General features: G+C 40.2%; 3 protein-coding genes across 4 annotated transcripts; 1 reads left to right on the top strand and 2 right to left on the bottom strand.

Moving 5' to 3' along the window:
* Nucleotides 1–14,405: 14,405 nt before the first annotated feature.
* Nucleotides 14,406–23,242, top strand: LOC145434630 (uncharacterized). Its single transcript, XM_080311973.1, has 5 exons — nt 14,406–14,651; nt 15,688–16,246; nt 16,980–17,156; nt 17,800–17,922; nt 21,636–23,242. The coding sequence occupies exons 1-5, from the start codon at nt 14,564–14,566 to the stop codon at nt 21,988–21,990; spliced, it is 1,302 nt and encodes a 433-aa protein (XP_080168099.1). The 5' UTR covers nt 14,406–14,563; the 3' UTR covers nt 21,991–23,242.
* A 2,246-nt stretch (nt 23,243–25,488) lies between these two features.
* On the bottom strand, nt 25,489–42,493 carry LOC145434632 (annexin A13-like). Of its 2 annotated transcripts, XM_080311974.1 has the most exons (7): nt 42,146–42,479; nt 39,002–39,096; nt 37,618–37,752; nt 31,176–31,325; nt 29,540–29,710; nt 27,206–27,394; nt 25,489–25,815 (listed from the first exon to the last, which is right to left on the bottom strand). In XM_080311974.1, exons 1-7 carry the CDS (start codon nt 42,249–42,251, stop codon nt 25,606–25,608), a joined length of 1,056 nt encoding a protein of 351 aa, XP_080168100.1. In that variant the 5' UTR covers nt 42,252–42,479; the 3' UTR covers nt 25,489–25,605. The 2 variants fall into 2 exon arrangements, with proteins under 2 accessions (XP_080168100.1, XP_080168101.1); XM_080311975.1 differs by lacking the exon at nt 37,618–37,752 and having other exon boundaries at nt 42,146–42,493.
* Nucleotides 42,494–62,661: 20,168 nt separating this feature from the next.
* On the bottom strand, nt 62,662–70,185 carry LOC145434629 (annexin A6-like). Its single transcript, XM_080311972.1, has 7 exons — nt 69,566–70,185; nt 68,558–68,652; nt 67,461–67,598; nt 67,176–67,328; nt 64,321–64,461; nt 63,602–63,790; nt 62,662–63,001 (listed from the first exon to the last, which is right to left on the bottom strand). Exons 1-7 carry the CDS (start codon nt 69,669–69,671, stop codon nt 62,879–62,881), a joined length of 945 nt encoding a protein of 314 aa, XP_080168098.1. The 5' UTR covers nt 69,672–70,185; the 3' UTR covers nt 62,662–62,878.
* Nucleotides 70,186–72,089: the final 1,904 nt, after the last annotated feature.

Below are 72,089 nucleotides of genomic sequence, written 5' to 3'. Positions count from 1 at the left end.
CCCCCTATATTTAACCGCAATTTTGTGTCCGTCTATCCATATATAGCTGTTGACTGGATTTCTTTCGATGTATTTTCGCTGTATGAGCAGGCTTCGTACTCCATTGTTTATTCCCAGCGCGTTCCTTTGTTGGTGGATGTTTTGTATTGGTCCGTGATGTTCGATGAAGTACTCCCTTATTCTCTCATCGGTCACTCGAGGGTGAACCCAGCTGAGGTATATGGCAATATTTTCCGACACATAAAGCCAGTGGGCTGGGAGGCTTTCCCCGTCTTTCTTCATCTGTGTGATCCTCCTTTCTATATTGACAGCCATCTTTCTTTCTCTGAATATCAAATCCGTTTGTCCATTGGGATATTGCAGCATCCCCTCCAATTCCTCCTTGTTTATTCCAATTTTGTCAAAAAGTTCCAACAATATATCCGTGCTGGTCATTCCTCTCAGCTTTAGTCCCAAATCGCATGATCTGTCTATCAGTTGCCTCCCTCCAGTTACATTCGCATACGTGTTTTGGGCAGGGCCCCTGTCTTCCTGATTCATTTTATCTTCCCTATCCCACGTCAAAATTTAACATGCTTCGATGTTCCTATTATTGTTGAAGCGGTGGTTCTGCAACGATTCTACTTGAAAAATTTCGAACACCAAGGCGAATAAATTTATTCATATATGTGACTGGTGATAATAGTATTTACGGTGAGCAGGGATATGGGTTGGGACCATGAAATTTTTATGTAATGCATATTTCACGGTGGAATAACTGGGAAATTTAAAATCAAGCTTTTTATCAACCATACTCCTTAAAAGCACATTTCACAATAATTTTTTTTTGTGTAGGCCGTATCCTACAGACATTTTCAAGCCCGTCCCCCCCATTTTTTTTTTCATCCGTAACTTTTTTTTCATTGAGTTTAGGGCGAAACAGTTGGTTTTATTGAATTCCTTGGCCCCAGAATTGGTTAATTGGACATTTTGATTGGTTCTCTACCATCATTTGAGCGAAAAATATCGATTTCAAAGATTTTTGAAAGTAGCGCCACCTAGTGACGAGAGGATTTTAAATCGCAATATCTTTTGAACTGCTGAACATTTTTCAATTTTTTTTTTTTAATAAACTTGGAATTCAAAAAAGAACAACATATGTAAATATTGGACAATTCTGAGAGTATGCATTACAAATCTCAAAAAATTTGCTAAATTATAATGGAATTAGTCAGCTCTTAGTTTTCGTTTGATTACATTTCATTGTCTGTCTTGTAGCCTAGTCGGTGTTAGTCGCTCAAACTTTTGGTTGGTAACAGTCGCTTTAAATTTTTTTCTGTGTTCGTAGTTTTCAGTACTCAGGATTAGGAATAGTTCGAATACGTCCGAGCTTTTTTTTTTTATAAATTATAGGTTATTCTAGGTATCATGAATGAAACATGAATAGCTTGAGATTGTTGTTATTACATCGCTACGATTGTCAAAGAGCACCTATCTACCGAATCAATTGCATGTTTAACAGTAATTGTAATTGTAATTAATTACATGTTTAACAGTAATTGTAATTGTAATTTGATATTTTTAGCATTGAGTGATTGTAATTGTAATGTTATTGAAGCATCCAAAAGAGTAATTGTAATTGTAATTGAACCGAATTATTGTCATTGATCGAACTCTGGTGTGTATGTGGGACCAAAGACATGCTAAAACGCACTAGGTGATGAGGAACTGGCGAACTCATCTGCAACATATGCATGCATCAAAATACGAAGCATTTCGGCAAAGCCATCTCGCTAATTTTCCGGGAAACATCATCGTAGTCAGCGATGAGTAAACACAAAGTTTCCCCCAATATATGAAGGTGATGGGGGAAAGTTACCAGAGTAGATTGGAGCTTGCATATGATAGCTGACTACTGCCCGAGTATCAAGCGAGACAACACACTATATGAATTAAGAGCTAATAGCATAAATCTGCACCCTAAAACTCGCACTTTATTTGTTCTTCAGAAGCAATGTCAGTTTGAATCAATCAAAGATAGCAGTATAGATGTTTATTTGAAGACTATTGAGTTACTTTCGTTTGCTGGTGGTTCTTGAAACATTTTATGCAACAACCACAAAATATCAAAAGCGGCCCTTTTTTGTGGATTATGAGACGATGTGGTGGATGCCTAACCCAAAAAGTGGACGTGATAAAGTAAAAACGGAGTCCTTTTTTAATTCAGCGCTCAAAAGTGGGTCAAAAACAACTGTCAGATCGAAGTCAACAAAATTGTGTTGACCAGTGATATATTTCATGTTTAGATGATATCGCTATTAATTTGCGCAATCGTAGATGGGGTGTTGTCGGTGCTAGCCGGGATTCTAGAAATTCTAATATTTATATCTACAAACAATCTTTCCAGCGAGATGCTATTGGAGAGTTTAGAGCAGGGGTCTCAAAAACGTGTCCCGCGGGGCACATGCGGCCCATGAGAAAATTTTGTGCTGCCTGCGGTGACATTTTGAATTTTCAAGTATTCGTATGTTTTATACTCAACCCCAGTCCACTGTAAGACTACTTTAAAAATCTGACATCTCATCAAGCTTCACTATCAACTCACTTTCAGAACCTACTATGTCGTGGAAGCTCAGCTATTATGTCACATTTCTAGATAATGATGATTGAACATGACCCATTGATGTTTCGTGACTGGAAATTGTGATTTGGACTTTGGTGCGACTGTTCGTAAAATGACTCAAACTTGGACTAACTGGGTTGTAATATAAAAAATGACGCGAATTGAGTCTGATGAAACGTTAAATCTGAGAAGGATTTGTGACTCGTAAGGCCGTGACTTGGTACGACCACGGACACAACAAACTGTGATGGGGAATAATAATATTTCAAAAGGTCGTAGCTTGCGTTGCGTAGCGTATACAGCAATCTTATCAGGTCAGTAGGGAAACCATTGACATTCTGTTGCCTCCATGATGCATAGTTAGTCACATCGAGGGTGATCTTTGGTCTATTTATCCATGTTAGTATTGCCCGTTACGAGTTAAATAGTGGTGCGCCCCACACCTGCAACACCTGTAGATTATTCGTCGATTGGACACTTCTATGATAAGGGTTCTAAACCAGAATCCGTCGACCGTTTCCGGGTACAAAGCACCACATCAGGGGATACAAGATGTGTTGTGGAATTAGGCCTATATGCTATCTAGAGGTTGAAATTATTTTGCAATCCACCGAAAATTGTAATCGTTTTTGGGCCAATTTATTCAACTGAAATATATTCTTCGCGTTACGCTCGATTTTATGTGAATAGCATCTTTGATTTTATTATAGGTTCCATCAGAAATTGTGTTGAAGATGGATAGGGGGTATCGAAGTCAAATCTAACGCTGATTAAATTTGACTTGGGCAATGACATGAACAATGGTCTACTTATCAGGACTATACCAGAAACCCGGATTAAGCTACAATTATACACTAAATCAGTGCTCTTCAACCTTTTTCGTCGTGGTACACCCTTTTAAGGTTTACTTGAAACTGGTACACCCCTGACCGGATCACTCATTGATTCCGTATAGTAAGCCTAGACCGGGGGTGTTCAACCTCTTTGTTATTCACGACCGTGCTTCGATTCCTTACATAGCATACTACCGCATTCCGGCGTAGAGTCGTAATGGCCCATCTAGACATCATATAATCAGGAATCTAACTGCCGCACCCCAAACCCATCGATTGGGGGAAGGGGGGCGAGCTCGAAGGAGTCCCAAAATTATTTCTTGAATAAACATAAATTATCGAGTATGTTATTTAAAAAAATTTCAACTTCATTCAATTTTTTTCGCCCTACGCTCGATTTAGTGTCAAATTCCCTGATTATTGGGTAGCCTTCCCCAAGAAAAAATATGCAAGATTAATAGCAATGTGCATTTCGCTGTCGGCCATTACCGCGCCACGACGCTCCAAGACATATGAAGTTTCAGGCCATGTAACAAAATGCGATCCTAGAAGTGTGCCAGAATGATCGGCAGCGAGAAAACATTGGTCAAAAAGGACCGCCCTTATGCTGACTGAAAACCATGAGGGGACCAAGGGGCCCGCCTGAGTTATTTTTATTTGCGGCCCTACATTTTCCTAAACATTTCATTTTGATTGTAAATCTTAAAGTAAATCTGATTACCTGGGCAGAGAGAGAGAATAAAAAAAAATATAACAATATGTATGCAATTTCTGATGTTATTGACGGATTCAATCACGAGTTATAGAAAATTTCACACCACGCGCGATCTTACGCTATAAACTAGCCCACTAACGTGTATAACAAATTTCGCTGACTAAGTAGCGGTTAAAACGTAGACCGCGATGAGGGGTCTACTGTTTGGTTCATGACGCTATGGGGGCCCAAGACCAATGTTTTTTTAGGGGGGCTGACGAAGTGCTGTTTCGGCCCTGCATATACTCATGTTAAATTGACTACTGGCAACTTCACGCCGCGAAGAGCGCTTGTAGTTTCTTGCACCATGACTGATTGCTTGAGGTATTACTTGCGTATAGAACTTTTTAATTCTAACAGTAGTCGCGCGGACGCTAAAAACTTTTACATGTGGAAAATTTATTTCGTCTATAATATGGGTAGTTTCATCTATTACTGTCAATTATTTGTCCATTCTTGGCACACGTGAATTATTAAGCGATGGAGCTGATGGAGGGGGTGTAGGCATACACGCATGCGAATCCGTCTTGGTATTTCTTTCTGGTATTTCTTTACGGTTTGCATTTGTTCGGTGGGACTCAGATTACACTATATATAAAATACGTAAAATCCTGGTCCCCTGAATCGCGCAAGCGTGAATAAAGTTTTAAAGTTTAAAATCTCTCAAAGATTTGAGAACCTATTCGTTAATTCAAATTTCATATTAACGGACGCAAAAACACGCTCTAATTTAATTAATATGTTTTGCATAAATATTGTTTAACGGCTGCATGCGACCGTATGTCTGCAGGTGCTGGTCTGTTGAAATAAGGATGAACAATGCTGCAACGTATTTGAAATGCTAAATACTAATCAGGGCTCCAGGATCCGGACCACCCGCTAGCACAGTGGTTCTCAAACTAGACCCCCTCAAGGGTCTCAAGACACCCTGGCTACGCCCCTGTAATGATGTACACTGCGCTATTTATAAGGTGCTCACAGAAAGTACAAATTCAATATTTCTGAACCGTCGCAGTGGTTTCCTCAAGCATTATTACAGACTGATATTGCAAGCGGAACACATGTCATCGCCATCCTTTTCTACTCCAAAAGGAATCAAAAAGTCCATACCAACATTTAAGTGATGTGCACAAACATATGCTTATGACACACCAAAAGGAATATAGCTTACAAGCTCGTTCAGCTGATATGAACATATTTTACGATAATGCAAGCCCGGTCAACATAACGATGTTCTGAAGCATACAATTGCCGGTTTGTTGTGATAGCTATATAGTCATCGGTCTATTTTAATTCGGATCTGGTACACCCCTGTACACCCCATGTGAGTGGTACACCCTTTTAAAATTATGGCACACCCTAGGGTGTACGAAAACCCCGGTTGAAGAGCACTGCACTAAATACCCCTAATATTGATGCTGATATCGAAAACTAGGAACTTGGCCCGCGAGAACATTTGCATTTGAGACCCCTTAGACCAGTGGTCGGGAACCTATGGCTCGCGAGCCATATGGCTCTTTTGGGTATAAGATATGGCTCTTTGCCAAATATTTATTTTTGTGCTGAATTGATCAATATTGCAGCGACTTGTTGGTAAATTTCCCTCACGGCCAGAATAATTATTCTCGTGGCAATATAAACATGTCTTTGAGAGGTAAAGACAATGCCGTCTTCGGGTTTAGGGGCTCGAGCCCCTCTTTTCAAAATTATCAAATTTGAGTTACTGTCACGCCGGCGGCCAATATCACTCGCGATTTCTATGTACCCGACTCGAAATCTTGCATTGTGCGATACGTTGATTAACCAAAGAGCATAGCAGGCATGGTGACGCCCATTTCAAACCGCAGTTTCCAAATACACATTGTCTTCCTGATCTACAGCGTGAAATGAGCTGTTGTGCATGTGACATTCATCATTACAAACTCAAATTATAAACAACGCCATGGCTATCCACGTTCTTGATTGGTAAGTATAGCTCTGTGTGGTACCGACGTAAAATGTATGCCTGTAGTGCGACGTTATGCTACCGCCGAATACTTCGAGAATTAAGAAGTCGATAAGTATTTAGATTATTCGAATCAGTGTGACAGTCACATTCGATTAATATCAGTTATAACAAATTCTAAGCTACTTACCATGAATTGCGTTGTCAATGGTGAGGCTTGCATGTCATGTCTGTGCCTTACCTCTCGTTTCGACCTTTATATCCGAACAATAAATACCAGTCTTTACTTAGAAAATATGGTGCACACGAGCAATCCCATGTAGTGAGTTCGAATAAGTGCTCCCATGACGTCACGAATTTCAATTGAGACGTAACAGTTGATTGGCATATATGGCTCTTCGGGAGTTGAGATGGAAAAAACAGGGCCAATATGGCTCTTCGGACAAGAAAGGTTCCCGACCACTGCCTTAGACTGACTTGAAGGAATAAAAATTTATTTCTTGGAGTACATCACAATCGTAGCGACGTAGCACACTGGCCATAACAATGACCCTTGGGTGGTTGCGATTGTTCAGGTAAAGGCCGTTTTTCAGACTTTGAGGTGTATTTCGAGGGGGTTCCCTTGCTCTGATCAGATTTTGATGTATATTTCAGAATCAGCGCGACCGTAGCTTTCAAATAAGATCAACTTTACTCAATTTGAACGCTCGGGTCGTCAGCTAGTGGATTAGCAATTATGTTGCTTCCAGATTGCTGAGCCGTATTTAACTCTGAGCAAGCAAGCGTGTCGACGGGTGTTGCGTATCTATCCGTCGGTTACAGAGATTAGCAGGATTAGGGTTAGGATTGGATTAGGATTTCAAATTTTTATTTCAATGGATTAGGATTGGATTTACCGATGTTCGGGGAGATTGATCTCATGTGGCGAATGTCGACGAAGTTTTTCGTCCTACCAAAGTTACATCATGTACTTTGACACTCATTATGCGTTTTGTTTCTTTTTACACAATTAAAAGCATAAGATGTAGGCTTTCTGAGAGGAATTCTAGGTTCATATCGGATTAGGATTAGGATTGGAATATACAAAATTGCTTTATTGGGACTAGGATTAGGATTTGAAGTTTCGTATTTGGATTGGATTAGGACATAGAAATTTCAAATCCGATCATCTCTTGTAGGTTAGTTATCTATAGTTTAAGCGTACATCAATATATAAATATAAATTTCTCTCTGAAGTCAACTTTTGGTTATGACGTAACTAGGCTCATTGAATGGTAACAATGACGTAAATTGAATTTTATACTATTGTAAGGAATTGCGACACAATGTTTACGTTACAGCGGCCAATAGAACGCATACAGCCAGAAAATGCCGCAAGTGGAATACCTTACACCGTGATTTTCTTCCATATTTGGTTCTATTCTTTTCACTAACAAACTCATTTGGATGTTTTACTTCGTGGTAAGTTGATATAACGCTATGTGCGTCATTCCCATACCGCAAATCAAATAAACCCACTGGTGAGCTGATGCCTTGCGCTGGTACGGGTACATGTCCACACGCTCTCGTCATATGCCACTGTTGCAGAGAGTAAACAAAAATATATTTGCTTGGTAAATTTTGATCGGAAATTATTCAATCATTACCATATAAACGTTTAATATGCAATTCAGCCGATCCTCGTGCCGCAACCACCAGAATAAACCTATAAAATGATCTGCCAAAATCTAAAGCGGGGGTTCTTAACCACTTTTTTTGCGCGGACACCTAAAACATTTTGGGATAGCCTGGCAGACGCTCAAAAATTTTGAAAGCTGATAACGAAAAAGAGGTCATCACGGCCTGATTTTATTAAGTATTGTTTGTTGTAGTGTACAGCACTGAACATAACACAAAATAACTACAAAAGATGAATATATGGAAGTAGGCTATATAGTGATAGTGTATTGTTGTAGATTAAGCATTATCCTTTATGGGCCCTTTCAAACTAGTCCGTGGACCTCACGAGTGTCCATGGATCCATGGTTAAGATCTCAAATAAACCACTTTAACCACTTTGCAGATCATGCAAGGTCGTCTCTTGCTGCTCGACATACAAACATTGTTGGCGATACACAAGATGTTGTGTATTTTGGATTTCTTCGAAACAATTCTCTGCGCCGCTGCTCTCTATGTTTGTTACCATGATAACAGCAGAAACGCATGTTACCCGGCTTGAAAGAGTTGCTTGTCAAGTATATCTAGAAGTAGATATCTCTTCGATTGAACGTGATAAGATCCATTGGTATTGAATCATTCAGTTTAAATATACTAATGTATCAATGGCATCGTATCGAAATAAATACTTTGTCACCAAGTAATTTACTATGGCCCGTTCCCTAACTTTTGATGCTGCAGATTAATGTGACATATATTGAAATGACTTCACTTCCGACTCTTTACAGTGTTGACCAGCCAGTCTGGACTCAGCCATTATGATTTGTCGATATGTGTTGGTATTGTTTTGAGGAAAATGTGAAGAAGACGTTTACTTTTGTAGCATGGAGTTGAATTTTGTCGTTATGCCACTGTTGAATCCGTGCAATATTTCATCAGTATTCGTAGTGGTTAAATTGATGTTATTAAAATTGTTGTCGGGGCACGAAACACCCACAATTGCACAAATTAGCTCTTTTTCCTAATGCTACAAGTTTAGGGGGATCATGTAAGGAAAGGATTACGCACCCCGCCTTCATTTACTTTGTAATCGTGGTATTGTCATAATAAGGATGTGTAAAAGGCATCGTTATCGGCCTAACACAACAAGTCTGGATAATATATGGTTACCATATTTTTGTGACATAAATTCCGGACGCTCATTAGCGTCCACTAGTGGATTTTAAAATGAGCTATGACCACATTGTCGATCTATATGACGTCACGCCAGCAATGCTTTGTCTATCGACTAGAGGTGGTCACGATCCAGTCCACGAGTATGTGGTTGTGTGTTGTAAGTTGTAACGAGGGCCGAAGTCCCATTTTGCAGTCCATCCCGTACAAATGAACACTAATTTCGGGCCTACCGCAGGCTAATCGATGCAACTTCTGGGGGCTTACTATATGCATGTGGTCAATAAATGATTTGCATTAATTATGTCAATATTACTGGTTCTTCCACATATTACTATATAATTTTGATCCTCCCTCCGCCCACATGATCAGAGTTAGCGGTGTGGAGGATGATGAATTCGAAAATGCAAGGAGGGTAATTGTAAATCGTTAAGTCATGTTCGTGTCACACCGACAATATTATTTATCAGCCTAATGCCGGTGCGCACTGCAACACGGAGTTATATAAACACTGCAGATCTTGTAGCTTCCAACCTTTTATGGGCATTTCCAATTTACCAAGACCCATGCAGCTCCAAATTTGATAAGCTGATTACCAATTGAAGGTCGGCAAATTTGCCCGGACTTACCCACAGCCGATTCCGGAAGCTGATTACGTTCAACATCTTCGCGAACCCAAGTAAAAAGGCAAACAACCCCCAGGTTTAGAACCACTATTTTTGAACAATGCATCAAAACGGCCTAAATCGTCACTATGAATATACCGTTCTGATGAAATTGCGATTATAATTAAAATTATTTCTGTAAATAAATGCTATTTTTATTTATTTTTGATCGCAGTTTTTGTGAGGGTAGTAGTCCCCATATTAAAACCAATATATCTAATGCTAAATCGCGCGCAGCGTGAAGAAAAATTAAACGTAGCATAAATCCGGCTAAAAAATGTAGTTTATGTTGATTTACGAGAAAATTATGATTTTACTTCAAGCCTTCAAAATTCCGGACATTTAGGCGTATTTTAGAAATTCCTCCCGGACGCAGTTTTAACAGTGAAATTCCGGACATGTCCGGAAAATTCGGGACGTATGGCAACCCTAGGATAATATCACTCGGTCCTGATAATGGATCATTTAAATAGCACAGGGAGGGACAGCTTTCCTTCAGGTTGTCATCGATTGAATATTATTTCAAGAAGTTATTGATTCGGTAAACTTGACATTGAATCCTTACCCGACACATTTACTGCTGATTATTTATAATTCCACAATACATAAAGCTCACGTGCAGCAATTCAAATAGAAGTTAATTTCCCAATTACGAATCATTCATTTACTCAGTATATCGCTTAGGTAATCAGTTTAATTGGTATGATATATATTATTATCATTTTCTACACTGAAAAAAAAATTTACCTCGATTTACCGCGAAATGTCTGGAAGCAGGGTGGCCAGCCACTTGGCAGTAATATAACATTACCGTCACACAATGTAAATTTAACTTACACCCGTCCGGTAATCTAACTTTACATGCCAGACTGTAATGTTACAGTCACCTCTGGTATATTCAATCTACATTCTCTCCTGTACATTTACGAGCGAGAATGTAATTTTACCGCCTACCTAGTACCTACAACCCTACATGCTGTCCTTTGTAAATCAGATTACATGCCGGCTTCTAAATTCACGTAGATCCATACCTATCCCAAAGCAACGCGATGCCAAAATACCGCAAAAGTTTCTTCACGCTCTAAAAATGACATTGGGACAACTGTATATTCATTCATGATTCACGATGAAAAAGTATTGCTGCTGGAGGTATAATTCTTGTTTAGGAGGCATGCAAATATAGCACGAGTGGTCCCAAGAAATTGTGAATTAATTCCAACGCCGGCGGATAAACTTCCAATTGTTTCTTTTTCTCGTCTTCACTCCTTCTGTGTGACTAGTACAGTGGTTCTCAACCTTTTTTGACACGCGCCCCCCTTGGAGATGGTCAAAAAATTCGCGCCCCCCCCTGACCCCCTTGCATTTATCGTCATGTCAAAAAGAGCACATCATCTAATGCAGAGGTGGGCAACGTTTTTGATAATCATGGCCTCATTTCGATTGCTTATGTAGCGTAAGGCCGCATTCCAGGGCATAGCCGCAATGAACGATCTGGACGCAAAATACCTATGGTAAACTGTCCATATCCATTCCCGGTGAACTCTGGACATCTACTTTTCACAATGGCCTATTGTACGCACCGAAATCGCGAGTGGCAATGTTATGAATAGTTGCCGGTAGGTGCATATTGTCGCGCGGAGCGCGAAAATTTTTCAGGGCCGCGAACGAATTGTTATTTCTTGCCAGTTCCCATTCCGGCTCAGATTAAGAAGGGCGCTACTGCATTAAAATCGAAAAATGAAGTCTTGTTGAATTGCGCAGAGGGCGAAGAAAATTTCAAGATTAATTAAAATCTCTCGGAAATGCGGGAGTGAATTCGTAATTGCAATTTGCATGTCTACGGCCGCCAACACATACTAATTGAAATAGGCGTCGACGGCCGCTCCAATTCCCTTCTACGGCCGCAGGCTGCCCACCCCTGATCTAATGGTATACACAAGGTCTGTCTTACGCCAATTTTGAATCTGCATTCCAGTTGTTGAGTCTTTTACATTGCTGACAAATTTCTCCAAACTTGTTTGAAAATAACAAAAAAACATTGAACAAGACATCCAATAATTAATTTCATGGTAGGTCACCCCGAGACTAATCCTGATGCTGGTAGTGAGTACAGAGAGCAAGGCGTCGTTCAGTCCTGCCAGGCTAAATTTGATCAGTTTTGGAAATTAATTAAATTGTATTGATTTAGGGTAGCCTAATTGAGGGCGAAACCGGGCAACCTATGTTGCATCTAAGTCTGTCTTAGGCAGTGCAGTTCGGAAGCTACTAACAAGAGCTGCCCGGCGCGACAAGCTTTAGGCTACTGTCAAAGCTATGAAGCAATAAAGGACTTACACGTGGGAATTGCTCTCTATATCTCCAAAGAATTTCAAAAACTTGCTCAAATGAAGTTGAAATCAGACTATACTCCGTTGAGCGCGGTTGCTAGAGTTTGTATTTTGCAAACTTTCTTGAATATGGAATAAATTTCATCTTCATTAATCGTCTTCTCATAATGGATGTGAAACACATGTTCAGACACGTACAATTTATACTGACTTTGTCAATTTCTCGCGCCCCCCCTATACTGACTTCGTCAATTTTTCGCGCCCCCCCTGAGAGCCTCCCGCGCCCCCCAAGGGGGGCGCGCCCCCCAGGTTGAGAACCCCTGGACTAGTATCTTGCAGTTCCACTAAAAATAATTCATGCGTAAGTCGCCAAGTTGCCAACCAAAGACTAAGACAAATAGGCTAACAAAAATATAACAAGTTTTGAAGTACCGGTACTGGTACATTGAGAGATGACGACTCCTCATTTGACATGATATAGCAGAGATTCATGACTTAAATGATCAATGTACTGAAAGAAAAGGTGCCTCATTTGATGCGGCATGTCAGCCAAACATATCGAGCAGTGGATGAAAACATATCTAAGCTATGACCCGATAAATGTCAATAACAAGCTAACAGTTTCAACTACTCCGCGGCAGAGCATGTGGTGTCGCAGGCCATTATACAAGTCGACTAATATCCCAAAGTAGAACTGAGAATGGGGCGACTGAAATATTTAAATGATGAAACCAAAGTCATCCGGGTGGTGTGCACAGTCGTAGATATTCACGGTAACTAATACTATACAGTAGGCTACTGTACCTTTTACGATGCGCATCCCATTCATCAGTCCTGGGAATCTTCAACGAAAGTCTCTACTTTCTTCAATCACAAGTCAGAAGCTTAGCACCGTCAGCCTTTGCATGCCCAAAGCTCAATATTAATGACCGACCAGTCGGCTACTCGGCTCGAGACGCAGACGACTTTGAAATAAGTGATATTCATCCGCTGACACATGCCACCAATAATATTTACTGTCCACGTTATAATGTTCAATCCAGGTTGGTTTTTCATACGGAAACATCTATCAACACCTATAGTCCCATTCTTTTGCATCTAATTTCGTATATATTAATATTTATTGCTCCACGTGTGGTTCCCTACTTACTTACCTAACCGGACGCAATTTGTGATGTCACAGTTGATTGTTGGTTGTTTACTACGAATTTCAGAAAAGCCCGCAACGCGCAACCTAAGGTAACCTATTATAGGTCGCCGTGTCCGCCATTAAGAAATGGTCAACTGAGCCTGCTGTGCTGATATTTCTAGTTTCAGGAATAAGATTATACATCCTAAACTGATTTTTGTAACTCATTAGCCCTATCTGTTACAACAAATCTAACCGCCGAGACCGACCGTGTAGCCATAGCCTTATAATATAATGTCTATGGTGTAACTACATTGTCAGAAGCTTCTTGCACCCAACTATGCAGTATACCGAAATTGGTACTAGGGTCAACCAGTTCCGTGTGACCTAATCCTGTCTCGCGAACGAGGTTGAATCAGGTCAAATCGCAACGAGAATGATATCACAGTGACATGCACTTCCACGTATCCACTGGTTGCAGGGGCTTGGAAGCTAATCAATTTTGCCAATAGCTTGGTAAAATGCCGTAGCGAGTAACTGTCAGTAACCTTGCGAAGAAATTCTGGTAACTTGACTTAGCAGCTAAATTAATGTAATATTACAGATCAAAATGTTAAATGACAAGCTACACGCTGCTATTGGCTGCGACCGGTAATTCGTTGTAAAATTTACAGAAATTTCTTTGTAAATCTACCAGATTTTTTTGTGTGTAATACTCAGTAAATTTTCAGTCTAAAATACCGAAGTCTACAAAGTCTCCAGATTTAGCCCAATAGACTAGATCAGTTGATCTCAACCGGGAGTCCACGGACCACTAGGAGCCCGTATATGTTGCAATTATACCCAACGGTGTCTTCGGAAGCATTACTTGTTATTATTATGCATTCGTTCCCACCTATCATTTTGAGAACGCATTCTCGGCACTTGTTCATATCAAATCGACCGCACGGATTTCAAGACAAGACCGTATATCACAAGAAATGCAGCTACAGGAGTCGCTTCTATATAATTAAAGATTTCTCAATTTCTATATAAATTGTATATTATGTTATTTTCAAGAAAAGTCATTTTTTGCCGCTTATCAATAAAAGGACTTAGAAGGAGGCCGCGGAGGTCCGTGACCTTTCAAATGGGGTCCGCGAAGACAAAAAGGTTGAGAACCACTGGACTGGTTCGAACAAAGGCCAGCCACCGTGAGGCCGGATTTAGATTATCTGCTGACGTAATTGACATTTCATTGTCACTTATTGAAGGTCGACACGTATAGTCTATGTATCCACGATTGCCTTCGGCGGTTTCATTGCGCGTTCATCGTAGAAATTGTAGATGCCGCTCACAAACTACACCATTCTTCGTCGTACCTATTAATTACGAAGGTAGACATAAGCTATTTACAGGACTGCTAGCGTTGGGTTGGCCAAGCGTTAGAAAATGCAATGAGACCAAGCCACGAGTTAGTAAAGAGACAATCACGCCGCTATGATCAGTCAATTCGCAAAGCTATCAAGGATAACGACGTTGATGTTTTTGTGGTGTTCTGCAAATTACGCATTGCTGCATCTATATGGTGAATATCTCCATTGATAATTATCCGTGTATGTTTGTAAAAGGGTTACTGTATTACATAAATTATTACCCGCTGTATATAAATAAAAGTGGAGTGGATGACATGCGTATTGCTTTTACTGCGATGAATTCGTTCCTTTCACGGTAGATATACACAAAAAACATGCTTGTTGTATGTACGCCGGGGTTGTCAAACTCAACTTTCGTGCCCTGCTGGATTCAAACCTTCATGTCGCTCGCGGACCGCACCAGTCAAATGATTTCACCGTGTTAGCTCGATATCCTTGGACGTGTATTTCACTTCAATACTTTCAATATAGTACAGATCATAGGGGTTTATTCTAGCAACACCGTTAGTCGCAAACAACGATACTGGCAAATCCGGTTGAATTCAGTTATTAACAATCAAAACAGTGGCTCTAACGGCGATATAAGTAGGCATACCTCAGTCATCTCTCTGTTTTATTCGTAGCCGTTAGCCTTGCGTTTTACGCGTGCGTTGTGACGAATAGGCCACAAGAGATATTAACCGTAAACGCGGACTTCGGGATTTGGTTCATTTGGCTATCATGAAATCGTGATAGCTCTTGAGACTGGGAACTTCTGAGTCAGAAGGGACACAACACTGCGATCACGGATATTTGAAGTACATTTTTGTGTAACTATTAGTATATTTTTCATGTGACATGAATATAATAGTTATGTGCTCGCGTTTTCGCTTCTGTGAGTAACGACTTCTCGGTAATTTTTAGCATGAAACTCGAAATCCAGTGTTGGAATTGGATGCTAATATCGCCGATTTTGTTCCTATATAATGACGTAGAGATAAACTCTAATACCACTGTCGGGTGGTTTAAATGTGGCCTATCCATGATTAACATTTGATGTCTTGCGGGGTTGTTTGATCGAAGTAATAGCCTACCTACTATAAAAATGTCAACATTTGTAAGAAATGTGCTGGATAATAAAAGCATTTTTCAATGAAATTTCGGTGATAAGCAGCATGTATATCAACTCAGACGTGACATATATTTTAGGCCTCTGTCGCAATACTACTAACGGTCCGCAAGAAAACAAAAACTCAAGAGAACAAACATTTGTCGGCTATTCACAACCGCTGATGGAAATTAGGAGGAACTTACGTGCGCTGCAACATTTACTGAAATCGCCGCAAATCAGAAAATCCAGCCGGATCTTCGTAGGATGCAGAGAGACTGGTCTGTGTTCTGGCAGGTCGCGAATACAGACTCTCCATGGTGTGCATATGCAGCAGGAGAGCGGCGAATGTACGCTTTCAAATATTTCAGGCAACGCACGTATTCCTGTTGAAGTCAAGTTATTCAAAGTCAATGTCTCGCGTGATTCGAATTCCGCCAATAACACGCTTGGAAATAACCATTTCGGGCTGACCATTTTACGCAAGCGTCTGCAGGAAATTCTGTATCTTGTAAGAATGTGGGATTGGCACGGTGTGCCGCGACTTCATGGCCTCTGCGTGACAGTGCCGTTTGAAGTTGGAGATTACGAGAATCAAGACGACGTGGAAGATTATGTGACACAAAGGAAATCAAAGACGAATAGTAGCATAACATTGTGGTAAGTTTTATCGACATACGAGAGGTGATCAAAGTAGTCAGCCTTGGTGTTGAGATACAGAAGTATTAGTAACGACGTACACGTATAATCAATTACAAGTAGGAATAGCAATTTCAAGTACGAGTCAAAATTACTTAATGTGAAAGTAGAACACCAAGTTTTCAAAAAGTAGATTCTGCCTAGGGGTCGCATACTTTTATAGGTTAAACTAGAACATGAACAGTTTCGAAATTGTATCATGTATCTTCGCGACTGATGCAAAATGACTAATGTCCGACTTGGGACTTATATTCAATTATCATTATACATTTAACAAGGTTCTCACACAATTTTCTTCATACAGCGGATGTAAACTAAGCTACATTCTCTATGCAAAAATCCAAAGGGATGAAGTATTTTTGCCGAAGCCCTGTTCAATCAGATCAGGGAGAAATCTTAATACATATCCACGTTGTGTTACGATTGTTGATATACGATGTTCTTTTGAATTCTCTACCAGTTGCTGATGATTACCCCTGGCGAGTGTCAGCCGAAAATATTCGGGCTCATTTCAATATGAATTTACTATTCAATTGCAAATCCGCTTGTGTAAGTAATGGTAAAACCTTTCTCAATACTCCAAATAAGTAGAACTAATTCATGACTGACAACACTGCTTACTGCCCACAGTGATATAGTATATAATGTGCGTTATCGAACCAGTGAGATGAACAATATGTCGTTATAAATGCAGGTATGCAACCTCTAAATGCAAAAAACAACTACCACTCTGCACCGACGCCACTTCGCAGGACTGCAGAAGGCTGAAAACTGTTACGACACATCTGCGAAGCATATCAAGCCGCTCAGAGGCGGCCCTTTCTGTGATGACCAACGTAGCGAACGTATTCGATCAATTCTCCAGGAATAGGTGAGCTTTCTGAAAACTTTGATATTAGTAAACGTTGAAACTTCACAGTGGGCTATACGACGGCACAGACATATTGCCATGGTTATCATAAGTGTAGCCACGATGATACTGCATTTTAAGTAAGCCTCTTACCGTTCGCCGCCCAGAAATTCTGTATTAGTACCTTGCCGATAATATGCATCCTTTTAATTCGGGTGAGTCAGAATTGCGTCTGAATGATTTCCTTCTGAAATCTGCACAGACGTTAGAATTATACGACATGAATTTCCGGCAGACGATGCTATGGAATCTAAATTGTATCAACAACAGCATTCCGATTTTTTCAACAGTATGTCAACCATAGACAACGGGTTTCTTGTTTCAGAATAATGTCCAAAATATTTTGCGAAACAATTACTGAATCTGTTTGTTACCCGCTACTCCCTGTAAGACACAATTCGACTGAAAAAAAAAAACTGTTTTAGAATGTAATTTCACGTATCATATCCCTTCCAACTCCCATATCATATCCTGTTTCCGCAGCGTCATAAAGACTTTTACTCAGGTTTGTTGTCTTAGTTGCAAACTGACCATTGATATTTTGCCATCCCTGGTGTAATATGAGGCTTCAATAAGACGTTTATGATATTTTATTCCACCAAAGCGTGGTCCTTCAAAACTTTGATCCAACCAAAATCTTCATTTGCTCAAACCTGGACATCTTTATATCGGATCTAAGCGATTTGGCGTTCGTAACATACGATAAAGGCGGACACTCATCCGGAAGGTAAGTAACTGACATTTGTTAATCCCGCTAGAAAAGATTCGGAGTGAAAAAATTCCAAGATTGCGGAGCTATGCAACAATCATTCCTTGGTATAATGATGTCGATCAACGGTGCTATGTCCAAATATAAAAGTAGCCTCGTCCAAGCGCTTATAACTGACCTACCGTGTTATTGTTCTGTAGGAAAGCAGGAACCATTTCCTTTTCCCAGGTTTATTATGATAGGGTTCCCATATGTCCTCTTTTTATGGTATTTGTCCTCTTTGTTGAAGATTTCGGTTAAATGCATGTAAAAATTGGACAGCGGTATAGGAAGTCAGTAATCACGAAACGCTTCGGCAGGTCTTTCGGAGGTTGAGCCAGAAAAACCACCCTTTTTTAGTCAACCAGTGGGTAATTCAGGAGTTGAGTCGGAAAGATGACCTTATTTTTATGTTCTTTAATTTTAGTCAACCAACTACAAACTCGGAATAAATTTACTAATATTTTTAAATTTGACTCTGGTATCGTAGGTCTCTAAATTTTTAAAAAGAGTCCTCCATTCAGATTTAAAAAATACGGTTACCCTGATTACTAGCATCTGTACGTATAGGGGAGATGTGGTACCGATGGATCACTGGGACCGAAAATACTTGAAAAATTCTCCACGATAATTCCATGATTACACTCCGTGATTTTGTCTACAGGTACATGCTGACAGAATCTTTCCTCACGTGCAAATAAATTCGACCTGGATGAGTTATGGGGTCTGTGACGAATGATTTACGTTTTAGGGGGTGTAAAGTAAATTTGGATCGACATTTGCATTTTTCTATATCACCGTTCAGACTAACAAACCCGCCATAATTTTTGATGTGAGGTATAGGACTTGTATCAGGGTATATAAGGGCACATATTTTTTGAATCAATACCATCCTCGAGTGGACTATTTTCAAGTCAATTACAATATTTATGGGGTGGGGGACCTATCGTACCATAGCCAAATCAAGCAAAATATATGGACCAACTAATCACTTAACAACAGAAACTCGCCTACATATATATAGGCTGTAAATCATAGTTACCTGCGGTGTTTTATCGCTATTACGAGGTATTTGAAAGTCAAATATCGATTTGCGGATAATATGTATGTGGCATTAATTTTGTAAATTTAGACGTAAATCAAAACATGATTTTATGCCAACATTTGAGTTGATATAATGTATTTTATTCTTGAAGGTCGCGACGAAACATTCTTCATTGGCTTGCTGTAGCTTAGCTTATAGTACACAACAAAACAAGTTAACAAATTTGAGTTTTTGAGCGTATGTCTCATAGGTCCCAGGGTCGTGTGCCTTTGAACCCACCGGGTGGGGACCGATGACACGTTCGAGCAACAAATTTTAAACGTTTATAAATATTTTTTGAAAAGGCGGATATTCATGTAAATGTCCGCGATAGGTAGAGCTTGTATCGAAGCGTTAGGCCAGCAAAAGATATGCTATTCTCGGCTGAAGATTTAAGGGCCAGAGATCATTTTGTAATTTTTGATCCGTCGGTACCACATCTCCCCTACGTCAAATGCAGTGGTACCGAACGTGAACGATATCGCCTCCCAGTCGGCGATTTGGCGGTCTAGCGGGACGGGAATAGCGATGGGGCGATAGGGGCAGCCAATGGACGAAGGGGCGATAGGGGGCGAAAATAGCGAAGGGGGCAGTGGCCCATCAGAACGGCTATATTGGAGTCAAGCCAGAGAAATGACCTTTTTTTAGTCAACTCACGAAAAGTTAGCTGTAAAAGTGTAAAATCGAATTGGTTCTCAACCTGGGGGCGCGGGGGGCTCTCAGCGGGGCGCGAGAAATTGACAAAGCCTGTTTGAGCTCTGACTAAACATGTCTTTCACAACCATTCTGAGAAGACGATTGTTGAAGATGAAACTAATTTCGTATTCAAGAAAGCTCGCCAAATTCAAACTCCAGCAATCGCGCTCAATGGAGGATAGGCTGACTGCAACTTCATATGACCTAATTTCTGATATTCTTTGAAGATTTAGAGCAATTCCCACGTGTAAGTCATTCATTAATTCGTAGCTGTGGCAGTAGCCTGACGCGCGGTGCGCTTGGTAGCTGTTAATAATACCTGGCGAACTGCACTGCCTAAGACAGACTTAGAAGCAATATTGGTTGCCCGGTTTCACTCTCAATAAGGTTACCCTAAATCAACACAATTTAATTCAATTCCAAAACTGATCAAATTTAGCATGACAGTACAGAACGACGTCGTGCTCTCTGTGGTCATTACCAGCATTAGGATTATAGTATCAGTGCAACCTACCGTGAAATAAATTGATGTCCTGTTCAATGTCTTTGTGCTATTTTCAAACAAGTTTGGGGAAATTTGTCAGAAATGTTGAAGACTGAACAACTGGAATGAGATTTAAACTTTGCGTAAGACATACCATATGTATACTATTAGATCAGGGATGGCCAACCTGCGGCCGTAGAAGGCAATTTGTGCGGCCATCGACACCTAATTCAATTAGTATGTGTTGGCGGCCGTCGACATGCAAATGAAAATTACGAATTCACTCCCAAATTTTTTAAGAGATTTTAATGAAACTTGAAATTTTCTTCGCGTTCCGCGCAATTCAACATAACTTCATTTTTCGATTTTAATATAGTAGCACCCTTCTCAATCTAAGCCAGAATCGGCATTTTGTGCTCCTCGCGAAAGAAATTTGTTGATGGTACATTTGGGCGATTTAAATATTATTCCACTATTTCTGCTACCGATAACAGCATGCAACAAAGTTACTTATAACAATTGGCCCACCCAAAGATGAATTATCATTTATAACTTGCCCTAAATTTTCGAAAGCACTTCCTCCCTGAACCCTACCGGTGAATCTGATGACATGGGCGGAGAAATGTAAATATTTTATAGTAATATGGGATACTGCTACTATTAATTACGGAATTTATCCGTGAATCTGAAAAATGCGACAATATGCAGTCCCAGCAACTATTCTTAACATGGCCACCCGCGATTTCGGTGCGTACAATAGGCAGTTGTGAAAAGTGTTATAGTCCGGAGTTCACCGGGAATGGATATATGGACATATTAACATAGGTATTTTGCGTCCAGTTGTTTCATTAAGGCTATGCCCTTGAATGCTGCCTCAGGCTACATAAGTAATCGAAATGCGGTCGTAATTAGCAGAAAGGTTGCCTATCTCTGTATTAGATGGTGTGCTCTTTTTTACATGACGATAAGTGTAGGGGGGTCAGGGGCGCAATTTCTTTGACAGTCGCCGAGCGGGGTGCATGTCTTAAAAGGTTAAGAACCGCTGGAGTAGAGTCTACCCCACATACCGCAAGAATTTGAATTTAATAAAATACTAATACTGCAGTAAGCTATATCCTGATCTGGTGCTTACCTTCTTTGTTTTTCTCATAGATTTGGTATTAATATTATTCTTAAATTTGCGCAATGGCTATCCGTTTTCACATAAGGAGGTATGGTGATAGGTATATTAACCTTGGCTTCATATATCTATAGATAAACGAGTATATGCAATCCACAATGTGTTTTACAATAGTGCCGATTACCAGTTCCGGTTAAAATTGTTATTTAATTGAAATATCGTTTCCTAATTTCTTCGTAACGTTTAGAAATAGGCTTATACTGAACTTTGAATGTCTTCAAAGAATGAAGTCTTTACTAATGTCTCAGATTATTATCCGGAACGTTCTGTAAGTACTCCCGCGACTGCCCCGGCATGTCATGGTCCAAGAAAGACTGGCAGTACCAATACATGGATCGCTGTTCCGAACCACCTGGGCTATGCGGAAAAGACAACCTCTGCCGGGGTATTGATTCCAGCACATACGCGTGCGTGCTAGCACCTTGGCTGTTCAGCAGACTGCGCAGCGTCGTTACCGCGTTCTGGCCGAGAGATCAAGAAATAACGGAGATTATCCGATGCCCTGTCAAATACTACCCAGAGGATAGATGCGATTGGTCGTACCTCAGAGCAAAGCTGACTCGATTACGGGACTTCGCTGCCAAGGAGCTGGTGGGAACTTGACTTCTGAGGATACGCGTCAGACAAAAAAAGTAAATGCCCAAGAAATACGCCTCTCTGACTGTTGGCAACGAAGTCGGACCAAAATCTTCGACAGCATGACAAAGTTCAGTATCGAGGTCTCCCCATGTGGAAGTCCGCTGTAACCAGGGCTTTGAGGCCTGAGTCAGGACACAGAGTTACTGTACCGTGCATTTTGAAAAGAAATGGAACTGGATTAAGCTGGAGCTACGTGGAATTCAAATGAAGCATCAAGAACTGGGACCAGTTGTTTGAAAAATAAGCCATGCAGAATTCATACAATTTAACAGCAAGCCCTCACAGAATGAAAAATCTTTGCCTCTCTGGACCAAGCTTTTTCAACTAACAGCGATGATGGAGATTTGGCAGGAAATCAGTCACATGTTTATAGCTGTAACCGATCGTACTGACCCTTTAGATCAGGGGCGTCAAACTCAACTCATGTCGCGGGCCTGATTCAAATGTTCACATCGTTCGCGGGCCGTACAAGCTAAATTATTTCAAAGTGTTACCGGACAATCCATGACCTTGTGTTTCACTTGAATGCTCGATCATCAAGGCCTGGTTCTATTCTAGTAACACCTTTATTCGCGTACAATGTAATTGGCAAAAATACGATGATTGGCCGGTGGAAGACAGTTACGTACCGTTTTAAAACAGTGGCTCTTACGACGATGCAAGCTGGCATATTTCTATATTGCCTTTCTCTCTGTCGCAATCTGGCGCTAGCCCTGCTGGGTTTTGAGTAATACAAGTGATGTAACTGTAAACGCTGACGTTTGAATTTGGTTCATCCGTAGTAAATCGCGATTCCGGTTTCTGTGGAGGCCAAAACTGATACAGCAGACAACAGATATTTCAACTATATTTTTGTGATTGTCTTATAATCCATAAAACCGGCTATAACTGTTAAGCAGTTGGGGTTTTCGCTTATGTGGTGAACTACTTTTTGGTCTATTTTTCAGAAGCCTGTGAACTTAGTGTGTACATTTTGCCGCTCCGAAATTGGGTGTTAATTTTGACGACTTGGTTCCTAATGGGGATTGGCGACAAGACTGAAACCATAACACCGCTGTCTGAAGGTTATAATGTGGCATATGAACAATGAACATATGCTTGACATAAGTGGTCTTGCAGGATAATTTATTGGAAGTATTTCTTGCTAAAACATTTGTTATAATTTTGTTTTCAAAATGATACCAATAAAGATATGGATACGTGGGCAACTCTATAACCTGAAATTTGTTCGTGAAACTATGCGAAAATAGGCCAATGTCTCTACTCTGTGCTACACTACTACTGTGTACCAGTAGTTCTCAACCGGTGTGTCGGTTGAGCTATTCTGTGGTGTTCCGGATATGAGGTAAAAGGGATGCCGTGGTCATAAAAAATAATTAGAGACAACCAAATTCTGAGTAGCATTTGTGAAGCTGGTGTGACAACGAGACCACGATATTAGGTGATGACTAACGAAATATTGGTGACATAATGTGGTATGACGTAATGTGATGACTTTTCTTCGTTTTTTTTCATCAGCTTTCCAGATCTTGCACTTCGGGTACTGGATGTGCTGCATTACTGCGAAATATTTTTCCCTTTCAAAGGGTATGCTGCCACGAGGTCAAAAAAGTTGAGACCGACTGGCCATGGTGCTTCAACTGCGTTGGTCCATTTACACCAGGCTGAAATTATTTATTACACTGGGCAATAATTTTGAATGAAAAATTTGTTGACTTTAATTTTGCACTTGATTTAGGCTAATTTTGGTATGCTGATTGCTGATACCAAAAATGCCGCTGGTTTTCTTTTATCACGTGTTTGCTCCACGACACATGCCCAAAATATGCAAATTTCTACGAACTTGGCAATAATAATTTTTCATGCCATAGAGATACCCACACCTTTATCATATAATAAGTTATATAGCCAAGGGGCCAATTGAATTCTTAACAATAAAGATACTGCTATATCGATGTAGGCCGATGCCTCCACCCAGTTTGGTTCAAGGATGCATTCATTCAAGGATAATTCGGACTCATATTTGATGCTAACTGCAGGATATGACAAGTAAAATAAACTTTACATCTAACCTACTATCAGCTATAGGCCCAATGCTCCATTCATCTTATCCAGTGTATCTTGAAACTCCTGAAAGCTCGATAATTTGGATCAGGATGAAAATCTTAGTGATGGCAGACCTATTGATGAAGATTTTGAAATCGAAAATGATTCAGAACGTTGATTAGTCCATCAACACATGGTAAATGATCTGACATAAGCTTTGGGACTTTGAAGAGATATATTCGGAAATTTCGGCATCATTGCGATTTAAGAAAGGATTACGTGGGGTAACAGATATGGTAAAAGCAGACACCGTTCTTACCCAACAGAAGTAATCTCAAAACTTTTTACTCAAATACGAGTAGAAATAATGATGTCCAAGATATGTCAAGAATACTGTTCAAGTTGAAGAAGAAATGTATCGGTCTAGAGATCACAGTATATAAGAGGTGTCTACTTCTGAATTGCAGGCTGTATTTTCATAACTAGGATATAATAGATGCAATTTTCGAAAATATAAAAGCTGATTTTGTGCAGCTGTTAGAGCAATTCAATATCCATAAACTGCATTCTGATTTGCAAGTGCCAAAGTGACAAGAATACGTAGTTCTGCTGAATGGACTGTATTAGTAGAAGTGGAACTCGTCCACAAACATACCCACTTGAGCCAGTTGTGCACGTACACCATACCAACTTGAATACTCCAAAAAAGTAGACGTCAGGGCTGTAAGCAAGTCTCAAGGCTCCGAGATAACAAGTCAATCTCACTTTCATAGCCTTGACTCAGAGTCAAGTCGAGTCATTTTTTTTCTTCACCGAGTCACGTCCAAGTCCAAGTCAACGAGCAGAGGGCCGAATTCGAGTCTAAGTCATTGTGTTAACTGTATAGTTTCCAGTTTAAGTTTTGAAACAGCCACTTTTTATAACTCTGTTTGGTTGATTTCGAATAGTTCGCATATATAACATACTACTGTTCCTCAATCTTGGCAGTTTCTGGTTGCATTTTCAAGTGCCACTACCAATAGACGAAAACCCAATAGTGTGGCCGTCTCAGTCTCGAGTCATATGTTGAGTAGAGTTCAAGTCGAGTCAATGCACAAATTGACTCGAGTCCAGTCATTTCCGTCTTTTGAGAAAATGTCTCGAGTCAAGTCGAGTCAGCATAAAATCGTGACTCGAGTCGAGTGATTACTCGAGTCATTACAATCCCGGTACACGTATTTCGATATTGCTGACCACGTCAGGCTATCGTTAATGTAGGTACGTAGTGCAATACCGCAATTACTTTTGATTTTGAATGGTTTCTTACAAAGTTACCCATTGTCATTTTCAACGTACGATACATTGACAGACGTATGGTACAATCTGGAGATCTGCACCGACATCTATCGGACAATTTCCCATCGCGCAAAAAATCGCTTCAGTGCAAATAGATTGAGTATTGAATGACAATAAAATACAGTCGTAACATATAAATTCTTTTTTAAAAAGTTCTCCATCAAAATCATCGCACAATTATAGAGTTAATTTCCCGATCTAGAAACTGTACGTCTCCGCGATTTCGGTCGACGACAAAATAGCACCGTCGTGTTTGACTTGGTTTACAGATTCAAAAAGAGTCTTCGACGAGGACACTAATTTTAGGAGCAGATGTCGGTAAGAAAAGCTCGTGTCTCCCACGATGTAACTTTCCAAGCTGTGCTTGTATTTTTCCTTGAAAATCTTCTTGATTTGCTCCATGTCCACCTTTAAGATATATTTAATTTGGATTAGTCTGTGAACTTGTACAATCTATGTTTTTTCATGCCATATTAAATCAGTATTTACGGTGCTGCTGAAAATTATGTCGGCATTCGAGGTCGAGAATATTTTTGGAGAAATTGAATTAAAATTATTCTGATAAAGAGCCGAAAATCAACATTTCATCACTCTAAATATATAGGCCTATCATTACATCACTGTTCAAGTGTATATGTATAGGAAAGTATATACCTATCTTCATGGGATATAAAGAGCACTGTCATCATGGGGGATAGTTAGTGTATGCACGAGATCCCGACCTTAGTGTTTAGATTGTCAATGAGAATAAAATATTACTTTCGTTATGGAGACACATACCGGGGGCTTAGTGTATTTTCCGCGTACCTTCTATTGCGATGTAGTACACGAAAACAGAACTCTCCATACCTGGGATATATCTCCATACAAATTGTTGTATTTGACTCGTCGCCGTCAATTGTTATGGATTTGAAAGCAAAATATTGTACCAGTAATGAGGAACGGTGATAAATAATCGATGAATTAACCGATTCCCTATTGTAATTCAAATCCTATTAATCAAGCGCGTAAATATTTTATGACAACAGGCCACATGGAAATTGGCTTATATCCTAGCAATTGCAAGTAACATGGTCTCACTAGGAATTGTTAACGAGACGGTATCAATCCAATTCAGTATTGATCAATCGTAAATAACAGAACGGATATCATTCGTAGCGAGGAGGGAATATTGCTATCATTTACTTAGCTCAAACTCAGCAGACCAAGCTAAGTTTGACAGTTCTTTGACACAATTCAAAGTTGACATTTACTCGCTGGCTGCACAAATTTTGTCTGCTAGATGCAGGTCGCCCACCCCTGCTGCAAGTCATTATAGACTATCGTCCACATATTTTAGGAAATGATTCAAGAGTGCATAAACACGTCACTATTGAAGCATGTTATGCAATAATTTCGATTTTTGAGACATATATCACGCCCGGTTGAATGTCTGGCAAATCTTTCTGCTATTTAATCAATCAGATTACTAAATCCAGTATTTATACGATTACGGCACGGATCAAATACAGCGCCGCCGCAATATGGAAACAAAGTGTCGGAATTGGCTGTGTTTACCTTTTCAATTACCGAATTTCGAAACGCTGACACTGATCTGTTCTTGTTCTCTAATCAGAATATTTATAAATGGGTTGGATAGAATTTGAATCCGTTTTTCTCCCCCCAATAGTCATGTTAATCGGCATTCCCGGGTCCCTTGGGATTATTTATAGCCATATCCGGCGTAAACAAACAGAAGCAGCTTCATTCAGTTTCAATTAGCGTATTTGGACTGCGCCGGCACAATTGAGTTACCGACCTCGCTTCGAGTTACTATAATCCTGGTCAGGGTGTTGTCGTCGGTACCGAGTCCTTTCATAGACCTGTAGAGTCTGTGAGCAAAATATCCGGTCGGGCTGACTGCGTATTCTGCTATCGCCTTCAACGCCGATTTCATGTAACCCGCGAAATAGAGTCGGATGTCACGGTATATGTCTCGTTCAGAGTTCTGTAAGACAGACCAACAGATAATTTATTGCTTCGACAAAATTAAGCAGAAAATTGATTGGATATGACAAAATGGACAATAAATGTCTTATTACTCCTCCCCGCCAATAGCAGTGGAGTAAAATAGCGTATGCATTTTTAATGTACACTCGTAGCGAAAATCGTTTGTATTCACACCCAAAGGGCAGAGAAGGGTGGTACACGAAAACAGAGCCTATATCTCAAAATTAAATCGCGGTCCGAAATTTTGATCAAAATGTTGTGCTTGTTTTATAGTATAACGTAGATTCTGGTTTCGAGTGCCACCCGTATATCAGAGGCGGTTCCCTGGTGAAAATACACTTTTTTTCGAAAAGAGTGTGGAAACTTTAAAGTGGCACCCAAATTGGTAGTCACGACCCCAATGCCTATTCTATGGGGTTGCGGAGACGAAAATTGAAAAGCAGTGACTATTAGATAAATGTCAATTTAGCGGATGATATCGGCGGCTCATTCCTGAGTATTTAGGTCATTTCCCAAAATGGGAGAAACTGATGCGAACCCGGCAAACCAGATATAATATCAGTCGAAGAGTCATTTGAAGAGCCAAGTACTATAACGCAAGCTTGGTATCTGGTCATTAGTAGGAAGATCAAAGTGTCGGGGGTTTACCCAGGCTCTTCATCGCCATCTCATCCGCGAAAGCGGTGTCCTATAAAAAGCCTAGGAGGGGACCGTGCTACAAGTTGACAGCTACGGAATGAAAATGAAGGAAATCGGCCTAATGTAAATGACCATATTAGTCGACAGACACCACGAATACCACAAACAAAAGTGTAGGGAGCATAGAAACCAATACAACGGTTATATTTCCTTCCTGGGAAATTACAAGTGACCGGTAGTGCCAAGTGGTAACATCATAATACACAGGACACTAGTAATAATTACGTAAATGAACAAGTAGTAATAAGCCAAATTGAGAGGTGGGGTCGCGAAACATTTTCAAATAGAAATTTGGAGTCGGACCATAAAAAGCTTGGAAGTCCCTGATGTACAAGGATGACTTTGATTCATTCACAGTTACCTGTGTGTTTTTGACATTTTGTTTCGGAAATACCCACTGGCTAGTTGTGTCCTCATACATCATTTGGAAAAGACACGTTCAATCGATCACAGCGTATCGAAAACGCTGCTGTGTGACAAAACTCTGAATTTAAAAATTATAATTGAGTGTGGTTTCATTCGAATTTAAGTGGACTTTTCCATTCGAGCTTGCAGTAGTAAGGCATATAAAATTTTACCAGTTTCTGACGCTGCCACAAGCAGTAGATGACTAATAGTGGACAGTGCAGCGTTACCAACCTCATCGTTTATCGGGCGAAACGGACGACATGGCTATGATATTAGCTAGGCCTCTTGTATCCATACTAAATCCATACGTGAAGCTACAGAACTTTAATATGTAATGGAATAATATATTCACATTGAAATAAGCCCGAATATTTTAGGCAGATACTCGTCGATAGGGATAATAGTCAGCAACTATAGTAGATATTTCTGAATTCTTTACCAGATAGGTAAGTAGGTATTATATCAGGGGTTCCCAGAGGGTTGGTTCCTTTTTCATGGGGTCGGGAAGACGATTATTAGAAAGAAGTTGACAAATACGATAACACCCATTAACCGGTGGCTCATTCACAAAGAAATCTGGCTCATTTAAAAAAAATTGAAAAATGACCTCGGGAGGGATACGAAACTGGCAAAAAGGTATCACTCGAAGCGGGATTTCAACGCCATCCGTACTATAATGTGAGAATGATGTCAAATCAATACTATACTGCTATTACAGCCACCACTATGAACATTAAGGCGAGACACATTGAAGCGAAATAATAAAAATGGTGATCTGCATCCCAAATTTATTGGTGGATCGCGGAACATTTTCAAATCGGAATTTGGGTCGCGACCATACCAAATTTAGTGATCTCCGTATTAAGGGATATGATGTAAGTTTGCTTTTTGCCCCATTACAAAAACCGGCAATTTTCTTCCAATTGCTGACCATTACACCCCTTGAAAGTGTCAGCCGAAATATTCTGACTTATTTCATGAGTATATTGTTTAATCGTATGTAGCATAAACATTATGAGCACGCTATCAAACCTACTTGTTTGTATAATTCGAATAGCGCCCGGATGTAGGCGAAATTCTTCTTACAAAAAACTTCATTGAACGCGTAGTACTGAATCGCCCCGCCTTTGCGCACAGCTCTCTTTAGCGCTTTCACATCGCGCCTCAGTAAATCCATGGGGACCTCGTCCGATTCGTCGCGGGAAGGCTGGAAATTGAGAATAAGGGAACGTCACTCGTGTGCCGGCTTCGATCAGCGGCGGAAGGCGAAAACGTGCGGATTTCCATGAATATTCATGAGGAAGCGGGAAGCGGTGAATTTCGATCATTTGTGGTGGGAAACTGTTTATCGATTCCGGTCATGCGGTATTACGTTTCGTATACGAGCACAATATTTCCACATCGCACTACCACGCTGACGTATGTGCGATGGTCGAAGTAATAATCAGTGATGATGCTGAAGGGTAATTTCACCAGGGGGATGAAGGGAGCATCCAACCCCCATTATCCACGAATTTTTCGAAAGTTTGCGTAAATCAACTTAAAGTAGATTATTTTAGGAAAAATCTATTTAACATGAAATGTTCTTCCTGCTTTGCCCAATTTATTTGCATTATTAGGGGGACTTTGACCGCATCAAATATTTTCGCATACCTCTTATCGTCATATCAGAAAATATTATAAAGAGCAATCACGATGTTTTCTATTATTGTCTGTTGGCATAGAAGGTGTCACAGAGCAATAATTATGAATTGGAAGTAAATCGCGCGGTGCGCGAAAATATTCGCAGTTCGATTCTTCATTAAAGAAAATCAAACGTATATAGGCTACCTGAATATAATCGAAATAAAATACAAATGACACATTCACCCGCATACACCAGTTTCACTTCATTCAGGGACATCTTCCGAATAGTGCAAGGTTCGGTATCAGTCAAAGTCAGTGTATGGATGGTACAACGCAGATATGACATTTAAAATAAATATAAAATTGGGATTATGGCACTTGTTCAAACTTGCAAGTTTCCGCACAAAACTCATTCCGAGTTCCATAAATCTCAATTCTCTCGGGTTTCTTTGTGCCACCCGCAGATGCTTTCACGTCCCACAAGGGGAAAGGCTTCCAGTTTGAGAACCGCTGAAATAGTGGATATACTCGATTCGTCGCATACTTTTGGCGGTTAATCTGATATTTCCATTTCCGAAATTGCCGAATGGATCGAGCTTAAAAACACACCACATTTGACTAATCACTAGATTTCGCCAACAATGGATTTTTGAGGCGATGCGATGAGTATTTCGAAAAAGTAGAAGTACTTCGTTACTGACCACCTCTGGTTACTGATCACCCCTAGCCATCATTTGTATGTGTAGTTGTGAAGAGTCTGCACCTAACACAAAGCTAAACCTTACGGTGTGTAGATCATATGCGAAACCACATGTTTTAACTCTAACAGCATACCTGCATGCTACACCTACCCCGCGTGTGCTGGTTTAATGTCAAGGCATGGAATACAAGCTCCTTACGGCATCCGGAACAAGGGACGTACAAGATTGTGGTAAACCATGTGATGCGCGAGATAACGAAAAGGGGGTAACACTAAAGGTTGCTGTCTATCATAATCAATCATCATTTCATCAATCACATTGCAACGCTACAATCGTCTTACCAACCTCCGCAAGCATGAGGAGCATGTCGCAAAATTCCCCCCTGGTTTTTCTGCGGATCAGGTCATCCACGTCATGGTCGTACGTTTTCATGTACAAGTCACGAATCTCCTTGATTTGGCTGTTGCTTCGCGATATCAGTATTTCTACCAGCGACTGGAACGAAATAAAATTGAAATGGTGGCTGCATTTGATAAATTGGATTAGGCCTAGTAGGGTTTTCGAAAATCAGGAATACAAGCATGGGCCCATGCACTTTTTACACGTATACATGGCTGATTCATTGCATAAAGCAAGATGCAAATCAGGACATCGACACTTTTCGGTAAAAACGTTTGCTTCTATACGCATTCTAATTGATAAAAATAAGTCAAATACGTCAATATATTATGAAAAACTCGCACTCGTTTTTGCAATTTCCTTGTGTGGCACGCGAAAACAGCACACGCACAACACACCCATTGCATTTATACACATATTAATCCATATATATTTGATTAGTTTTCGTCCATTGGAAATGGCGCTGAAGCGAATTTCTGTACCAGGAAGTGCCGTTAAGCAGATTTCACCAGCGCTGTGGGCCAGACAGGCGAAATCACTATTTCTGTACATGGTATACGTTTCGTGTTAATATTCAGCTTGAAGAAAATATGTGCTTCAATGGTTCTCATCGCTACGTCTATGCCGCAGCGTGCATGCCCAGGTGTAAGAATTTCACCGGAACCAGCAAATAGGGCCAGGCACGTGTTGTTGCTAACTTTTAATTATATTTTCCTTACTTTCCAACATGTATTTGAAGTTACTGTTACCATATAAATGAATATGCATTCGAACTTATTCGCTAAATCAACAACGGTTCTATCTGGGTCGGCGATACGGAAAGTACAATAGTGCTGCTTGTCAAAGCAACACTATAGTTGTTTCGACGTGGAAATTGAACTTCCTGAAAGATAGATTTTGACTACAGCTGTGAATGTACAAGCCACCGTAGTGGTTGACCAAATATATTAACATTGCAACGAAGCAAGCCCACAAAATCGTCATTTGGGTGTAGAAAATGTAGAATATTTCCGTGCCTTTAATGTACGCAATCAATTATACCGTAATAGACATTACCAACAACGGATTTTCGGATTCAGCGCTCCAGTGACTTTCGAATACGATCTAGCCTACTTTATTCAATTTGAGCCTTCGGATCACCAGCTATGGGAACAGTAATTATGTTGCTTTTTGATTGCTAAGCAGTAAACACTCCGGGCATGCTAGCGTGACGACGGGAGCTGCGTATCTATCCGTAGGTTAGTTGTCTACAGTTGGACAGTCGTGTTCATGTCCTCGGCATATATTCATTGAATGTTTCGTAAAGAGCATCATTGCCACAACTCCCTTTGTAGAGACAATGCAAAAGCAGTTCCACGTGCCATTTGAAACTGATGTTGATTTAATCTGATCGAAGCAACTATCATCAACTTCTTATTTTTCTCTAAACACTTGATGAGCAAAATTTATTAGTGACAATGTCTATTAGTGTATATCATATAATTCCTTGCATACATTCGAGGCACGAAAATATCCGACATGTCCTAATACGCAAATCGCGACTTCGCGGGTTTGATTCGTTGCAATGTTAATATATTTGGTCAACAGCATCAAATTCAATCATTAATCGTACGCTTACGCACAGTGGCAGGTTGTAGGCTATTAAATATCCCTCATTGTAAACATGGACGCGTATCAACAAAAAAAGAGTCGTTCGGTAGCGCGTTTCATCATGTAGCACCACATGTTGATTTTTCAGATTGTCAATCCCAATATTTTGATTTTAGTTCTCCCAGGACTCAAAGTTTAATATTCATGTTTATTGAAAACTTTCGGCTAAAGTGTATTGACGATGCGAGTTCCTTGGCATGTATTGGTAGATAGCTGTACATAACATATCAATTTTACAAGAAATCTCATCATTACTAATTACAGATTGTGCAGGGTGAAATCTCATCATTACTATATTGCAGAGTGCGCAAGGTCGAAAATAAATATGATAATGAATAGTGATGATACGGAAGCATATTGATAATAATCGAGAAACTGCATCATGTTGAATATACACGGTGACATCAACGTGACGTATCTGTTCCATAAAAGCTACATCTTAAGCTTTAAATGTTATATGGATTCCGTACCGTTAGTGAGGCATATTGTTATGAAAACACCCGATGAATCTTCTGTGAGAAATCAATCACTGTCGCCATTCGAAAGTGCGTGAATAATAATAAACAATCAGGCGAGTATGTTAACTGTTTTTGGTTAAACAGAGTAAACACTCAGCAAGATATATAAACATTGCCTTGGCTGATTTTGACAAATCTACACATGTAAATGTCTTTGTGAGCAGTGGATCTCTTACCGGGATTAGCAGATACATGCAGTATAATCGATAAGTATCGAACAGGATACCGTATATGAGTGTGTATGTGTAAGCATCATGTATAATTATTTTTCGTCTCTCGCGGATAAAATATCATCTTTTGTTATAAATTTGAAGTGCCCCTCTTATTGTGGATAAGTGGGAAGAACAACCAAATGCCAAACAAGCTTACTCCAAACATCACGCAGAACTCATTTACGGGAACATGGACCCTCGCCTGATACGGATATTAACCGTGAGCCATGGCTATAAACCGAGTTGGATACCTAAAACATTCACAGCTTCTCCAAATTACGTTGGAAATAAATCGATAACTACATTTTTTTAATCGAACTAGAATTATTGTTGTGGTTTTAGTATTCGTGGTATTTTTTGACTACAATGGTCATGTACACCAGACCGATATTCCTCATTATGATTCCGTAGTTTTCGACCAATAGAACGGCCCAGCTCTAGGATTTTGTAAGACGCGGATTAGATGACAAGGAAGAGCCTAGATAAGCCTCCAACAAGGATTCTTGAGTCGGCCTCGGTCGGTTACGAACCGCAACCCGTCGATGTCGCAGCTATTTGTCATACCACCACACAATTAGAATTACTGAATTCGCGAAAACTGGGAAATTGAACGAGTGCAGTTCACATATCAGTTCAGAGTTGATTCACCCAAGCACGAGCAAATGTCTTTACAGCAAGCCCGACTCTTTTCCCGCTACACAGATCTACTGCAGCATTATTAGGAAAACCAGACATCAAATTAGGATTGAAATTAAAGTAAAGAAACAATTCACAAATTAGATTAGAATTCGGCTGGAGAAACCTTTCACAAATTAGGCTAATTAAAACGAAATGCCGATAATCTAAGTTGACAACTAGAATTATCTTGCTGTAGACGTCCGCTATGAACTATGCTATATTGGCATTTGTTTAGTCGAGAATTCTAATAATGCTAAAGCGATAGTGACAAGAGATGAAAGCATTTGAACGGAGGGATCCGACGTCAGCTAATCATACAGTATATCAAGAGTAATTATTAACGCCGAGATACACAAAAGAATGTGCCGTATAAGCCCATCACCACACACGCCAATTCGCCGAATAGACCCTATTAAACTACTCGAACCATATTGTACAGTACAATCGCGGATTTGACCACATTAGTGGAAGTTGTTAGCGACTGAACGACATTTCCGTGGTGTGTGTGTTTCCATTCAACTAACGTGCGGTTTGATCCAATCATCATTAGGAATCCGATTTTATTCCTCTACATCAGTGGTTCTCAACCTTTTTTAGACACGCCCCTCTATATGATGGTGAAAAATTTCGCGTCCCCCTTATCGTCATATCACAAAATACAACCATAATGCAAGCAACCCTAACAGATTGTTTGATGACATCGAAGGTTATGACTTTTGATGAGAGAATTCAAAAATATTAAAGTAGGTCGGTCTATACAGAGACAAACACGCTTGACTTGGAGGTAAATCTGGCAGAGCGCGAAAAAAAATCAGTTGACCGCTTCTTCGCGCCTCCCTCCAGATGCTTTCACTCCCCCCCTCCCAAAGGGAGGCGCGCCCCCCAGGTTGATAACCACTGCTCAACATTATGGTTCACTCTTAGCGAAGATATTGTGTATTCATTTCACACCCGTGCACCACCAGACTTATACCGCGGTATAAATTGAGTACAACATTTTAGTCAAAATTATGCATGGACGTAAGAAGGTACGAACGGAGGCAAGTAGGATTTATAGCCGTGATATAATTTCGAGTTCAGATCTGTTTTCGTATACAATTACAATTTCAAATGCAGTACATTGTTTATGAGACCTGACAAGCACAACATAACACAATTGGAGCTTTTACATTTTACGATCCACAACAGACCAGTGTCCACCGTGACACCAATAACTGCTTCCCATGAACATGCCAGAATGTATAAACATTAAAATGAATGGTTTTTCGCGTTGGGATTGGTGTTTGGGGTGCGAGATATTAGGGTTTGGGTTAGGGTATCTAAAGATTAGGGTTGTAGGTCCGGAATATTAGGGTAGTAGGTAATTTAGGGGTATCCCACGATTAAGGTGGGGTGGTGTTATGGTTATGGTATCCTAAGGTCAGATTTGGGAGTATCGTATCCCTCACCGCAATCCTAATATCCACCACCCGTAACACTAATCCAATCCTAACATCCCCTTACCCACAACCCTAATATTGGGATACCCAAACCCTACCGCTGATGCACTTACAACCCTAACATCTCCTCACCCACAATCCTAATATTGGGATACCCTAACCCCAACTTGTAACACTAACCCACCCCCTCCTGTAGCCTATCCGTTGTTAATCGTTGTCAGTCGCTCTAACCTTTGGTTTTTACCAGTCGCTTAAAAAATTATGCGTTTATATTTTCAGTACTCATGATTAGGACTACTTACAAAACATTCGAAATTTTTAGAAAACATTCGAAATTTTTTTAAATTAAAGAGTATTCTACGTCTCATAAATGAAACATGAATAACTTGCGATTATTGGTAATTACGTCGCTACGGTTGTCAAAATGCACCTCTCTACCGAATTTGAATTTATGATTAGTCAATTACGTGTTTAGCAGTATTATAATTGTAATTTGATATTTTTGGCAGGGAGTAATTGTAATTGTAATGTAATTTAAATATTCAAGGGAGTAATTATACCGAATTAATGTAATTAATCCAGCTCTGGTGTGAATACACTCTTTTCTCTTCGAGTGTGTGCATTCGATCGCTACGTTTGTTCGTTTGCTTACTTTGCGGAAATGACAGTTATAAATATATCGCAGTAAACACTATTTTCCTACGTAATCACGTGACCCTATTACTGCGCGCGTGCTCTATGCTCACTTCCATTTGTGCGCATTATATTCCGTCAAACATCTTATGCATTTGAAAGTTTGATTTCGATTTATAGCGGCCTTATCTTATGCCGTAAAGGTTAGACTGACAGCCTTCTGCGTAAATTTAGTCGCCGCCCAATCTCATTTCGCATGTCGCGCAGAAACAAAAGATGATCCACCAAACGGCCTACATATGCTATTGCTACTTAAACTGATATCGCGAGGCTTTAATGAATTGCCGTCTTGCCAATTTTACGAATATCCATGTACATTAAAAATCGAGGTACGCAATAATTGAAGTTCAAAATATACAAAACACTGAAATCGATTGATGTGAACAATGTGCTTGTCATTGAATAAACCAGGGCTCATTACTATGTTTTATATTGTAATACGCGTTTCGATAGTTGTTACATCGATAAGTACAAAATTTCGTACTTGTTCGGCTTATATCTATAGATTATAAGGAGACACGTGCAGGTGCACAACTTCAATTTACTATTGAGTAATATGTTCATTGTTCATATTAAAATAAACGAGACGTGTTTCGCGTGACGAGCGTCCGCAGAATATTTTTCTTTTTCATTTCAATTGGAATATATTTTGCAATTCTGTAGATTCTGGGGATAGTTATAGGCCTGAAAAAAAAATACAGATATTCCTAATGCAGTCGATAGCATCGAAGCACGCTTGCCTGAACTGCAGAGCTCAACCACTTTACAGTAAAGTCAAGCTCGTGACTTTCGACTTTCACAGAAAAGCGGACCACCGAGTCAACCGAGGGCGATGTGACGCACTTAACTAATATGATTTACATACATTTATGTATTATACGTGATGATGTGAAACGCATCAAAATCTTTTTATTGCGATGTAGCCATATGGTCGCCATACGCCACTGAGACCCACAAAACCGCCGTCGTTAAAATATTCACGAGTTTTAGGTATGAGCTAATGACCACGGAAATAGTTAGCCGATTTATTTACGCACGTCAAAATGTCAGCTAGTAACGACGTAGCAGCTAAACATAGCATCAAAACTATATACACGGAATGTTAATAAATTTATTGCTAAATATCACCTTTTTACTGCGTGCTTCAACAATTCAACATTCGTCGTTTAGTCCAAATCAAGATTTAAACGCGTGTTACCTTCTCATCCGTCCCGAATTCCTCCAGCGCGGCGTGTAATGTCCATACATCGTATTGCAAGGGAGACATGAAGCTAGCACGTAGTACCCGTTGGAAATCGAAATGTGTGTAAACTTTCAAGTCAACGTGTAGGTCCTGGAACAGATTATCAAATCAAGTTCTCATGCAATGCGATGGTACAGGTTCAATAGTCTGTAACGTGATGGCAGCAAAGTTTCTTTTCGGTTTCAGAGCCCGCACAAACACCACCGCTTGAAATTAGGCAGAGGTTATGACGAATATTTTTACTGCGCATTTCATTAAAGATCATCAACTCTATCTAAAATAATCATTTTCTTACGACAGTTTGAGCCCTGTTTGTCCATATTTCTCGCGCGCAGAGCATCTATATTTTCGTATCCACGCATAATTGTGGTCTTATAGACGCCAATTATTGAATCAATCGCCGAATGTACCGATCGTTAAAGAAGCAACACGTTGAGCCATATCAAGCTCACCTGAATGGATATTGAACGATAGCTCAAAATATAAGTGTACGACAAATGCAGAAAAGTTTTTTTCAAGAAGCCACTGTACTTCGGTCCTCAAGTGGCCCGCGAGAAGGTGTTGGGTGGCTCGCGAGATAATTTTCGAAATCAGTTATATTATCAAAAATGGATTGCTAAGATTGCGAACTTGCAAGGCCAACCAAAAATTTGATTAGCCTGGCCGCAACACTTGGGATGTTGATGACTAAAATATCAGTTCCGACGTATTGGCAGATGCATGGGTCAGTCACATTTTTGGTACATCTTCGTACATTGGTAGAATATTTTGCGGTAAATGTATCTTCTTCACGCTTCGCGCAATATGTTGTCCCTCGATTTCTTGCTTTTAATATTGTTACCCCCTCCTTCAAATGAAGAAACGCCCTCTTTTAAATGAACAGACCATATTGAGTCTAACTATATTCGCAATTACGAGATACAGTGTCGTCCAACATGTGACCTTGCGTTTGCGCTCGCAGAAAGACCGTCGACGTTGAAACCTAGACACGAAATGATTGACGCATGTTGGTTGGAGTTTCGATATCGATATGTCCAGGCGCTGAATAGTCCTGTCCTTGCAAACTGCTCGCAGAGATATACAGCAGATATACCCGATTAGTAATATTATTGACCCATCAACTTTGAAGTTTTTGCACCTCGCGCGGCTGCTGGCTCGCGCAATCATTCGTCAATTGCATGTGGCCCTTTGACCGAAAAGGTTGGTCAGCCCTGGAGTATACCCTTTCTGTGGTTCGAACCATTGCCCGTCCCAAGAGGATCACTTGGTTGGAAAGTTAAAGACAACGCAGTAATGATCTGGATCACACGGCGGTGAGGAATTATATTTTTTCGCTTACTCTTCCTTGTCTCTCTTTGTACTTTCTCGCAATCTCCAGCCGTTGAGATCTCGTCCGGGACGCCACAACCTCTATGATCGCCCTGTTGTCGCCACCTGATACAGAAAATGTCCCGTGTGAGATGCATGATTTTCAGACTTCCATCACAGTGGTTCTTTCCTTAGCCCACCTTAATAAACTAATGTCCCCTCCCTAACCCCAATATCCCCGCCCGAACCCTAATATCCCTCTCCCCCAACCCTAACACCCCTCGCCCCAACCCCAATATCCCCCTCCCCCATCCCTAATACCCTTGCCCCCGCAACCCTAATATCCCCTTCCCCAACCCGACCATAGTCGACATAGTTGCGTCACAGCCGACATGGTCGACATAGCTGCGACATAGTCGACATGCACGAAGCACACGGACCCATTGGAATAAGACCAGATACTATATTCCTTTGAACCTGGGAAAAGCACCGAACACAAGTCGCCTGCTTGTATCTCCAGAAGATCACTGTTCTTCAACACTATACCTAGCAGCCAGGGTCGGACGTGCCAGTGGAAATTCTAACAATCGCATAACACTGACTTCGCCGGCTTATATCCAGCTATTCAAACGGTATGAATTACTAAGGACAGAAGAAAAATTCTAGGTGGTGATGTGAAACGACGTACCTTATAACAGCATAATTCGGGTACCTACTGACTGGAAATTGGCACAGCAACAATTATAACATATTGTCATCAAGGCGTCGCGTATTCAGTGAATCTCATGACAAGTATTATACGGTCAGCAAGGTCTCATTGTCGGATTAGGGCTTATCGCGGCGATTCCCAAACTGTGTGCCGCAGCACATTAGCGCGACGCCACCGTTCTCAGGTGTGCCGCGAATCTTTTTGCATTTGCGAAAAAAACTTCAATTAAAAACATGAGGCTAGCATATGCGACTTGAAAGCGGTCAACAGCCTCACGGATGATGGATAAGCCCGTGTGACCATTATAACAGGCACAATCATATAGCGTGGTCGATAGTTGGATAATTGTCACATGATAATCGGGCTGCTACATTTCGAAAAAAGTCTTTCGTTTCACGCTACTAAGGGTTCAATTCATATAGAATAAACGACTCATCTTAACGTGAGCACACTTTTGGTATTTAAATTGCAATGTAATAATACTCCTAATGATTTGTTGTTCAGAACGTTATATGGTTTGTTAGTCCGCCTGGAAGCCGTGAATCGGGCGATTTTTTGCAGAAGAATAGCTCATTGATTTACGAAACAAAATGGATGGGTTATGGCAGTCTCCTTCCAAATCATATCTATACCATGGGTGCTAAAACAGTCCTAATTTTATTGCGATGTGCATTGTGCAACTACATGGCTATGCTAACATAGTTTTTTGTTTTGACTGAAATAAAAAGTTGTAAATGAGAGATTGCTTGTAATTTGCGACGAAATGCGGGGATGTTTGCCAATAAAGCAACCTTTTTTCAGTCGTACAGATATGGTCATATAAATAACCTTGGCCATCGCACTTTCCTATAAGTGTGCCGCGAATATTTTATAATTTTTCTTGTGTGTACCAAGTCAAAGAAGTTTGAAAATCACTGGCTCAAAGGCTTATGCTGGCTCAGATATTAATATATTTCGACCATTGTCGCTTCGAATTAATAGTTTTATGAACTTTTACTTCAATTTCGAATTTTTCATTTTCACTATTCAGATTTTGTATTGCATCCCAGTAATCCGTTTTAAACAATTATTATTTCCATATTGCATATTTTAATAAAGAACGTAGCCATCTCTGACCGACCATTAAAATTATGCGAGGTCTCGACTCAACTTACTTTCTGTAACTATTTTGAGTAGGCTACTTTCACACGTCTCATTATCTACTTCGATTCGATGCAGTTTTCACATGTCTCGGAAGTCACTAGCAACAGACAGGAAATCGATCATGGAAGTTATATGACATGTGATTGTTATAGCATGTGGACTATAGCTACTGATTCGTGTGAATATGCGTAACAAGACAGCGTCGTAACTCGAATTCTTTCGATATTCGAAGTTGTACCTACGCCTGAATCGTCAAGTTGAAATTGAACGCATTGATAAAGCTTTGCTGGGTCAGTCAGGTTAAACAATCAAATGTAAAGATATGTTCTCTGGCACGGGAGAAGCGTTGAAGCCGAAAGGCAAATTATATCTTATTAATACGATTGATGAGAGCGCTGCCTCCAAAGTCGGATCACTCACTATTATCCGTATGTTTCAATTTTAATACCAGAGAAATCACACGACTTAAACCGGTAACCGGTCAAGTTGACTACAGATTATCGAAATATCCTTGAATATGCAGTACTGCATGTATCTGGGCAATCAGTAATACGTCAACCGTTGACAGCAAGGTAAACAACAAAATACGCTGACCGAGTTTAAGTTTACAGATTGATACAACAACATTTGATCTGCTCTATGGGACTCTAGGAATGGTACACTACATTTGATTTCAACTGTTACATGACAATTCCGACTACAATTGAATAATATTTCCAATTTTAAATAAACCCCAATATTTGCGGCGGGCACGAAAGAGGCATGGAATTACGAATTATTCATCTGGGTATATATTACAGGCACTATTGCAGCCATTCAGGGACTGGTTTACCGAAAACCGAGTTCCAGTCGACACGGGGGATCAAGTGAAAGCACACGATATACTTACTACATCAATCGGAGTTGGGGTAAACCATGAGAAAGTTGACAACAATACATAGCTATGGTCCCTCGCCTAGGTGTCGTAACGGTAAATATTTATTAACACTGTTTCAATCCGTGAGGTTCTCAGTTTCCCCTCTATGCGTATCCTTCATTAGGGTATCAATTAAATGTATAAAGTTCAAAATTAATTCACACCAAAATCTATTAAAATGTGAAACAAAACCGATTTCGTAAACAAGCGACCGTAACAGTTGAACGGAATTATTGCCGTATCTAATAAAACTGTAAATCTGACATGATCTATGCTTCAACTCCAGAAACGCACCAATTAGTACTAAGTTATTACCAGTGAGATCGAAATTACCGTATAAGTGAAGATTACTTTGACTACTTAAACTGCTCCGTATTGACGGTAGTGAGGTATCCAAGAATTCCTACCAATATGTTTCAAATTCTCCACGAAGACTCGCACATCCTTTTCGACATCGAACTCAGCTCCGTCGCAAATGGTATTGTCCAAAGTAATCTGCCCTGCGCACGACATGATAGCCTCGCTTGCACGGAGGCGATTACGCTAATCGTACACTGTCAAAACAATGAGAAATGCCTTGAAAAATTCGAACATCGCACTTGTCTCGTACTGATACTTGGATTCCTACTGCAATGCTCAACAGAATGCAGATGGAGATTTTATGTGGCATGTAAATCAAGTAGGCCTATTGTACTGCGTCATCGTGTCGAAATGCACCTGAGGCGCTGGGATATATTGATTTATATTTCACATACAAAAGCGAAAAAATTCTTGCACGGAAGCTGGTGGTCAATTTAATCTCGATGTATTTGATTTAGGGTCTCGGCGGCCGCGATAAAAGCTCATTGGTTTCATATTTCATTATCTATTTCGTTTTCACAAACAAATATGCTCCGCTAAAATATTTAGTAGCGAGTGTTGGCATTTTGGTCATATGCACGAGATCAGAAGTTCGAATTGTAACAAAATAAGCAGAATCTAGTAAGCTGCAATTGTGCCAGTATGCGTATTTTTAATGATTTGCGCCCTATATATCCAAATGTATACCCGAATAGAATATATTAGTCCCTAATATATTTCTGGGTAAAACCGTGAATATATTGACAGTTCGGCGTTAATGTCTAGCAGTCGAGATATCCATAGTGCAGGGGCGGCCAGCCCGTGGCCCACGAGAATGTTTTGAGTGGCCCGCGAGGTGAATTTCGAATATAGTTATATTATCAGAAATTGATTGCCCAGATTGTGAACTCGCAAGGTCAACCGAAAATTTAATTAATCTGGCCGCAACTAGCAACAAACAGTAGAATATTTAGAGTAAAAATTTTCTTCACGAATCGTGTAATATGTTGTCACTCGATTTCTTGCTTTTAATATCGTTACTCCATCCTGAAAATGAAAACGCATAATGTACCAGATTGAGTCCAACTATATTCGCAATTACGAGAGAAAGCGTCGGCCAACATGCAATGCGATTTTGCGTTTGCGCTCGCGGAAAGACCGTTAACTAACAAACCTAGGCACAAAATTATTGACGATTGTTGGCCGAAGCCTTCGATTTCGATATGTCCTGTCCTTGCAAACTGAGCCTAGTGATACACAGCAAACCCGCAATATACTCAAGCAACACTATCATTGACCTGTCATAGACCTAAGAACTTTTGAGACTTCGCGCCTCTCGCGGCTAGTGGCCCGCGGATTGGTTCGTCAATTGCATGTGGCCCTTTAGGCAAAAAGGTTGGTATGCCTCAGTGACTACAGTTTTACAAAAATAAAAATCGATCCAGCAGCGTGAGTTACTTGGTGGACTGCCGAGTATTCGGCGTGGTATTTGCATCTCATCCTGCGCTCTGCGTCAGAAATCACCACCATTCTCGGTAATATATCCATAATTCTGTTTATATCACTTCAGCAATGAGATTATACCATGACTCATCGGAATTGAATCGAATTTCGCCCCGGTGAATCGCAATTACTGCTAAATATTTGTTTTCCGTGCTTGCCCGTAAGCAGCTGCATGTATCCATTTAGCTTGCAATCTTTTCGTCTACCTTGAAATAGGTATGAGTAACAACCATCAAAATCGTACGTCAACCTGCCTATTCTCTACGCCACATCTACCAAGAAACTATTAAAATAGATCCGTGACGTACGATGGGATTTGTTGATCTTAGATAGTCTAGCTGCAATGTCAATAGTAAACTTTGCGCACGTTCTTCAAACTGATGTAAAAACCTGCCATCCTCGGCAAATATAAGATACAGCAAATATTCAGCGCAGAAAGTTTGTGTAGGATATGGGATTAACAAAAATCAATACCTGGTCAGGGCTTAGCGTTGATTTTTACCCATTATATGTAGCTTAGAATACCTCTACTAAACACTTCACATTTCATATCGCTGTATAGAATCTGTAGGCTATATTGTAGACGACGTTCCATGTCGATGCTGACTGTCTTGTTTTTATCGGCAGTGAACCTCCACAAGTAAGCTACAAGTGATAACACGACAGGGACACGACTCTGAATATGTATAAATCGGAAAAAAGCTGCTAAATATATAATCGACGAATGCACTTTTAGATGATATGTTGGTGTCCCTTATGGTGGTCCATACTCAATTCAATTCGATTTATTGCTACAATTTTAATCATTTCAATACACCACAAGACTGTGGTATAAGGAAAGATTGGAAAGTGTCGAAACGACTAGGAGTAGTCTTCGAAATCAGACACCCACCTAGCCTAGGCGATGTAAAAAGGAGGCATGTACACTGGATGAAAAGTAAAAGATAATATAAACCTACAAGCAGCATAAAAAGGTGTCATGCGTCGGCAGGAGAGATCGATGTCGGGTCGTGGTCCGATAAAACCAGAGGATCAACTTAGTATTTATTCAGTAAAAATTGTTTGTATTTCGACTTTAATGTGGACTTACTCGATCAGTGTCGGATATCCGGCGGGATACTGTTCCACAAATCAACTCCGGCATATATGATGGAGCTATGATCTACTTTTTCGTCTATATGGTAGTTGGACGACGTGGAAGCGCGTGTGTCGAACTTATGCACTTCTGATACCGAGGTAAAGAAGTTATAGAAGCTATCGGGGCAGTGGCCGCAGCGGAACTGATTCATAAACTTGGCAGTTTCTAGTTTCCGCATATATTTCAAGTTCACGACTCCGAATCTTTTGAGCAGTGATTAGTTGGACACACATCCCGGTCCTTTTGGGCCCTGGCTATGATGCAGAGGACCCACGTAGAATCGATATGAACTGGCCGGATGTGCCATATAAGTATTGTCTCAACTGTTCGTTTACAATCCATAGTGTTTGTTTTGTTTTGGTATTCATTCGACTTCTATCAAAATACGACAACCAAGCCCGTGCCTACAGAAGGAGTTTGTGTGCCATCTAAAATAGTGCATTGAGCGCGCTCTCTCCGCCCCGATTATTCGAAATTTCATGCCGATGAGGTCAAATTTTGTAATACGATTATTCCTATACAAGTTTTTCCAATTCTCTACTAGTTGCTGACGATTACCCCTGAAAAGTGCCAGCCGAAAATGTTCGGGTTCATTCTAATATGAATATATGCTAGTCAATAGTCTATTGAAGTTCTGCACCTCCAAGAAGCTATTCATGGTATGAAATCGCGTATATACTCCAAACAATCACATTAGCCTGTGATCGCTGCAGCATCCAAGGCACGAAGGCCTTATCTAGAGGGGCGGGACGGGCAACTTCTTCAGTCGGCAGGTCGGATATGGGAAACTGAAGTACTTGGCGGGCCTGATTCCTGAATCAGTACATTAATAGCGAATTTATCCACCAATATAATGAATAAGTCCATTTATTGTAAACCTAAAATTCAGTTCATGGAGACAAAAACATTATCCGATGGATTTAATAACCTAATGTACTTCAATGGCTGTTGAAGTCAACGAGACATCTGTGGCCGATCAAAGTTTTCAAAAAGTTCATTGTACTCTGGCTGCATGTCGGACGTAGAAATCCTTAGTAAAGACTGTACGTGAATATCAGCATTGTCACGTTAATGTTCATGGTCGAAAATGTTTGCTCGCAAATGTATGTGGACCCGCGGGCTACATTATCATGTATGACCAGAAAGTGTCGTCTGCGAAGCGCTTGAAATCCCGTGGCGGGCCGGATCCAGCCCGCGGCCGTCTGTTGCCCGCCCCGTTCTAGTTGGTAGGCAGCTGAATATGTTTTAAATGTGTAACCAAAACTAGAACTACTCACTTTTCAAAAGTCGCCACTGGAGCTATAACTGCTACTACTCACAAAAACAGTAGTTAGTTGACCATCAAATAACTAGATTGGTAGTTTGCACAAGTCTGCCTCTTCACCTCGAAGCGAAAACTCAAATCTGGCTTCCCACGGTTACATAGGCTCCTCTCTCATTCTCCACCCGCTTAACGAGAAATATATAGCTGAAGGGAGTCGCCAAATCAAAGACTGCAGCTCGATAAATCGATCTGTGCAATAAACAATGATTGCGTCGAGAATAAATCCACATCTCCGCGCGTATACCGCTGCTTGGAGCTCGTAATCTGTCTAGCGATTGATAGGAGATGAGAATATTCGATGAAGCACCTTCGTCCTTCATTCATTGCGCAGTATTTCTATAATCCAGGGGTCGCGACTACCTCTTCCGGTAGGCGCTTACTTGCAGGACAACGCACGGATATGGATCATCAATCACCAGTAAATATGTGTTATGAATAGCCGTAATTATAGAGATGATGCTATTTCATGCCTAATGGCGATACTAATTTCATATTAGCACACGCATATTCCAATTGCTATGTATTGGATCCGATTTATGGATGGCGACTGGCAATGTCAAGGCTTGTGTGCCGGTTTTGTGGACCTCATTAGCATTATTACGCCACTTCCTGTTGATATACCTTTGACGATCTAATAAATAGCATTTATTGATCCAAACAAATAGTATCTCTAGAAATAGCGAATTCCCAGGACACGGCCGATAGTGTAGGGCTATGAGGAATATATAAATAACGAAACATCAGTGTCTGGATTAGAGCCCGAACGATATTGCGTCGATACCGATTAAATCGATATCTAGAATCTTTACTCATAACGACGATATCTCGACGTTTCTAGCTTAGCATTACGGAATAGAAATGACATGAGCCAGTACTGTGGACAGATATTCAAAACTAAAATGCTAGCCCACCTAGTTCTCATCGGGGTAATGATGCTGCAATGTCGATTTTCCATAAATAGATGAAGCAGATAATTGCAAACGTCATCAGTTAGATTTACAAAATTCAATATTTTAATATAAACACAACAGCGATTATAAACCATGGGTTCTCGAACATTTTTTAGGTCCGTGTACATATGTCGTATGCGACATTATAGCATGCGACGCCTTGGCATGCCTCAATTTGACATACGACACGTAAGCATGTGGATTAAATGACGGGTTAGGAGTGCGTTAGGGATGGGTTACTGATGGATTTATGGTTGGGTTATCGTTAGGCTTGGGATTAGGATATATATACGGGGTAATGCAGGGCTATGTTTCAGGTTAGGGTAAGTTTTGGGCTTATAAAGTCGCATACGGAAGTGACGCATGCTGAAGTGTCCCATGCTGAAGTGTCGTTTTCCATTGTGTCGCATGCTCATTGCTCATACATCGAACAACCTGTTTTTAGCGCGGACGCCAACCATTTTGAACCCGAAGCAGGAAATTCATCTGGACTAATATGCACCCGCGCTTTACATCTATTGATATTTTTACGGTTGTTGATATCAAGTAAACCATTTTAATATAGACTCCTACAGTAATGTTATAGGGTGGGATATCGGGATCCATTGTACACTTATGAACTCTGATCAAGGTTGGAGTAAGGTGAGAACGGTCATCCGTCACGTGTTATTAATGGTACACGGACAAATTAGCGACTGTTAAAGCAGCGAGGGTCAAAAACTGGAAGAGTCATAATAGCGATGCGTTCAAGATAGCGAGGTAATGAAAAAGCAGTGTGTCAAACGTAAGCTTCGTATTGTTGATGAAAATAATTGAGGACAGCTACACTAAACATCAAGACACCAGTATCTTGATGTATAGGTCTCGACTAGGGCTGGGCTGAATGAGGGGAGTGCTACGATCGAAATCGAGTAAAAATTTTAATGATTCGTGTCGAGTAGTGAGGTAAGATTCTTTCGAGTGCTGATATCATACGCTCATTGCTACTAAGAGCTAATTTATGAAGCAGAATTATCGTTTCGATATTATTTTCCACTGCCGAAGTCTTGAAACTTCGATTAGTCGTATCACAGCATCCAAAGCATGTAATACGAAGCTACGCACGCAAGCGGAAATGACATTTCTCATTTCTCTGAAGTCTTGATCAACCCACATCATGTCCCGAAGCGCAAGAACGCAGACGTGGTCGAAAAAAAACACCAAATTATGACTAACGCTCATTTAAAACTGTCATTATATTCATTGTGGTAGCAAAAAAAGCACATATTTGAAATTAATCAATACGGTTATGACGTCATTATAACTAATACTCGACTCGAATGCTCACACTAGGGTTACTATACGCCCTCTTTCAAGAGGATTTGTCCTCTTTTCTGACATTTTTCAAGTGTCCTCGGAGGACGCCCAAATGTCCTCTTTTTTGAGACTTTGTCCTCTTTTTTGAAAGTTTTGGTTGAATATAGGGTAAAATTCGTCTGAGATTCAGTAAATCAGCACTGAATTAAGGCTCCGTCGGCGATTTCGGAAGCTGAGCCTTATTTTTAGTCAACCAACGGAGAATTCAACACACGTGTGAATTTCAGGTGCCGAGTCGGGAAAAATTACCTTTTTTAGTCAACCATCCACAAAGTCGGGAGAAATTTACCTTTTCTCCGGATTTTACTCCAGTATAATAAGTATGAAAATTTTGAAAAAGTGTCCTCTTTTCAGATTTGCAAAATATAGTAACCCTAGGTAACACGCTATTCAGAATCGAATCACTCAGGCACTGAAATTTGTCCAGACATAGGTCTCGACACAGCAGCTCGGAAGACGATATTGTTACGCGTCATATGGTTGTAAATTATGTGACTTGGATCATCTGCTAGAAAAATTGATGATCTGCCATCGTATCCACGATATTTACCATCTTGGTCAAAACCTTATTACATCTTTCATGCAGATGGCGCGAAGGTGTGAACTAATGAAAGCGTAACCTATGTAGACAGCACAGTGCATAACAAATTAGAGCTGGACGCGCGACGAATTTCTAGCTTGAGACGGCTGCAGATACAGAACCGGAGAGTCGTTCGAGGAATAAATGATGTAGCGTTTACTGTGTATACATCACATATATTCAACCCTCCATTGGTACTCATTTATTAGTCACAACATTCCACAACAACGCAGGCATTTACTTCATACTTAGCCATATGCCAATATCCGGTATCGAACTCGTGCATATTAATAGCCCTGCGGCCGGCATGCACCGATTGTCGGATTTGCTGTCCCGTTGTTTACACTCAGCCTGCGTGGAAAAGGAATTTCGCTTTACACGAAGACTTCTGCTCGCAGGTAAAAGATCATTGCTCCTGATATATGCACGTCACTACACGCAGTACATCGGTTAGCTCAAAGTACGGTGTTATAATTCGGTACTACAATTGCTCTCACCCGTTACAGTGCCTTCAGTTCATCCCTAGTTTGCAATTTCTCTGATCACAAAGATGATACGTATGCTGCATATTTGAAGCACGTGTGGGATTCGCATTGGAAATGATAAATACGCGTATCGTCACCGATTACATAGTTCAGGACGATAGGAATAGGTGTAAAACAGCGATAATTTTAAACTTCCGTGATTACCCAAATGTGCAATTCTGACACGGTGGCTATAAGTAACAGACTGCTGCGATGATTAGACCTGAAAGACAGTAAATGGGTATCGATCAACTATGATTATGACTTGCCTATCTTCAAATCCTTGAAAATGAAGATACATTGCCAGTGAAACGTGCTGAACAAAAATCGGATGCAGTCTATCTACAAACCTACATTGAGTGCTGATGCGTTAGAATAGGTAAACTGAATTTATTTTCAGAGAATTTTTGAAGACTTTAATGGACAGGACCTGGAGGGATTAAAACCATGCCCGTAGAATGTATGAAATACACATAAGTCTACTGCTCACTAAATAATCTCCTTGGCTGCAATACTGTGAATCAGAATCATGTTCCTGCTGATCGATATACTAATTAGTGTCGAGGGCGCAATCTTGTTTGGCAGGTACGTTGTTATTTAAAACCCAATCCCGCTTGGGCGTCTATATTTTATTCAAACCAAGTTTATGAAAGTCACCCGACTATTTATATCAACAATTCTTGCCGAAAACGCGCTTTATCGACCTCATACAAACGACTGCACCACCGGTTCTGCTTGCTAAAATCAAAATTCAGCTCGGCTAACGCGTGTAGTCGCGGCACGCGACCGACTAACAGCAACCACCTATTTGGTAAACTTGCAGCCATTCGAATGCTTCCGGGGTTCCAATCAATGATGAGTACTATTTACGCGTGTGGTAATTATTCCGCGTAGCGTAACTGCCGCGATTAATCATGTCACGATGCTCACTCCTTTATTCATTGACGGTTGGTGAGCGCATGGCGATGTTTACCATTGTTATTTGCACATTAGGAACTGACCGAATATCAACTGAATATATCAATCTCAATTGCTAAGAACACTCTTCAAAACTAGTAATCTCTGCGCCAAGACGCAATATGGGCATTATGATGGGCAAGAAAACCTAATAGCTTCGCAGTCAATAGGATGCTACTGCGGAACGATTAACTCTTTTAAATATCGCCTGTTTCAGGTTTATGGATCGTTCACGAGGTAGTTCGGTGCCTACACCCATATGTAACATATTAAGTGATAGCTCTGTTGCAGTTCATGTAGTTCAAAACGCTCAATGCCTAATAGAGAATTCCTCACGAAATTCCTGCATCCGAGTTGACTGAAGCAAACGCCACTTTGTCCGCAGCGTCATCATCACTTGAATTTTTACCATACATTAGCTGAACCTGCAATCGAGCTACTTGACAATGACGAATACTTCCTGAATTAAGGATTGAGGATACTCGAACAAGGCGGTATGTGTCGGCAGTAAAACTGAGTTTTGCAGAATTCACACTGTAATGTCATGTTGAAATGCTGATCAACAGCGGGTGTTGGTTGAGTAATTCGAATTTACAGTGATTTCTGTCACGGTATTCTATTTTGAAAGTGAATGAAGCAGTGCTATTCGACACGGTTTTACACCCTACATTTACATGCGCAGCAAAGTCTCATCTGGATTTCGGATATCTGATTGATCCTTTTGAATTTATGAATTGTATGAAATATTGCACAAAAGCGCTGCGGACAGATTTGCTACTTTCGACTATGCGTCTGATTAGATGATGGTTAACGCTTGTTCTATTCCCATATGCGTTCGTAAGTTATCTCCTTGCTATTTGTATATGACTCTAAAGATTACGTGCATACTCAAGCAAAAACTTGCTAAATCTCAATCTCATCTTCATAATTTATGAATGGATGTGGACGCCCACTGAAACTGAGTTCACCCGTGAGCATAATTACACGCATTGATGGGTGCTACTGTTACACAAAATCTCTGGTAGTGTGTTCCTGAAGAATATCATAGACGTATTGTGACATGGGAAGTTGTCATCTCATTTGGGACGGCGTTATTATGGATTATGGCACCACCTGTGAAGGAATTATCAAGAATTCGGTCCTAGATATCCTCAAAGGTCCTGAAGTCTGATATATGTTCAATATTTATTGACAGCGGGAGAGGGAGGGATTGCACGTACGCGAACTAAACGATATCATATTGGATCAATCCTTAACTTATATCTTCTCAGTGGTTCTCAACCTTTTTGACCCGCGGACTATTCTCAAGCTCGCCTATGTATCCACGGACTCAAGCTTTATATTAACGAAAAGTAGGTTTTTTGATATCTATCCAAGAGAGTGTAATACGGTATCAACAAAACAGGCAAGCACTGTTTTTCACCCAACCCACACTTAGTGAGAGCCTTGTCCTTGATCTTGCTTGACAAGGTTATCGTATTCTGTAATTATGGTTATCAATGTAGGCCTACATCTGAAGTCATCTTCCGGTTGATGTCTATTGCTATAGCCTATACTTCTTTTGTTCACCGTCAGAGTTGAAAATCCAGATTCACACAGGTAGGCAATGTGGCCGGAAATAGCAAAAGAACTGTTGCAGCTTGCTAGCAAAGATCTGAAAGACTACCCTCCATCGACTGTACATTTGGCCGAAATTGAGTCAAGGAAGCTTTTTTAAACATGTCTTTCCACATCTATCGGCTTGCAATTCAAGCAACTGTTCAGTAATGCAGTCCATATCTCGAGTTCTACTTATAATAGACAACTATAGATTGTTTCTGTGATTAGCACATGTCCCGACGATTTATCAATATCCAAATAACGTCTGTAAGGGAACAAGTCGCAATAATCAATCAACAATACTCAGCGTAGATCGCGCCGGAAACGTGTGCAATGTGCCTATACGTGCAGGACCGTAACAGCACTTCGTCAGCCCCCCCAAAAAAACGTTGGTCTTGGGCCCCCACAGGTTGATAAATCTAACTTCTGGGGGGCTTCGCCGCCAAACCCCCCACTTCCGATATCTTTTTACCGCTATACTTCTCAGCGAATTTTTTGTACTGTTTAGTTAGCCGGCTTGTTTCGAATGAACCGCGCGAAGCGCGAAAATATTCTTTATTTCATGATTGAATCGGTCAACATGATCGGGAATTGCATATATAGCGCTATAATTTTTTTAGCATGTCTCTGCTCGTGTAATCAGATTTACCGGTAGAGCTGAGTGAGGCGTTTCGGAAAATGATACGTGTGTATGGAGAGCTGTCCTAGGGGTTTATACCTGACATATTCGGTATGTGAATTGTGAATCGTACTCAGCATTAAATTCCGAGTCCATTCGTACTAAATTCAAGTCAATCCGACATAATTCCAGTTGGCGATAATAGGGGTTTATACCTGGCATGTTTGGTATCAAACCAGGAAGATGCTACAGATGTGCAAAGTATACCCGTTTTGCCTGTGATACTTGCAAACAACTGGTTTTCCCAAGACACAGAAAATCTCATAAGAACGAATATTGCTTGGAATGCTGATCAATTTGTTGTAGTGCTGTTTCGTTGTTCTTGCGTTGAAATATACGTGGCGAAACATCGGTTATTGAGGTATCTCTAATACTGCTTTCAAAACTTATAGTCACTGCAGTATAATTGACTAACTTGAAGGCATTTCGTATGCCCCTTATCAACAAGAGTTAACGGCACAATAAGAAGCATATAGAAGAAGATTCAAACGAAATCCAAATTGGCCAAATTTGACGTAGCAATGCAATAATAAAAAGGAACGGTAGCTGGTCAAAGTCAGCTGTACCGGTACTCCGGTAGTCATAATAAAGGGGTAAGAGAGAATCAAATTATACAATAAACAGAAGACGTTACACAGACAATTAGCGGTATATATTATTGGAATATTTAAAGATTGTATACAAACTCTCTTCTTCTTATGGTGTCGTTAATTCTTGATAAGGGAAACCCGAAAAGCCACCGAGGTAATAAATTCCACTGCAATGAATGTAGTTCTGAAAGCACTAGTCAAGTTGAGTACCGCCAGTCACATATTTGAGGTATCTATGCATTTTTATGACAGCTATTAAGGTTACTAACATTTCAAAATAGGTATTTTGCGAATCACGCAGCCTAATTCTCAAATCGGAATTTGACGAAGCCGGACCAGGACGGGGCTCATGCACTTTCGGACCAAAAAGCCATTTTCTCCGTAAGGCTGCAATGACTTTGGTCCGAAAGTGAACGAGCCCCGTACGTCTGTCAATTACACGTTCCGAAAGCATATCGGAAGTGGGAGAAAACATTGAAAATTTTGATATTTCCGTGGATTTTCGATTTCTCAATCTAAAACTAAGTCCGTGTAGACCCCTAAATTAGGATCCATGATCGTTTCTTAAGGTTTTATCGATATAAAATTACCTAAAATAATAAATTCACTATGAGACTGGCGTCTTTCCATTGAAAAACACGAGGAAATACCAGGTTGACAATCTGTCAACGTGTGTGCCGATTAAGTTACTTAAAATTCCTGTGCTCGCGGACTCACCCAGGACCTTCCGCGGACTCATTTGAGTCCGCGGACTCGGGGTTGAGAAACACTAATTAGGATATAGCAATTCGAATACACTCTTTCTTACTGATGTTGCCAGACATTTGAGAATTCAAAATAATGACAATCGGCGGCTGATTATGCGACAATTTTGCTTCTGGCTTTATAAATCCACAAATAATCTAACTCTAGCGCTAACCCAAATACCCATTACTGTAACGACTGTTCTGATTAATAACTGAAATTAGGGTTAAACCTGCGCAATAAGCTTCGTCATATTGTTGATATAGTGAAAGTGATTCAACGTGTGTGCAACCCCTATGCGTTGTCAGATTCTTTAGTAACGGGCGATTGCTCATGGTAGGAAATCCTATTAACACGCTGCATCGGAAACACGTTTTCGTGGAATTGTTATCCGGGACTGCACCGACGCTATGAGTGCGTTTCTTCTCGGTGGTACCGTGAAGGAGTGTGTACTATTTATAGGCTTTAATTTACAATACAGAGCACGGAACAAATTGTGGAGAGCTCATCTGAGTATTGCCGAAAATTACATAAGGATTGTGGTCCTCAAACTTTTATAACTGCGTACCCTTCCGACTTAACTGCATGTGTGGCGTGTACCCTCAAATAATATACGCATTTGAAAAGACAAGCGCAACAAACGATGACTTTACAATTTCAAATATCATTTAGGGCAGTGTTTCTCGACCTTTTTCTCTTCGCGGGCCCCTTTCGGACCATCACGGACCCCCACGAAGTTTTAATTCAAATGTTGCTCAATTATCGTGCAATCGTCAGCTGTCTTGTGCAAATGATAACTGTAGGCTTGGTGATAAACGGCAAAAAACGACTTTTCCCAAAAATAAGATCTTATACTATTCATGTAGAAATTGGGTTGACTATTATTTCAAAGTGAATTCTGCAACTGCATTTCTTGAAATAGGTGGTCGTGTCTTCAAAATCCGCCCTTCGATTTGATATGAACGTGTGCCCAAAATCAATTTCCACAAATATATGTGGTGGTGAATGTAATACTAACGCGTAACGCTTCCGACGACACATGTGGGTATGATCGCAAAAAATATGGCTCCAAAATTGACAAACAAATTTCTTTAATGAACAATGAACATATACCGTCAAGCCTGGTTATTTCCATCTAGCACCTTATCTTGAAGTTATTATGGAAAGATGGTTGTGTAGGCTATATCACAGGAGACAATGGATTTTTGTAAACATTTCGATGTCACCGTGTAAAACCTTACTCATCCCACTTTTTTTCCACAACGTCGAACATAACATCTTTAAACATCAAAATGTTTGTATTGCAATCAAATAATTCTTCACGGTTCTGATATTTCATCTCAGATGGCATTGAATGTTGATGTGAGCTCTGGAGATTTTCTAGTAAAAAGCGAAACTGCCTCGTGATTTTCCGAATTGAAAAAATACAAATTAGTTCATCAACTATTTTGAGGCTTTGCTGACGCCTTGAAAATGCTTCGCGGACCCCCGGTTGACAACCACTGATTTAGGACCTTTATTAGGATGGATGAGCTTGAAGCTTCTTCACGAGTAAATATATTCTTGGAACTGGAAAGACACACGCTTAAAATGCATACCAGCGAAAATTTGGCTCGAAGTTTTACTTTATCATGCACTTTTTGAAGATGACGGACCTGATTTGTGGAACAGTATCTCGCCGGATATCCGACAGTTATCGAGCATGTTTACATTAAAGTCATAATACAAACCATTTCTACTGAATCAATACTAGTTACCCCCCTATTTTACCGGACCACGACCTGACATATCGATCTCGCCTTCTGGCACATCTCACCTTTTTTATCACCGGTCCTTTTCTATTTTCTTCTTTTACTTTTCATTTGGCGTGCATGCCAACTTTTTATATCGCCTAGGTCAGATGGGTGTCTGATTTCGAAGACTACTCCAAGTCGTTTCGACACCTTCCTATCTTTCACTGTATGGAAGTCTTCTGGTGTATTGAAATGATGAAATTACCAGCAATAAATTGAATTGGAATATAATGGAGCCCCGAGATTAATCTTGTACCCCAGTTAGATATATTGTGACAATTGCTGAAATCCGAAGGGGTGATTTCCAGAGGTGGTCAAAGTAGTCAAGAAAACTACTCAAGTAGAAGTAGAAGTAGCGACGAAAAAATCTACTCAAGTACGAGTAGAAGTACTTCTGCAATTAGCCACCTAAAACTACTTGAAGTAGAAGTAGAATTGACTGACTTTTATTCTACTCAAGTAAGTAAGTAGTTTTGAAAACGCAGTCTTAATTCGTTCGCATGGACTGTAAAAATCTGCGAATTGAGCTACGCGGCAGGTTCAGAGAGCTTGATTCGTACTGATGCATCCCGGAGGTATCAATTTTACAGAGAAATAGCATTGTTTCGCATCATTGGATGCAAATTATATTATTGATATGAAAATGCGATACTAACCCTTTGTTTACTAGAAGACCCCGTTTTTAGAGAATATCATGGCATGGCGCCCTACTCCATATTACAAGGCCCCAAGTTTGTGCGAAGAGCAATACGTAGAAGTTGTATCGGATACGGTTTCATCACTTTGCGCGATTATCTAACGTTAATAACAAATCTTGTGGATCGTAAAAGTTCTATTTAGTGGAGCTTTATTTTCGGAAAATAGAGGCAATAATCCACTCGCTTTTATTCTTCAACATGTATGTTCTGCAGACAAAAGAACTGAAAGTAATTAGAACTCAATGTATGATACTCGCAATTGAAAGTGAAATACAAATACCACTTCTAAAAAGCGGAAAATATATTTCATGTCTTTTTTCGATAAAGCTTCAAAGGTGATCTACTAAAACAGGTGTAACGTTCAAAAAAGCTGAATTTTCCAGAGTAGCAAGACACGCATGGGCTGCTAGATTACGATATGATAGGTAATTGCCAGATTGTGAAACGGTAGTTTCAAACGTTATGGTGGGCCATATTTACTGTGATGAAATATTTGATATGGGCGACAATGGGTTGTGATAGGAACCAAGCAATCCGGTGCCTAAATTATATTCACTGATACTTTCATGAAAACCTACTTGTCACTCCATCACTAGGCTACTATACGCGAAGCGCAACAAAATTTTTTGGCTTTACTTGACCTTTATGAATAAGAAATGTTGGTACTCCGGGAAAACAGCCCCTAAATTCCTCAGGCTATCTTTCGTATAGGGGGCTTAAACTACTTCTACTTGACAAACGGAAAATAGCGAAAAGTAAGTAAGTAGATCACAAAATATTACGAAGTAGAAGTAGAAGTAGAGAAAATCAGATCTACTTGAGTAAGTATCAGAATTAGGGGACAACTACTTGAGTACTTCTAAAAAGTGAAGTACTTTGTTACTGACCACCTCTGGTGATTTCAGATTTTCAAAGTAGCGTAACACAATATTGGCCATAAAAAGGATTGAAATCACTATATCAGTTTAGCCGGCTCTATGTATTATGATCATTCATAATATCGACACAAACTGACGTATTCAGTGTCGTAGCCGTAAAAGTATTTTGAGGAGGCCACGTATTTGATGAGTTCACGGTTTCACCCCCAAAATAATAAGTAAATAAATTAATAATAACAATGTTCTTGGATGATAAACATCTTTTCTGAGCACTTCGCCTCCAAGATGCCTTCATTCTTTACGGGCAATTTAATGGTTACCATGTATACATACATTTCATAACCACCCACACTCACCCCTTCCGTAGAACGAATCAAGTTTCTACTACGAGATTCACGAACGAGGCGGATTACGTAACAGCGTACACACGACTTCCCTGTTTAGTTCGATTGATTTACTACGCCTTACGCAGAAAAATCGCAACTATTAATCTTATGAAAAATTCATGTTCAAATTGCTTCAAAGTAAATGAACTATTATGGTCAATAATCCTTGTCTGCACCCGTCACTTTTTGGCTAGTGAGCAATGCCATGGACTTGAAAATGTACCACAGGAAAACATATAACTGCTATAATGACAGCAATTTTACGTAAACTGAACGATCACTCTGACTCGGGATCAAAGATTCTGATACTCAGAATGAACTATTTCGTGCTAGCGCCCACGCTGGAGGCGCCAAGGGCCCAAAACTGATTATCTTGATGTTCTTTTGTTTCCTGTTTTCTTTTGCCCTTTTATTTAATTGAAAGTCGATATATATATATATATTTCGTGCTTCAAATTGACATCATCCGTGGTTTGGTTTGGTAGCCATAGAAAGACTGGTATATGAAACATTGAATCCATCTCAACGCTTTGCCTATGTCCTGTAATAACCTGGCATTGATGAAATGATCGTATTTAGATCATCATTAACTTGAAATCGGATGAGACTGTGATTAGGCTTTGTGTTCCACCTTGGCCTGATCGCGCTTGATTATAATATACGCACCAGCCCTCGCTTTCCTAATCCCACTCGAAGGATATTCAATAGATTTTAATCATCTCGATGTCGCGTATCGATGTCGCTATGAAGGTATTACTCGCAGTGTTATTGAAGTCGAGTAAATATTTGTCAAAGAGTCCGAAGTTAAATAAATAGGCTTGTTGAAATGTTGACGATATTTCATTGTAACTCAAAGTACGCCTGTATTGTACCGCATTCAGCAGGATGATTTTCGCAAAACAAATATTCATTTATTTATGAGTGTTCGATTCTTTGGTTTTTGGTAAATTGTGTCGAATGTCAGGGTGTCAAACTCAACATGGGTCGCGGGCCGGGTTAAAACGTGCAGGCCGGCCCAGTAAAATAAATTCACATGTCAAAAACGCCTCCAGAGCATACCCTGCACATTGTGCCACGCATGGCAGCAAACCACTGTATCACTGCGCTTATCCTACATGGAGTTAAGCTTTAAAGCCATACAAAAATGGCATAATGACATAGCTTTGTATTTAGAATGTTATCTGCCCATGACAACAGGCAAATATTAGATTCGTACCGCGTCCAAGAATATAACAGCAGCCGTCAGCGTTACTGTGATCAGCATTACAAAATGATAGATCTGAAGCAAACCAATTCGGACGAATTTACCATGTATATATAGTATATACCTCTTAGAATTAGATTCAATTGACGGACATGCTTGATTCTTTGCGCAGTGAGATCATAATCATCGTAAGCAGAAGCCTGGTGGTGGGAAATCTCTTGATCTGTCGATTGTCTCAGAATATCCCTTCCGCGCGTGGTCAGTAGTGATCAGCAATTTTTAGCGACGCATTTGGAATAGTGACTTGACGAACACGTACGCTAATTTGGAAGACTTTAGCGTATCACAATTAGTCACAAGATCAACATATACAGCATTAGTCACTCAATACGTTACTATAGCATACTCGTGCTCAAAATGAATTGTTCATATACAACAGTGTTCAAAGGAACAAAACTATGAGACACGATTTTCACACAAAACAAAACGAATATAATAAATATTTATTGCCAATCACTGTCACTTCTGCCGTGTGAATCGGGTGTGTTCTGACACCCAGCGAACCGCAGGGATTCACGCGAATCCCGGAAAAGAATCACTGATTTAGAAGATACGCGACATCCTCCAACTTCTGGACCTCTAACTTTTATTTCTTTTTTCAATACCTGTAATAGCCTACCACTTCAGTGCTCATTGCGCACTTATATAGAAAGACGCCATTTCGAATTTCCTATGACATTTACCTACATCATACATACGTACAGTACAGTACATATGTGCATTATCGTCACTCACACCATATGCCTATAAGGGGCAATAGGCATTGTAAGGGTTCAAGTTCGGCAACGTTTCACAGAATTGATACAGTGACGCGAAGATCGGAAGGCGCCTAGGTCATGAGCCCATAAATAAACCAGCAACATTTGGGAAGGGATTCTAGAGTCGACCTCGGCCGTACTCGCACCCACAACCTATTGGTGTTGCAGCTGTAAAACCACTATACCAGAGATTCTCAAACTTTTTTAGACACGCCCCCTTTGTGATAATGAAAAATTCCGCCCCCCCCCCGCTTATAACAACCAGAATTCTAGCAATCCCAACGAATAGTTTGATGGCATGGAAGGTTATGACTTTTGATGATAGAGCTCTCAAATATGAAATTCGGATTATACACAAAACAATAACGCGGAATTGGAGGTCAATCGCGCGGATCGCGAAAATAATTTTCATTTAATCGCAGCTTATTAATTAATATCAAGTACCATCAATTAATATCAACTGTAGGCTAGTGATAAACAGTAGCAAAATGTCTTTCCTTCAAAATATCTTTGTTGTGCCGATAGCAGACGATATATATAAACGAAAGACCTTGGTAGCTCTCACACTCTATTTAACGTCCACTTCCGAATGAATTAACTTTATTAGTTACACTAGCTTTCGGAGCGCCGCTCCTTCATCAGGTGTCAAAGCGAAAGTAACGCAAAAAGAGCAACGCAAAAATATTTTCAATTTGAACATATGCATATTATGGCATCATAGAGAATGAGAAATTCTAGATTCCGGAGTCGCGTACTTCATGACGTCATAGACACAAATAGCAAGTCTGGATTTGAAATGCAAATAGTGAGTTGTGTTCCTAAAATCGGATTGGATAAGGTGTTTATATGCTAATTCAGATGCACAAAATGTGTCAAGTCAAGCATTCATGGTGAAGTGAGACATACATCATCTATCTATATTCAACCCTTGTCGGAAAGTATCAAATTTGTCAATATATTTCTGTTCGGTAGCCTTGCGGAGAGTAGAGTTTTCCATGTTCCCGACCAATACATTGATAGTCATGTCGCTCTCCGAGTGCCCAGCGGAAGAAAAATGATCACCGACAGGCTTCGATTTGTTACCTTTCGAGATATCATATCGGTGACCATTAACTCTCTTGTGGAGAGGTTGACTGGTCTCTCCAACGTACCAGGCATTCGTATATCCTTTTCGACAGCGAATCAATTATACGGCATTACTTGATTTACAAGTAAAATGGCCTTTGGTGTTGTGCCGGGCGGGTCCTCTTGTAATCACGGTGCTGTAATTGAGAATAGCACACGTCTTGCATGATGGTTGTCCGCAATTTTCCACGCCATTTTCTCGTCTTGACCGGGGTAGCCTACTATTTACCAAAATGTTACGCAAGTTGCGTGGTGCCGCATGGCTGGAATAGGTCTTCTCGGGAATACTTCATTGCATTTCGGATCGTTGATTATAGTGTTCGCTGATGTTTTCGTAAAATCTTACGGATCTTTTCCGCTACCGGAAAATAAGTAGTGACCAGCGGCACTTTGTGATCTTGCGTTTCCTCATTGTGATTTCGACTGCAATCAAGGAGTTTTCTCTTCCTGATCAGAACTGATGCTTGCTGCAACGATTGCAAAAAGAAATTCAAGTTTTCAACCGAGGCTTCATCAAACTTGATCTCGCAGTTGTAGAGATGTTATCCCAATCTTACCGCCAATCTTAGCCAAATTTACTGGGGCCAGAAACTTTCCGCACCCTAATGTTCATCAAATGCAATCTAACAGTTTTGAGCAAGTGCAAATGTAAATGCGATCCAAAATTTTGTAATTCGTAGTTATCATGAGCTTCTTTACTTCTGCATTTATTTTAATTTTACAAACCTTATAGGTATCATCCTTATCGCTGACGCCTTGCCAATTACATTTTGTTTGCCTTACTCAGCTCTGAGTATTCGTTTAATTACATTTCATTGACTGTCCTGTAGCCTATTCGCTGTTAGTCGTTGCCAGTCACTCAAACTTTTGATTGTTTATAGTCGCTTAAAATTTTTTCTGTGTTTCTATTTTTCAGTACTCGTGTTTAGGAATAGTTCGAATACGTTGAAGTGTTTTTTTAATTAAAGTGTAATCTACGTATCATGAATGAAACATGAATAGCTTGAGATTGTTGCTAATTACGTCGCTACGATTGTCAATGAACACCTCTCTACCAAACCAATAACACGTTTAACAGTAATTGTAATTGTAATTATTAAAATGTTTAACAGTAATTGTAATTGTAATTGTAATTTGATATTTTTAGCATTGAGTAATTGTAATGTAATTTGAACATGCAAGGGAGTAATTGTAATTGTAATTGTAATTGAACAGAATTAATGTAATTGATCCAACTCTGGTCGCAACATAAATGGCACCAAAATTGAGAAAAATATTTTTAATGAACATTCAACGTCCAGCCTAGTCGTTTCTATCATGCAGCTTATCTTTGTAAGTTATTCCGGAATATTGGTTATGTATATCACAGGGAAAATGGGTTTTGCAAACATTTCGAAGTCGCCCTGATTGACCTGCACGACTGCGAGTTTTATATTTTACCCCAAACCCGAACAAAACGTCCAGCCTGTTGATGTGAAGTCCTGAAGTTTCAGCAGCGATGAAGTGAAACTGCCTCGTGATTGCCCTAATTTAAAGAGATACAATGTTGGTTATTAACCATTTTGCAGATGTAGAGGCTTCGTGGATCCCCTGAAAATGAGTAAAACGTGGCCGATAATTGATGCTGAGAACCACCGTTTTACTCTACGAATACATAGGTGCTAACGTGTCAACCATGTTATACAGGTGCACGCCGGTGTTATGCATTGATTTGTGAAACGCATCATGCAAAACGTAGTCGTTTTTATCTACATCTGTATTTGTAAAATAATTGGTGTAATATAAACATCGAAATTGCGTCGGAAAATACAGCAGCACCAATCATCATTTTGAACCAATCAACTTTACAAAATTATAGTTAAGCAGCAATTACATCGTCCGCACAGCGACTCGGGCTGAGTTGAATTGCATTTATACATAAGAGCGTGTCAGTAGGAAACGAAAATTCTTGCAGTCTACGTTTTAATCAGTGACTGGAGAGATCTTCGAAAGTTATGCTTCGAATTGGTCTTCACAAAGTTGTCCAGAGTCATTTCAAACTCATTCCAAAACGCGACTTTGATGTCAATCATGTCGATCTGTGAGATAGAAGCGTGGATTGATTAGTTATTGTTATGGAGAGCGGCTAATATCCCTATCTTTCCGGTTCACTCATTGCCAAATAGGCTCCTCCTCGCCGTATCATACGTGTAAGCGGTGTCTTATAAAAGCCTGGAAGTGGGCCGTGCTACATGTCGGCAGTTACGAAATAAAAATGAAGTAATTGGTCTGGTGTGATGACCATAGCAGTTGACAAACACCATGAATATCTCAAAACAAACTAATTTCTGTTCTTCCTGAAAATGCGGCTTGAGATACGTATTGTGCGAAACGAGCTAGGCTCGATGTACACACATTTGAAATCCTCATGCTTCTGAAAATTAGCTCTGATGTGACATGAAGTGAACTTGAATTTTGTTGTATTACGTACTAATTAGAAATTCAATTTATTGTCCAAGAATTTGCGAATTCAGGTATTTTAATTCTAATTTTACAGTTTTCTACCTTCGATACAGTGGTTTAAAAGTCAGCAAGTGCTCTATCATATTAGGACAGCGGATATGTGACATTATCATTGCTGGTACAATTACTGTTTGCTAGAAACAACATTCATCGTCCATCGTGATACTGTGTCTTACCTCGCATCGCGACACTATCAACCCACTCAAGCGCTGGTGATTTATTGAGATCTTGCTGACGCAGGCAAACATCTTCTCTGCGTAATATAACGGCAGATTGCGCGCCATCTTAATCATCCGTAACAATGCTTCGCAAAAGGGTCCTTCAAATTTTGCGGGTATCTCCGATTCGATGGTAGTGCCCCATTTCTGGAATTGAATCTGAAGTATTTTAGGGATTTCAGCGGACCGATAATGGTGACGCCAAGGAAAGTTATATCCTACATTCAATTGGAAAATGATTTTGTGCCGTAAAGGAGTGGATTGAAGGTGCAAATACAAGCAATACACACATACACACACACACAGATGGCCATAACATCCGTAGTAGTAGACAAAACCCATGAATACCACAAACAAGCAAACACACAGATGGTCATCATTGAAGGAATTCCACTTAACGAAGTATTCACGCAGGATTTGCACACTTTCGGTAGTTGACTAATTGGTTAAGTTTTGGGACTACACAATTGAATATTCGCGAGGTCATGACTTTAAAAAAAAACGAAAAAACAAGGGCCTTGTTTTAAACATGTTTGTTTTAAATTGATTTTGTTTTAAATGCAACCCTAACCGAAACACGACAAGCAAATGCATGCATTCATTCCAAAGTTGTGATCGCCAAAATCATGTATCACTATAACGTGCGCTTGTGACCAGCCCACAAATGAAATACAGACCTCCGAATATTCGTCTGAAACAGTTTTTAATTCTTCCAGACTGCATCGAGAAAATACTTCTTCAATGATTGTCTCCGAGTCCTCCCTTTTCATCCCGTCATGTAAATCGATGACGCTTTCAGCGACGCTTGAATTGGAAGACTTCACGCCAGTGTATGATAAATGGAATTGCAGAGTCAGGTAAACGCATTGAATGGCAGTAAATTATGTATCGAGCATGACATTCGTAGAATTACGCAACGCAGAGGAACTCGGGAATTGACGACAGAGACGGGGGTGGCAAACATGTACAGTACATGAATACGCACTGCTTCGTCACGGCATGAATGTCAGCGATTTTGGTGCATACGAAAAGTCTCGCGGTCACGTTACCTAACCTAGCAGTAAACAAGAAGTCATCATTACTCAAGTGACTCGCACGATGGTTTGGGAAACCTCATGTGGCGCTTTGGCCAAAAAGGTTGGCCACCCCGGGCGTAACGAAACGCCATGTTGCTGAAAGTGGATAACCACTGCTTTAGACCAGTGGTTCCAAACCTTTTTTGATGTCGGGGCCGCATTTCAAATTTCAGAGTACGTTTGGAGCCGCACAAATACACTCGCTGAGTATAACAAAAATTATAAAGCAGCATCACTACCAAGAAATAAATACACAAATCAATTTAATATCCAACTTAGCATTGGCGTTGAGCTTCAAAAAGTGGGCCAACGCTAAGCTTAATAACAGAGCATGCAGTACGCAGTAGCTGCTTGAGGTGGTCTTCGGTGAATCGATTGCGATATTGATTTTCGATTCTGACCGTTTTGATAAAAAGTGCTTCACATATACAAGTTTATCCAAATAGAGAATCGAATTTCTGGGCGTAGATTACACTGGTCTACAAATTTCGAAAAAAATTTGCGCAAAAATTTTGATGGTGGATTTAGGCTAATATAAGGTTGCTAAATCCGAATCTGTTCTCAGACTTTCTCCATCACGTGAGATTTTGTCCGAATGAATTTTTCTAACTTCCATAAATTCATCAAATTTCGGCTTAGGTTAGTGACATCACGGTAAGCATACAACAGCAACAGATCAAGTATTGTTATTGAAATCATCTATCACAGCGGTTCTCAACCGGGGGTCCGCGAAGCAATTTCAGGGGGTCCGCGAGACCTCTAAATTTTTAAAATGGTTGATAACCTAATTTTTATTTTATTTTTTAATTTGAGAAAGCATGAGGTAGTTTCGCACCACAACTGCTGAAACCTCATGACTCATATCATTATAATAATCGTCTGACATGAGCTATCGTAGTGTGGAAATTCATTTTCAATGCCAATTTTCCCATAACCTGCTGATACAAACATATTGCTGTTTAGAGACGTTTCGTTGGGGTTTGTGGCAAAAATAAAAATATGGAGATAGTATAACGTCAATCAGGGTGACTTCGTAATGTCTGCGAAACCTCGATTTGACGTGTTCTCTGTCTCTTCAAATGAGTGAACCGTCGTTTGAAATAAAATTTCCGAAGTATTTCCCTAATTTTTCCCAATGCAGGGATCGAAACCTCGCCACGAAATCCATTTTTCCTGTGATATACATAACCACTATTTGAAGAGCTTCTTGGAGATACAGAAATTCAATATACAATAGTATTATTCATTTTGAAATGAACCCGAATATTTACGGCTGACACTCGTTATAAATCGGATAATGAAATACCTACTCTTAAAGCCCAGCTATCAGATTTGGCGCATTCTTATTGCGGATGCCCTATCGACAAGGCTGGTTTTTTATGAACAAGGAGTGTTTCGTTGCTGTCAAAGCATTACGCTCCAACCGTGAAATTCATATCACCAGATATGTTGGTATGCAGCCTTGTGTTAATGTTCAATTGCTCATGGTCGAAAATGTTTGCTCGTAAATATATACGTAGACCCGAACAGAACAAGTCGTTTCATGACAGTCTTTCTCAGGTTGGAAAACGTGGATCCATTCTTTGGCGCATAAAATTTGTCTATACTTTTATATTAGGATTTCACTTTGATGGTAGAAACTCTCTGCGGGCCGATCAAAGTGCCGTCGCGGGCCAAATCCGGCCCGTGGTGCGTATGTTGCCAGTCGCTGCGCTAGATGCTGGGCGTGATATGTTCATAAAATATATGTTTCTTAATTTTCGTGCCATAAATGTTGCGATCACACAAAAAGTATCGTCGGAAGCGTTATGCGTTAATATTTCATTATAGCCTCCATCTATCTTTGCGGAAATGGTTTTCGGCACTCCTCGTTAATATCAAAACGAAGACGCGGATTTTCAAGACACGACCACGTACTTCAAGAAATACAGCAGCAAAATTAGCTTTGAAATATTAAAAGTCTACCAATTTATACTTAAATAGTATGATGTTATTTTCAAGAAAAATCATTATTTTGTTGTTTATCACAAGCCTACATTTCATATTTGCACAAGACAGATGAAAGTTGCACCATAATAGAGCAAAAATTGAACTAAAACTTGAGGGGGTCCGCGAGGTTCCGTGGCGGTCAAAAGGGGTCCGCGAAGCCAAAAAGGTTGAGAACCACTGATCTATCATGAAACCTGGGTTTTTGTAGTACAGAATGAGTGAGCAGCGGTTGGGAATCTCTGCTCTAGACGCATTTGAACGAGCTTCCAAGCAGATGGAACGACTCGTCAACATCGTCTAGCGGACGGCTAACTCGATATCACCATAGTATATGAAATTCTTTACTATAAGGCTTCAGCATATTTTAAGTAATATTGTCACCCTATTTTCACTAAGATTCCGATATAAGTAATCTATATGGCAATGGTTTCCATGTTGTACAATATACAATAATGATGATGTCTTACGTTGTTGATGATTGACATATACATTTGCTTCAGCTGTACGTCAATCTTGGACCTCAATATGGCATTCTCGAGGGTTATTTGATATTTGTCTTCATAGTGCACTTTAATAAGATCCATCTCACCCGCAGATTTGGTTTTTAAGACTTCGACGAGCTGAACCAGAAGATAGAATCATTATGAAACGGAATCATCGAATTAGTCGGTGACAATAAGAATAATCGTACTGGATAAGCTACATCAACGATACATCAACACACCATTATCCGATCCGAGAGTTTATATTACCTCAATTTGTCTCCTGCGATCACGCAAAATGTCGTGAATATTTCGCGCGTCGAGCATTTCTGGAGTAGTGTACAAAACCATCAGCAGATCAAGGAACTTTCGGGATGTAATTCTTTTTTTCAGATCCGAGACAAGTTTCTATGAAGGCAAGCATGGAATGTCGATCGTATAGAAAGATTTGTAAGAGTACATCATGAAATGGATTTATTCAACGCTCTATACGAGCATTCAATAACTGAGTCCTTCCGTCCGCAGCAAAACCTAAAACACAATCATTGTGGATGGTCACGGTGCCAACGGTCTGTTCGCCTACGTATTATATGTGTGGACCTCGATAGTTCAGAGGTTTGCAAACGTGGCTTAGTAGGTTTTACCCTCTGAATATTGTATCGAAATAGCCGGATTTTCCAAAAATCAAGGCATTTAAGACATAAATCGTCGACTTTTGAACGTTTCATGCACTCCGATGGCAGCAAGTAACAAAATTCAACTCGAGGTCAAGAGGAACCTTGTGATTTCGTAACTTGGACTAATTTTTGCTATAACAATCCTTTTTAAATCAGGCTAACCATGTCGTGAATAATAAAATTACTGATTGTTCCGTCACTGCAACGTGCCTGGCTTTCACCTCCATTTCTGTGCAATGATGGAGTTAACAATGTCTGAAGTGACCGGAAATAATATATTTGGGATCCAAAATACTTGATGGAACTCGAAGATGTTCCAAGCAGATAGGTCAGGAATTGACATCAGGAAATCGCAATCCCTATTTGACTTGATAAGAGCTTGTAATTGTGAGTCTGACCGGATACGAAACACCGTCTATTGCAATTAGGCTTATGGTAAGGATGATTTATGTGACTTGGTGGTAACATGGGTACAATGTCGATTTAACTCATATGTAGGCTATTGTACACTGCTAGAATCCTTATTTAATCCGAAAGTCAGGACTTGCGTTTCTAATAGTATCGGTTTTAGTTATCCACAAACTCTTAGTAAGCCAGTGCTTGACAAAAAATCGTATATCGTAATAAGCCAGTTCACGCAACGTATAGGGGTTATATGACAAATACATTACAGCGTTTTTTGCTACTTACAGTCCCATTAACGCTTTCATAGATGCACGCGATTTCCATTCTTTGTGGCATTGATCGCGACGACGATAACTCAATGACGTCATCGATATCGTTTCCTGCAATACATTTCAAGCATTTTATCGCATGTTACCATTTGGATAGTATGGACATGAAATACGACATTTTTAAGTTCTCCAAAGGAGCAGAGTGATGCTAAGGTAATGATATCGCATTTACAAACTAGTTCTGCATCTAATGAGGACATCTATCATAGTCATAGTTTACCATATTGACTAAATACAGTCATGCAAACGTAATGTTATGCAGTATTTTCGTATTTTTACTCTCCACAATTGCTATTATATATACTTTGTTTGGATTGAACAGACTGTGAGACCATGATGAACATGAAATTTGTATCGCACAGCAGAGTGATCGACTTGCTGTTTTGCTATGAAGAGTAACTGTTCTATCACGTCTTCGCCAGACATTCGGGCTAAATATGAACCTTAATAAATAAAAATAACAACAATGAAAATAATCATGAATATCTTTTGCGAAAACAATAAGTTTCTTGGTTTCTCTTCTTGAAATATTTCATCTTGGCAGACTTTGGGACAGGAGGAGGAGGAGGAGGAGGAGGACGTAGTTTATTTTTGTCCTTGATGTTTTTGCGGCATATACACCGACTCATGATACACATACACACGATCTGCGCATATGCATACCATGAGTGCATGATGTGCATATGCCGCTGGACAAGGAAGTGCAGATATAGCCTTTACGGCTTTCTAAGTCATGCACCACCCCTCCATGCCATCCCAGTAATGCATGAGCGCCAAGCAGGGAAGCCATGGATACCAGTGTTACTAATCAGGTCTTTGGTCTGACCCGGCCGGGAATCGAACCCACGACCTACCGATCAATAAGCCGGACGCTTAACCATTACGCTATCTTGTCGGTGAAGTGACAGTGACAGTGGGAGGTATCTCTGTTATTCAAACATATCAGACCAATCTCAGCACTTACTTATAGATTTAAACATGCGAAGCGCGTCTGACTCCGGGTCAAACTGGCTGGAGATCCGCACAGTTCCCCGGTAACTTCCACTGCCCTTGAATCGCCTGCTCTTCATCGTAGTTCTTTACAACAGATAGCCTACCCTTCCTAATAAAATTATTTTGCTTCGACACAGTCGAGGTTACCGAAATGCAAACGGAGAATGCCAGCGAAAACGTGGACCGTCGCATTTATAATAAAAACATTGTCTGTGACGTACGTAATTTCAGCCATCAATTATATATGAATAAATCGAAACAAACGCTAAATATTACAGGGCATGCCTTCGATACGCCATGCAGTACTGGATAGTTCTATTTATGCGTATGCCAATTGTGCGTACGCGAGTGCAATCCATTATCGATTGCGACAAGCATTATTGGATTAATATTGCTACATTGCGGATTAAGACAAATTGCGAAAATGTCTTAATCGTGTAGTCGCGGCAAACATGACTGCACGTACCGATGCAACACGTTTCCATACATTTAGTATATTTGATAAATTGAGCATAGTACCGTTCGTGACATACAGACTTTCATAACACTTGTCAAACCGATGAAACTACTTCGTGATAAGCACTGCGGAAAGAGACTGTAGTTTTACAAATATGTGGTATTGACTTTGTATTTTATACTAATTACGTTATTTGTTCAATATACCATGAAATAGGAATGCAAAAGGTAAGGAAAGGACGTGAATTATTTTTTGTCCCTGATGTTTTTGCGGCATATACACCAACGCATGATAGACATACCCACGATCTGGGCATATGCATACCATGAGCACAGGATGTGCATATGCCGTTGGACAAGGAAGGTGCAGATATAGCCTTGTACAGCTTTCTAAGTCTTGCACCACCCCTCCATGCTGTCACGTTATTGCATGAGCGCCAAGCGGGGAAGTCATGGATACCAGTGTTACTAATCAGGTCACTGGTCTGACCCGGCCGGGAAGGCCTGGAAAGATAATCTTCAATGTCACAAGACGTGATGCAAAAATGCAATCATCACCGATTCCAACTAAGAACTGATCATTTACCAGGAAGATTTGTCGGAGAATAACTTTCACCCTGTCATCTAGATTTAGATCGATCCCAATAAGAACGACAATGCAATATTTACAGCAATATCCGGTGGAACGGAAATCAAGACACAATGTAGCACATAGGTTGAAAAGAAGAAAAAGTGATATCTCTAAAGGCGAAAGACACATATATCAATAAGGAACTGTAACTTCTCATGGACGTTGCTCTTCATAACAATTGCAAATTATAGAACTAAAGACTGCATGCAAACCCAGGCTATGTGAATCACGAATTAATCGCATTTAAGAATAATTTTCGATGTATTTGTTGTTACGAGGTATTTGCAATGCCAGTCGGCAATGTGCCTGTCATGAACACGGTATATGCGTCTGACCGGTCACGATTTTTTTGAATATTTGTTCTGGGCGTCAAGACAGGTATGCTACGTCATTCAATTATGCAGTTCAATATGTTCACATCCCGGAATTGCACGCAATCCATTATCCATAACTAGCAACAACGGACATGCATTCGTAACGTGTATGTATGTATAGGCCTACGTGTGTTGTCTGCGACATTAATTTCGCTCCGCTTACTTCGCATTGAAACGAGACCATACATCTATTCTACGAAAACGAATGCAATTTATGTTTGTCATTGCAAACCATCATATAAATTATTAGCGAAATAAACTGTGTATTCAAACCCATAAGGAAGTACTCGAAGTCTGAACCTACCTCGGAATTTAGAAGCCCAGTTCTCGGGGTGTGTCGATTGAATAATTCAGAGGACCTGAGACTTGATAGCGACTGATTAGCATTGCCTATTTATTTATTTCAAATTAATTGGTGCACGGTTTCAGTCAATCATTATTATGAATGAGCATTTCTCTTTCTCCGTTTTCCATGTATTTCTGTAATCGCTGACACAGATCCCCTGATGCTACCTTGCGGAAGATATGGTTCTGATTAATTCATGGTCTTTTTTTATTGTTATTATTATAACACAACATCCTGCACAACATCTGTGCAAGCGGTGACTTATTAAAAGTTGGTCGTGCTACAAACCGGCAGTTACGGAATATAAATAAAGATTATCGACCTGGTGTTAATGGCCATAGTAGTCGACAAACACCATGAATACTACAAACAAACGAACAAACCCAACAGTGGTGCTTTTAGCCTGTTAAGGCTTTGTGCTCCACGATATGACAGTTTTTGTATAGTTCAATGAATTTCTTCGGTTCTTTCATTTTCACTCTCTCATGCAGTCTCTGGTGTCCGGACAATACCGAGAAACCCATTACCGAGAATGCCATTACCGAGAATGGACACCACCGAGAATGGACATTAGCGAGAATTGACACCACCGAGAATGGACTATACCGAGAATGGACACCACAGAGAATGGACGCTACCGAGAATTGACACCACAGAGAATGGACATTGCCGAGAATGGACACCACAG

This window comes from Botryllus schlosseri, chromosome 2 (assembly GCF_051294905.1).
Source record: "Botryllus schlosseri isolate E-star chromosome 2, Bs_hap1, whole genome shotgun sequence".
In the NCBI taxonomy this organism is placed as follows: domain Eukaryota; kingdom Metazoa; phylum Chordata; class Ascidiacea; order Stolidobranchia; family Styelidae; genus Botryllus; species Botryllus schlosseri.
This window is presented reverse-complemented; position numbering and strand designations above follow the sequence as displayed.

What these genes read in the sequence shown, in the direction of transcription:
- LOC145434632 (XM_080311974.1), bottom strand. Translation starts at nt 42,251, where the DNA reads ATGTCGTGCGCAGGGCAGATTACTTTGGACAATACCATTTGCGACGGA. An exon ending in GGAGAATTTGAAACATATTG is followed by an intron (nt 39,097 to 42,145) that starts GTAGGAATTCTT and finishes TTTCTGTATCAG; the next exon opens with GTGGCGACAACAGGGCGATC. An exon ending in TATTCGAATTATACAAACAA is followed by an intron (nt 27,395 to 29,539) that starts GTAGGTTTGATA and finishes TCTGTCTTACAG; the next exon opens with AACTCTGAACGAGACATATA.
- LOC145434630 (XM_080311973.1), top strand. Translation starts at nt 14,564, where the DNA reads ATGATCAGTCAATTCGCAAAGCTATCAAGGATAACGACGTTGATGTTT. An exon ending in CGCATTGCTGCATCTATATG is followed by an intron (nt 14,652 to 15,687) that starts GTGAATATCTCC and finishes CATATATTTTAG; the next exon opens with GCCTCTGTCGCAATACTACT. An exon ending in GGCGGACACTCATCCGGAAG is followed by an intron (nt 17,923 to 21,635) that starts GTAAGTAACTGA and finishes CTAATGTCTCAG; the next exon opens with ATTATTATCCGGAACGTTCT.
- LOC145434629 (XM_080311972.1), bottom strand. Translation starts at nt 69,671, where the DNA reads ATGAAGAGCAGGCGATTCAAGGGCAGTGGAAGTTACCGGGGAACTGTG. An exon ending in TTTCAGACGAATATTCGGAG is followed by an intron (nt 63,791 to 64,320) that starts GTCTGTATTTCA and finishes ATTCAATTCCAG; the next exon opens with AAATGGGGCACTACCATCGA. An exon ending in TGATAGTGTCGCGATGCGAG is followed by an intron (nt 63,002 to 63,601) that starts GTAAGACACAGT and finishes TCTATCTCACAG; the next exon opens with ATCGACATGATTGACATCAA.